Genomic DNA, 72,089 nt, shown 5'->3' on the forward strand with positions numbered 1-72,089 from the left:
AGACCTATTTGGCACAACTCCAAAAGTCATGAAAATTAACAAAGAATTCTATTGGAATATGTAAAAAAATATTGGGCGAAGAAAATCCCAGAGGTGACCTGTCAGGCAGAGGCGGAGCCAGGATTTTTCACAGCCTAGGGCTATAGGTAAGCGGCTAAAAAAGTTAAGACTAGTATACCACATATATCAATGCATGGTAGAGATACACTACATGTTCACATTTCGTAGGACATATGAACTCCATTATTAAAACAAGAGAAATTTCATAGAAATATGTAAATAGTTTAACAAAGTGCATTGCTGCACAAGCTGGTACTAAATTAATGAAGGCTTGATTAAGTTGATCCCATTGTTTCTTCATCAAAACTAGAAGGACCTGGAGCTGTCAAGGTAAAATTCAGTTACACAAGACAGTGGACATAGGCTAAGTCAATTGTTCATAACTTTTGAAAATAATAACATAATATACCATTATCTCGAAGTGTGTAGTAACACGGGATGTAATTGACCAAGTCTGCTTCATTTTGTACTTCTAATTTCCTGTTGACAACGAAAGAAAATTGACTGAAGTTGTACTGTTTAACAAAATTAAGTTGACTTAACTTGTACAATTTAACAATACCAAGTAATTGACTTCGTCCATGATACAGAAGAACCAGTGAAAGTAAGTTAGATGGCACTCCCTCGGTTCTTTTAACTAAAACCACAACAAAACTTATGAAACTGAGGGAGCGTTTTTTGGATGATATATACTAGGAACAGATTTACTAAAAAATACATATACTAGAATAGATAAATTGTTGGATGATTACCTGGGTTTGGTAGTGGGCAGCTGAGAATTACAGAACATGAGGTAGCCAATCAGATTGTTAGGGCTCAGGCGCGCAGCAGGAGCTGCTCTGCGATGAGCGCCGAGCCGCCTTGACGAGGGGATGCGACACATCTGTGATTCAGTATTCGTTTCCAATCAGATGAGATTTTCGTCGATTAGGCGAGCTGGACGTATCGTTGGGCTATTCTATTTCGTTTAACAATTGGTAGTCCATGCGCTTTTGCTTGGGTTTGGATTAGCAGGCCTGGGGATGGGCCTCTATAACACCAAATTTTGAAAAAAAATACAAACATATGCATGTGTACTAGCTGGGCCATGCCTGGGGCTATAGCCCCAGTTGCCCCAGGCCTGATTTCGCCCCTGCTGCCAGGTGGCCACAAGCCTGGGGGGAGCCCTAACCCCTGGGCGCGCTCCCAGGGCTTGTGGCCCCCCTGGCAAGTCTCCGGTGCCCATCTTTTGCTATATGGAGGGTTTTGACCTGGAAAAAAATCATAAGGAAGCTTTCGGGATGAAGCACTGCCGTCTCGAGGCGGAACCTGGGAAAAAGAAATCTAGGGCTCCGGCGAAGCTATTCTGTCGGGAAAACTTCCCTCCCGGAAGGGGAAATCGAAGCCATCGTCATCACTAACGATCGTCTTCATCAAGAGGGGGTCAATATCAATCAACATCTTCACCAGCACCATCTCCTCTCAAACCCTAGTTCATCTCTTGTATCCGATCTTTGTCTCAAAACCTTAGATTGGTACTTGTGGGTTGCTAGTAGTGTTGATTACTCCTTGTAGTCGATGCTAGTTGGTTTATTCAGTGGAAGATGATATGTTCAGATCCTTAATGATATTCAATACCCCTCTGATTATGAACATGAATATCCTTTGTGAGTAGTTACATTTGTTCCTGAGGACATGGGAGAAGTCTTGTTATAAGTAATCATGTGAATTTGGTATTCGTTCGATATTTTGATGAGATGTATGTTGTCTCTCCTCTAGTGGTGTTATGTGAGCGTAGACTACATGACAGTTCACCATGATTTGGGCCTAGGGCAAGGCATTGGGAAGTAATAAGTAGATGATGGGTTGTTAGAGTGACAGAAGCTTAAACCCTAGTTTATGTGTTGCTTCATAAGGGGCTGATTTGGATCCACGTGTTTCATGCTATGGTTAGATTTATCTTAATTCTTCTTTCATAGTTGCGGATAATGGCGAGAGGGGTTAATCATAAGTGGGAGGCTTGTCCAAGTAAGGGCAGCACCCAAGCACCGGTCCACCCACATATGAAATTATCGAAGTAACGCACACGAATCATATGAGAATGATGAAAACTAACTTGACAGTAATTCCCATGTGTCCTCGATTGTGCTTTGCTTTATATAAGAGTTTGTCCAGGCTTATCCTTTGCTACAAAAAGGATTGGGCCACCTTGCTGCACCTTTTTACACTTGTTACTTGTTACCCTTTTCGAATTGTCTTATCACAAAACTATCTGTTACCGATAATTTCAGTGCTTGCACAAAATACCTTGTTGAAAACCGCTTGTCATTTCCTTCTACTCCTCGTTGGGTTTGACACTCTTACTTATCGAAAGGACTACGATAGATCCCCTATACTTGTGGGTCATCAATACTCTTTTCTGGCGCCTTTGCCGGGGAGTGAAGCGCCTTTGGTGAGTGTAATTTGGTAAGGAAAATTTTATATTACGTGCTGAAATTTGTTGTCACTTGATACTATGGAGAATCATACTTTGAGGGGCTTGTTCGGGGTATCTTCACCTCGACCGGTAGAGCAAGAAGTTGCTCCACAACCTACTGAACCTACTGAAACTATTTATTATGAAATTCCTTCAGGTATGATAGAGAAACTGCTAGCTAATCCTTATGTAGGTGATGGAACATTACTTCCTGATATGCATCTAATCTATGAAGTTTGTGGATTATTTAAGCTTGCAGGTTTTCCCGAGGATGATGTCAAGAAGAAGGTCTTCCCTTTATCTTTGAAGGGGAATACATTGACATGGTATAGGCTATGTGATGATATTGGAGCTTGGAACTACAACCGATTGAAATTGGAATTTCATCAGAAGTTTTATCCTATGCATCTAGCTAGTTCATCATGATCGGAATTATATATATATATATATATATTACACACACACACACACACACACATAAACACTATTCTGATCACGGGATCAGAATAATATTCTGATCACAACCTGACCTGCCCTGCTAGTAGTACGTTGAACTTCCCTGTGAACTAGGTTGAACTTCCGCCAACATTGCCCAAATGGGGCTTGCGATATACTGTTGGAAAGCTATGGACACCAATATCATGACCCAACTTAAATTTTTGGCAATATATAAGCGGTTTAAGAGCAGTTTTGAAAACCGTTTTTCTTCGTACAAAAAACGTGAATCGTATTTTTGATCGCATTTCTAAACCGTTTATCAGAATGAGGCATATAATATGGCGTTGGAAAGCTGCTGCAAAACCGCTCCTTCCACATGTTGAAAGTTTTCTCTAATTCCTTATGGTTAAAGAGTAATTTGAAAAAACGTAAAATTTCGTAAACCGAACAGCTGAGTTCGTTTTTTTGATGTCATTTCTAAACGGCTAATCCAATGGAGGCATATGATACGGAGTTGGAAAGCTTATGAAAATGCGCTACTTTTTCATCTTGACAGTTTTTTTCTAATTTTGAATGGTTAAGAGTAATTTAGAAAATGGTCCATGTCCTACCGAGTTCGTATTTTTGAGATAATTTTTTAACCGTGCGTCCAAATGCAGCAAATGATATGGCGTTGGAAAGCTTGAATAAATGCGAAACTTTTTGGTATGTATTGTTTCTCCCAATTATTTATGGTTTTAAGTCAGTTTCAAAAATGGCAAAAACGTATTTTCGCCGTAATTTCTACAAACTTTATCGGAATTGGGTAAATAATATACTGTTGAAAAGCTACGGAAAATGCGAAACTTTTTCATGTTGATGGTTTTCTCTGATTCTTAGCCGTTTTCAAGTAATTTCGAAAATGGCGGGATCATGCGTTCTGCCTCTATCGCGAAACAGATTCTTCGAAAATGCACCGCGTGAAGAACCTGAACTTCTCAGCATATCTACCTGAACTTCACTCTGTTTTCGACGTGCTTTTTTTTTGCTCGCAGATCTCCATCCACTACTCGTAGTTCTCCATACACTCCCCGAAATTCAATGAGTGATATACCGATGGAAAGCTGCTTTAAACACGCAACTTTCCCGTGTTGATTATTTTCTCATACTCGCGATGGTTTTAAAAGTTTTTCATCTGAAATTCAATCAGTGTAGTAGTTGAACTTCCTGCTGTTCTCACGTTGAACTTCTATGACGTATTTTCCTTTGTAATTTCCTCATCCATTCGTCAATGTTACACAAATGATATTCTTTTTGTACAAACCTCTCTCACAATAATTTTTTAAATTTTTTTGACCGAGGAGTTGAACTTACACAAATGATATTCCTGCCGTTTTGAAGTAAATTAGAAAATGGCGAGATCATGATTTCTGCCTTCATCGTGAACGGAAACACACTCCATGAAGTAGTTGAACTTCTCAAGCATGTAAGCGGTTTATTCTGGTTAGTTGTGTTCTATATGATGTTAGTGTAATCTAGAAACAATTTTTAGCAACTAAATACTAGTTTTAAATATGAATCTCGCCCGTTGGCGGATTTTGCACTCGGGTCGTGATGAAATTGCGTTTTTTGCAACTTTACCGCGTGAGTGGTTCGACCTGAACTTCCCCCTGTGTTAGGTTGAACTTCCGCCAAAATTGCCCAAATGAGGCTTGCTATATACCGTTGGAAAGCTATGGACACCAGCATCATGACCCAAATTATTTTTTGGCAAAATGTAAGCGGTTTAAGAGCAGTTTTGAAAACCGTTTTTTCTTCATACAAAAAACGTGAATCGTGTTTTTGATCGCATTTCTAGACCGTTTATCGGAATGAGGCAAATAATATGGCGTTGGAAAGCTGCTGCAAAAACGCTCCTTCCACATATAGAAAGTTCTCTAATTCCCTATGGTTAAAGCGTAATTTCGAAAATCATAAAATTTCGCAAACCGAATAGCCGAGTTGGTATTTTCGATGCCATTTCTAAACGGCTAATGCAATTGAGGCAAATGATATGGCGTTGGAAATCTTATGAAAATGCGCTACTTTTTCATGTTTAAAGTTTTTTCTAATTTTGGACGGTTTAAAAGTAATTTAGAAAACGGGCCAAGTTCATCGAACTACTCTTCTATTTTAAATTGAACTTCTTGGGTTTTTTTTTCAATTTGGAAATCTGGGTTCTTCATATACATGGAACTATTCTAGTTATTAAAATTGAACTTCTTGATTTTTTCAATTTGGACTTCTTGGTGTTATTCATTTGTAACGGGGAAAAATCATAGTTTGTAATAAACATCGTACAAATTCTATGTTATTTCGAACTTAACTTCTTGGTTTATTCGTTAGTAACGAGGAAAATCAAAGTTTTTGTAATGAGGAAAATCAAAGTTTTTTATATATATCAGACTTCTCTATTTTTGTAAATTGGACTTCTCGGTTTATTTTTTTAGTAACAGAAATATCCTAGTTTTGTAATAAATATTGGACCGTCCGTTATTTAAATTTGAACACCTAGAGGTTTTTAAATTTTAGAAATGATGAAAGTCCTTTTTTATGATTTTTCAACTTCTCTATTTTAAAATTCGAACTTCTTTTATTTTTTATTTTTAGGAACGGTGAAATATCCACTTCAAAGTGCTCTACTATTTTTGTTTGAACTTCTGATGATCTTCTCGTTAGTAGATTTAGATTTTCCCATTTTTATACATCGAACTATTATGTTATTTTATTCTGAACTTCTTGTTTCCATTCTATAATGATGAGGAAAATTTGAGTTTTCTATAATCATGGAACTACTCCATCTTTGTAATTTGGACTTCTTGGTTTTATCTCTTAGTAAAAGAAAAAAATCCTAGTTTTTTGTAATAAACATCAAAACACTCCTCTATTTTTATTTGAAGCTCTAGGTTTTCTTACAAATTGGAAAAAAATCATTGCAGTCTATGGGAATTGTTTGAACATTTTTGTTTTGTCATTTTCTTCAACCTCTCCATTTTATTAATTTTGAACTTTCAGAGTTGAAGAATTTCTGGATAAGGACCGACTTTCTTCTTCGTTTACTCACATAGTACCGCTCCTTTTTTAAGTTGAACTTCTGGATTTTCCTCAGTGAAATAGCTTCCTTCTTATTTTTGTAAACTCGGGTTTTTCTTTAGTATTTGACTTTTGAACTTCCAAAATTCTTTTTGGTGAATTGATCCTTTTTTCCGATGAATCCCCACATTTTTTCCTTTCTTATATTATACCCCCTCCATCTCAAAATAAGTGACTCAACTTTGTACTAACTTTGCACTAAAGTTAGTACAAAGTTGAGTCACTTATTTTGGGATGGAGTGATACTTTTTTAACTTGAAAACTTTTGAATCACGAATTCAAAAGAAGTCATTTTTAATTTGAATTTCTATAATACATTTCACTTACTAGGTAGTTATAATACATGACCTTTACACTCAGTAATATATGAACTTCTTAGAATATAATTTTCATTGAGCAATTTTAAACATAACACATATATGAAGAAGGTCAAAGATGGGGACGTGGGTGCATCTACAGGTAAGAAAGTTTTGGCAGATCTTTTAACAATGCAAGGTCAAAAGAAGTCTCACGTCCATCAAAATTTCATAACCTGGAGTTCTGTACTTGCAAAAATATTAACTATCAAACATCATCACAACAACCTGAAGAAAAAAAGTTGGTTCTCATTGACATATCAACAAGCATGTACAGAGCACATAATCAGAACTTGTTCTCTACATCAACTTCACACTATGGTGCCCATCAGTAGCTGAGAGAGGTAGGGAGAGGTTCCTGTTGGGGCAGGGCTCATCAAAAGATGACCGATTTTTCTACCCTGGCCTCTTGGAGCACTAGACGAAGGAGAGGCGGGACTGTTGCAAGCTGCTCCTGCTGATGGCTTCGGGGTGGACTATCGCGACGCTCGGTGAGCAGGCGAGCATCCACGCAGTTGGGCAACGCCCCTCAGCTCATTATAGTGAGCAGAAGCAGTTTACTAATAGTAGCAGTAGCAGCTTGTGCTTTGAGAACAAGAAGCCACGAAGTGGAGAGAGGGCTTGAGGCCTGCGACTCCTGCTCCATTTTTCTTTTGCATTTTTTCCTGAAGGATTTCTGAAACTGAAACCAACATATCAAAACCCCAGTTTTTTGCTTGCACTGATACTATTGAACTTCAGAAAAATAGAATAGAACTAGAACTAGACAACACAATTTTAAACTGAATAATGAGGATAGATAATATTGTGAAGGACGTATGCGCCGAACTATTGTTTACATGGCTGGTGAACCTTGGTCAAAGCTAAAGTGGAATTGGCAGAACATACAAACATACATACACACATATATGGAGGGAGAAATTATATGTGCACACACTTAGTAATACACGAACCTTCTGGGTTAGTAATACATGAACTTCTTTATATAGACTTTTTTCTCACGTTCACATGCACATTTGTTTTTCAAAACAAAAGATCGGTATACAATTTGGCAAAAATGGAAACATGCACGCATATATAAGTGGTTGGGCAAAACAACAAACTGCGTGTATATGGCCATGGAAAGCCGCAGCTAACTCTCAAGAAGCAGAGAGGTGCCTGAGGAGGTGGACGGTGACTAGCACCCGAGTCTTTTTGTGTGCTCTGTTTTTTGTGGTGATAACAGGAAGAGAAGGTGTCGCGGCTGGGGATGGAAACTAGTAGAAATGACCCAGAAAACTATTCCATGGAGACAGTGCAGCCATTAGCCTACTGACCAACTACTTTTAATATACAGATTCACAAACATTCTACCTGCTATAATTTTTTAGTGCACATAATTGGTTAATGAACACATTGGCCCGCCGAATAATCAAACATTCGACTGAAGTATATTGCACTTACAGTGATACATAACCAGTTCAAGTTGTTGAGGTATAGAAAAACTTTAGGTTCTTTTACCTACACAATAACAGACACCTTTGAGAGCAGAATTTTACAATGGCAGGGTGGCCTCGATGCAGATGGACGATGGCGACCTCGATGAAAAAAGATGGATGCCCTATCACAAGGCCCTACAAAATATACATAGTTATAGTCCACTTCATGATCTTCAAAAAATCAACACACTGAACTTCTGGAGGACCAGATGCTGACCTTTTTTTGTTCGCAGTGCTGGTGCTGACCTGTAATTGAAGAGAGACCAGATGCATCCAGGGGAGAAAGAACGGTATGGGCATGGTAGGGAGCAGGACATTCGCCATGTGGGGGAGAAGGGAGGTCGGAGGCAGAGCGGGAGTGGCCATTGTACTATTTGGAGAAGGAATTCGTCGGCGATTGGGCAGGTCAGCGATAGAAGCCCAGGCAGATGTGGATCAGGGTCGAGGAAGACGGCCACCACCGTGATGGGCTGTAGCGGCCGGTGGAGGCCATCTATGGAGGAGGTGCGGGCTGCAGCGGGGAGGGACCGCGCCGGTCGCAAAGGAGAATTGACAGGCGCGCGCCGGCCGCGGGGAGGGAGCGCGCCATCCGGGGAGGGAGCTCGCCGACCGCAGGGAGGGAGCGCATGGGCTGGGGAGGGAGCGTATCGACCACGGGGAGGGAGCGCACCGGCCGGGGAGTGAGCGTGCCAGCCGCAGGGAGGGAGCGCGCCGGCCGTAGGGAGGGAGCGCGCCGGTAGGGGAGGGAGCGCACATGCCATGGGGAGGGAGTGCATCGACGGCGAAGGAGGAGTGGCGACGGCAACACAGGTCGTGGGGGCGGCGGTGAGATCTGGTGTTCGGCGCAGGGAATCGAGGGAGGAGGTGGGGATCGGGGCAGTGGGTCGGGTGTGTTGCGTTTTTTTATTATGCCCGGTGGGTTTCTCGGGATCTCAGGAGGATCTCATCGGGCCCTTATAGGGCTGGCTGTGATCCAAATAACTATTCTAATCCCGGGATTAGAATAGTGCTACTATATATATATGTGCAATTTTTTGCCTCTTAAGGGGAAAGTATCACTCAAGCTTGGCGGAGGCTTGAATCAATGTTATATTCATGCCCCAATCATGAGCTCTCTAGAGAAATTATTATTCAGAATTTTTATGCTTGGCTTTCTCATAATGATCAATCCATGCTCGATACTTCCTGCACTAGTTCTTTTATAAAGAAGACTATTGAATTCAAATGGGATTTATTGGAAAGAATTAAATGCAACTCTGAAGATTGGGAGCTCGACAAAGGTAAGGAGTCAGGTATAAACCTTAAGTTCGACCGTGTTAAATCTTTTATGGATACCGATGCTTTTCATGAATTTAGCAGTAAATATGGACTTGACTCTGAAATAGTAGCTTCTTTCTGTGAATCTTTTGCTAATCTTGTTGATCTCCCTAAGGAGAAGTGGTTTAAATATCATCCTCTCATTGAAGTGATAGTAGAACCTATTAAAGCTGAAGAAGAAACTATTACTTATAATGTTGATCCAGTTGTTCCTACTGCTTATTTTGAGAAACCACCTTTTCTTGTTAGGATAAAAGAACATGCTAAAGCTTCAGCTGTGGTTCGTAAGAGTTATACTAGAACACCTACACCCCGTGAGCAAATTAAAGTTGAACCTACTATTGCTATGGTTAAAGATCTCTTGGTCGATAATATTGATGGGCATGTTATTTATTTCTGTGATGAAGCTGCTAGAATTGCTAGACCCGGTGATAAAGATAAACATAGAACTATTGTTGGCATGCCTGTTGTTTCTGTTAAAATAGGAGATCATTGTTATCATGGCTTATGTGATTTGGGTGCTAGTGTGAGTGCTATTCCCTTTACTATATATCAAGAAATTATGAATGATATTGCAGCTGCTGAGATAGAAGATATTGATGTTACTATTAAGCTTGCCAATAGAGATACTATCTCACCAATTAGGATTGTTAGAGATGTTGAAGTCTTGTGTGGGAAAATAGAATACCCTATTGATTTTCTTGTTCTTGGTTCCCCACAAGATGATTTTTGTCCCATTATATTTGGTAGACCTTTCTTGAACACTGTCAATGCTAAAATAGATTGTGAGAAAGAAACTGTAAGTGTAAGATTTGGGGATGTGTCTCATGAGCTTAATTTCTCCAAATTTCGTAGACGACTCCATGATAGAGAATTGCCTAGTAAATATGAAATTATTGGTCTTGATTCTATTCTTGTGCCTCCTACTGATCCTTTAGAACAATATTTGCTAGACCATGGAAACGATATGTTCATGAATGAAAGAAAGGAATTAGATGAGATTCTCTTTAAATAGATGCATGTTTTGAAACACAATTTGCCTATTGAAACTGTTGGAGATCCTCTACCACCCAAGAGTGATCCCGTGTTTGATATTAAACAATTACCAGATACGCTGAAATATGCTTATCTTGATGAAAAGAACATATATCATGTTATTATTAGTGCTAACCTTTTAGAGCATGACGAAAAGAAATTACTGAAAACTCTAAAGAAGCACCGTGCCGCTACTGGATATACTCTTGATGATCTTAAGGGCATTAATACCACTCTATGTTAGCATAAAATTAATATGGAGCCTGATGCTAAACCAGTTGTCGATCACTAACGACGGTTAAATCCTAAGATGAAAGAAGTGGTAAGAAATGAAATATTAAAGCTTCTGGAAGCAGGTATAATTTATCCTATTGCTGATAGTAGATGGGTAAGTACTGTTCATTGTGTCCCTAAGAAGGGAGGTACCACTATTGTCCCCAATGATAATAATGAATTGATCCCACAAGGAATTGTTATAGGTTATAGAATGGTAATTGATTTTAGATAATTAAACAAAGCTACTAGGAAAGATCATTACCCTCTACCTTTTATTGATCAAATGCTAGAAAGACTATCCAAACATACACACTTTTGCTTTCTAGATGGTTATTCTGGTTTTTCGCAAATACCCGTGTCACAAGAGGATCAATAAAGACTACTTTTACCTGCCCTTTCGGTACCTTTGCTTTTAGACGTATGCCTTTTGGTTTATGCAATGCACCTGCTACCTTTCAAAGATGTATGACTGCTATATTCTCTGACTTTTGTGAAAATATTATTGAGCTTTTCAAGGATGATTTCTCTGTTTACGGAACTTCTTTTGATGATTGCTTAAGCAACCTTGATCGAGTTTTACAGAGATGCGAAGAAACTAATCTTGTCTTGAATTGGGAGAAGTGCCACTTTTTGGTTAATGAAGGTATTGTCTTGGGACATAAAATCTCCCAAAGAGGTATTGAAGTTGATAGAGCTAAAGTTGATGCCATTGAGAAAATGTTGTGTCCTAAAGATATCAAAGGTATAAGAAGTTTCCTTGGTCATGTCGGTTTCCATAGGAGATTTATTAAAGACTTCTCTTAAATTTCTAGGCCTCTCACTAATCTCTTGCAAAAAGATGTTCCATTTGTTTTTAATGATGATTGTGTAGAAGCATTTGAAATACTTAAGAAAGCCTTAATTTCTGCACGTATTGTTCAACCACCTGATTGGAACCTACCCTTTGAAATTATATGTGATGCTAGTGATTGCTGTCGGTGCTGTTCTAGGACAAAGAGTTGATAAGAAATTAAATGTTTTTCATTACGCTAGTAAAACCCTAGACAATGCTCAAAGAAATTATGCTACTGCTGAAAGGGAATTTCTAGCGGTTGTATTTGCTTGTGATAAGTATATCTTATATTGTTGATTCTAAAGTAACTGTTCACGCTGATCATGTTGCTATTAAATACCTTATGGAAAAGAAAGATGCTAAACCTAGACTTATAAGATGGGTTCTCTTGCTACAAGAATTTGATTTGCATATTATTGACAGAAAGGGAGTTGAGAACCCCATAACAGATAACTTGTCTAGGTTAGAAAATGTTCTTGATGACCCACTACCTATTGATGATAGTTTTCTGGGTGAACAACTAGCTATCATAAATGCTTCTCATAGTGCTCCATTGTATGCTGATTATGCTAATTACATTGTTGCTAAATTTATACTACCTAGTTTCACGTACCAGCAAAGGAAAAAGTTTTTCTATGATTTAAGACATTGCTTTTGGGATGACCCACACCTTTATAAAGAAGGAGTAGATGGTGTTATTAGACATTGTGTACCCGAGCATGAATAGGAACAGATCCTACGCAAGTGTCACTCCGAGACCTACGGAGGACATCATGCTGGAGATAGAACTGCACACAAGGTATTACAATCTGGTATTTATTGACCCACTCTCTTCAAGGATGCTCATAAGTATGTTTTGTCTTGTGATGAATGTCAAAGAATTGGTAATATCAGTAGACGTCAGGAAATGCCTATGAATTATTCACTTGTTATTGAACCATTTGATGTTTGTGGTTTTGATTATATGGGACCTTTTCCTTCCTCTAATGGGTATACACATATTTTAGTTGCTGTTGATTACGTTACTAAGTGGGAGAAGCTATTCCAACTAGTAGTGCTGATCATAACACTTCTATTAAAATGCTTAAAGAAGTTATTTTCCCGAGGTTTGGAGTCCCTATATATTTAATGACTGATTGTAGTTCACACTTTATTAATGGTGCTTTCCGTAATTTTCTTGATAAACATGATGTTAACAATAGAATTGCATCTCCTTATCACCCTCAGTCTAGTGGTCAAGTGGAATTGAGTAACCGAGAAATAAAGTTGATTTTGCAAAAGACTATCAATAGATCTAGAAAGAATTAGTCTAAGAAACTTGATGATGCATTACGGGCTTATAGAATTGCTTATATGGTATGTTTTCGTAAAAAATGGTTTATGGAAAAGCATGTCACTTACTGAGGGGTCCTGGATTAGGGGGTCCTCGGGTGCCCGGTCTATTCGATATGGGCCGGACTGATGGGCCGTGAAGATAAAGCAAAAGATTATCCCCCGTGTCCGGGTAGGACTCCTACATGCGTGTACGGTAAGTTTGGTGTCCAGATGTACTGTTTCTTTCCTCTGCAAGCCGACTCTATACAACCCTAGGCCCCTCCAGTGTGTATATAAACCAGGGGGTTTAGTCCGTAGAGGCCAAGAGAATAATCATGACCTAGACATCTAGGGTTTAGCATACGGTCTCGAGGTAGATCAACTCTTGTAACCCTTATACACATCGAATATAATCAAGCAGGACGTAGGGTTTTACCTCCCTTAAGAGGGCCCGAACCTGGGTAAACATCATGTCCCTATTGTCCCTTGTTACCATAGATCCTCAGGCGCACAACTTGGGACCCCCTACCCGAGATCTGTCGCTTTTGACACCGACATTGGTGGTTTCATTGAGAGTTTCATTGTGTTGTCAGTAGAAGAATCGATGGCTCACCTCTTCATTGACAATGGCGCTGTCTCTAGGAGACTTTCCTCCCTGGTCAGCTTTTCATGTTTGGCGGCTTCGCGCTACATGCCAACTCGACCGGTCACCTTGAGCAGGTCGACAACTACGCCCCTGGTCACCAGATCATGTTTGAAAGGCTGACCTACATCGCTAATATCTAAGGACACCTGATCTTTGAGGGGTTCACGGCTTCGGCCGCCGATCCCCACCCGCACGAAGGATGCCCATCGGATCTACTATTAGATCCCGTCCAAGGGTGGACGCTTGTGTCTGCCTCGGCCTTAGATCCGAGCCGGACTACTTTGTCCGAAGACGGGAGTGTGAACCCCGCCGGACTCTTTCCCATCACGGAGCTTCTAGCCGGAGACTCAGATGTGACCACGCCATCGGCGGACCCAGAATCAGACGGGACTCTCCCCGTCATCGGGAAGCCGGACTCGCCTCTGGGCACCAACTCTAGACTCTCGAGGTCTGCGTCCTTCGGGCTTGGTCTAGCGGTTACCGCCAAACCTAGTTCTGTAGATCCTCAGACACCTGTCAACTCTCGCTCTTAAACGAGGTGCTGGACTTAATGCAATCTCTCACCACCACGGAGGTGTCACCTCCTAACTATGCCCAGTTCGAATTGGGGGCTGAGACTAGGGAATTTTACGTCCCACCCACCACCCACTTAATAGCCACTGTCGAGGATTTAACTAACATTCTAGAGTACGCTTCTGAAGACATCAATGGCATGGACGACGATGTCGAAGCTGAACCAGGTCAAAACCCGCCCATCACTGGGCGCTGGATGACCACTTCTACTTACGATGTATACGTGTACGTGGTGGACACCCTGAAGAAGTAGGACAACGATGGCACTTAGGAACCAGATGAGGATAAGCTCATCGATGAACCTCAAAAAACGCCGACGTCAGCGGTGCCACTCACGATCGTGTCGAGAAAGGGAAAGCAACACCGGCACCAGAGACAATGACACTCCGGATAATGCCGAAGACCCGAACACCCCGTGGAGCCTGCGTTCGAGCAGGATGAAATGGAAGAGGGTCAATTCAGCCCCGAAGAACTTGCCGATCATGAAGATTCAGAAGATAGTAACTACTTACTTGTCTCCGAAGAGGATGTCAGCCTCGGCGACGAAGATTTCATCGTCCCAGAGGAACCCCTCGAACAAGAACGCTTCAAGCGATAGCTCGTCACCACCGCGCGAAGCCTGAAAAAGAAACAACAACAGATAAAGCCGAATAGGATACGCTCAATGACAGATGGACTAAGGTCCTAGCTGCCGAAGAAGGATATGGCTTTGAGCGCCCAACAAAGAGTTACCCAAAATGCAGGCTACTGCCACAATTTGACGACAAGGCCCTTACGCAAATACCATGAAAATACAACCAGGCTGATCTACCGGACCGACCACCATGTGGACGGGACAAAATGTCTATTCATGCCGAACACCAGCCCACGCCCCCTCGCCATAGAGGCAGGGAGACCGCGGCTCCGGGCTACACGTGCGACCTACGTCATGACCTTGCCAATAGAGCTAGATAGACTAGGGCAATCTATGGATCAAGAGGACGTGCCCGCACATGAGATGACGACCATCAAGCCTGACACGATAGACATAATAAACTTCGGGGTCAGCACCGAACACAGATGTCGTCCGAACTCCGTCTTGATGTCGCCCGATACAGAGGCGCCGCACATCCCATGTGCTTTACCGATGAGGTAATGCAGCACCAATTCCTGGAAGGGTTCAAACCTGTGAACATCGAGCAATGCAATGGCACGACGGATCCCGCCGTATGGATTGAAGATTTTCTTCTCCACATTCACATGGCTCGCGGAGATGATCTCCATGTCATTAAATACCTCCCTCTAAAACTGAAAGAATCAGCACGACACTGGTTGAACAGCCTCCCAGAGAACTCGATTGGAAGCTAGGAAGACCTAGAGGATGCTTTTCGGGCCAACTTCCAGGGCACCTATGTCCGGCGGCCAGATGCTCATGACCTGAGACACATAATCCAGCAACCCGGAGAGTCAGCTCGCAAACTTTGGAATCAATTCTTAATTAAAAAGAACCAAATCATGGACAGTCTGGACGCCGAAGCCTTAGCGGCATTTAAGCATAGTGTCTATGATGAATGGCTCTCCCGACACCTCAGTCAGGAAAATCCAAAGACTATGGCGGCTCTTACCACACTTATGACCCGCTTCTGTGCGGGCGAAGATAGCTGGTTGGCTTGTAGAAGCAACAGTACTAGCGACCCCGGCACTTCTTAGGCCAGGGATGGCAATGGTAGGCCACGACGCAACAAAAACAAGCGTCGGAACAATAATGAAGAAACAGAGGACACAACAGTAAATGCCGGATTCAGTGGCTCCAAACCCGGTTAGCGGAAGAAGCCATTCAAAGGCAATAGGGACAGTCCATCCAACTTGGACAAAATACTAGAGAGACCTTGCCAGATTCATGGCACCCCTGACAAGCCTGCCAACCACACCTACAGAAATTGTTGGGTTTTCAAGCAGGCCGGTAAGTTAAATGACGAGCATAAGGGGAAAGGACCTCAAAGCAAGGACGATGATGAACCTCGCCCAACGAACACCGAGGGACAGAAAGAATTTCCCCAGGAAGTGAAAATGGTGAACATGATCTATGTCACCCACATCCCCAAGAGGGAGCACAAACGTGCATTAAGGGACGCCTACGCCATAGAGCATGTCGCCCCAATATTTAACCCATGGTCAGCTTGTCCGATCATCTTTGATCACAGGGACCACCCAACTAGTATCCGTCATGGAGGTTCGGAGGCCCTGTGATACGTCTCCAACGTATCTATAATTTTTGATTGTTCCATGCTATTATACTATCCATCTAGGATGTTTTATATCCATTTATATGCTATTTTATATGATTTTTGGGACTAGCCTATTAACCTAGAGCCCAGTGCCAGTTTTTGTTTTTTCCTTTTTTTTTGAGTTTTACAGAAAAGGAAAACCAAACGGAGTCCAATTGACCTGAAATTTCACGGAGATTATTTTTGGACCAGAAGAAGCCCACAGAGTATCGGAGATGGGCCAGAAGAGCCTCGAGGCACCCATGAGGGTGGGGGCGCGCCCTACCCCCTGGGCGCACCCCCTACCTCAGGGCCACCTCAGAGATCCCCCTTACTTGTTCCCGACGCCAACACCTCTTATATATACCCAAACTTCCAGAACATAACCTAGATCAGGAGTTCCGCCACCGCAAGCCTCTGTAGCCACCAAAAACCATTCTAGACCCGTTCCGGCACCCTGGCAGAGGGGGGGATCTCTCTCCGGTGGCCATCTTCATCATCCCGGCGCTCTCCATGAAAAGTAGGGAGTAGTTCACCCTCGGGGCTGAGGGTATGTACCAGTAGCTATGTGTTTGATCTCTCTCTCTCTCTCCCTCCCTCCCTCTCTCTCTCTCTCGTGTTCTTGATTCGGCATGATCTTGATGTATCGCGAGCTTTGCTATTATAGTTGGATCTTTTGATGTTTCTCCCCCTCTACTCTCTTGTAATGGATTGAGTTTTCCCTTTGAAGTTATCTTATCGGATTGAGTCTTTAAGGATTTGAGAACACTTGATGTATGTCTTGCATGTGCTTATCTGTGGTGACAATGGGATATTCAGGTGATCCACTTGATGTATGTTTTGGTGATCAACTTGCGAGTTCTGTGACCTCGTGAAATTATGCATAGGGGTTGGCACACGTTTTCGTCTTGTCTCTCTAGTAGGAACTTTGGGGCACTCTTTGAAGTTCTTTGTGTTGGTTGAATAGATGAATCTGAGATTGTGTGATGCATATCGTATAATCATACCCACGGATACTTGAGGTGACATTGGAGTATCTAGGTGACATTAGGGTTTTGGTCGATTTGTATCTTAGGTGTTATTCTAGTACGAACTCTAGGATAGATTGAACGGAAAGAATAGCTTTGTGTTATTTTACTATGGACTCTTGAATAGATCGATCAGAAAGGATAACTTTGAGGTGTCGTACCCTACAATAATCTCTTCGTTTGTTCTCCGCTATTAGTGACTTTGGAGTGACTCTTTGTTGCATGTTGAGGGATAGTTATATGATACAATTATGTTATTATTGTTGAGAGAACTTGCACTAGTGAAAGTATGAACCCTAGGCCTTGTTTCCTAGCATTGCAATACCGTTTGTGCACACTTTTATCATTAGTTACCTTGCTGTTTTTATATTTTCAGATTACAAAAACCTTTATCTACCATCCATATTGCACCTGTATCACCATCTCTTCGCCGAACTAGTGCACCTATACAATTTACTATTGTATTGGGTGTGTTGGGGACACAAGAGACTCTTTGCTATTTGGTTGCAGGGTTGTTCGAGAGAGACCATCTTCATCCTACGCCTCCCATAGATTGATAAACCTTAGGTCATCCACTTGAGGGAAATTTGCTACAGTCCTACAAACCTCTGCACTTGGAGGCCCAACAACGTCTACAAGAATAATGTTGTGTAGTAGACATCAAGCTCTTTTCTGGCGCCGTTGCCGGGGAGGTTAGCGCTTGAAGGTATATCTTTAGATCTTGCAATCGAATATTTTAGTTTCTTGTTTTATCACTATTTAGTCTATGAAAGAAAACTACAAAAAACGGAATTAAGGTTGCCTCATATGCTTCATCTTTTTAATATCTTTCGTGAAAATAAGGATTCCGATAATTGTGCCAAAGTGTTAGAAGAAGAATGTATTAAAATGTTTGGCACTAAATCCTTGGATGATGAGCATGATTGAAATGTTGTTAGTATGAGTTCTTTAAATATCCATGATGCTAATGATATGCAAAGCCACAAGCTTGGGGATGCTATGCTTGATGAAGATGATATTTTTTGTCCCCCAAGTTTTGATGAGCAAATTTATTTTGATGATATCATGCCTCCTATTTATGATGATTATATTGATGAAAGTGGGTTTGGAAGAGTGTCAACTTTAGGAAGAAATGATCCCACTATTTTGGAGGGTGTTGAATCTTATTGTGATAATTATGAAAGTGGGTTTGGAGAGGTCAGGACTTTTATTTAATCCCACTATTTTGGAAGAGTGTCAACTTTGCATACATGTGGATCATGTTAAGAACATGTTTTGTGATTGCTATATTGTTGAATTTCTTATGATCCTACATGTAATTATTATGAGAGAGGAACATATGCTTGTAGGAATTGCAATAATATCAAGTTTCCTCTCTATGTGTTGAAAATCTTGAAGATTTGCTTGTTTTACCTTCCTATGCAAGTTGATTCTTGTTCCCACAAGTTGTTTGATCACAAAATCCCTATGCATACGAAGTGGGTTAGACTTAAATGTGCTAGTTATATTCTTCATGATTCTCTCTTTTTGTTTCAATTCTTATCTTTTATGTGAGCATCATTGAAATCATCATGCCTAGCTAGGGGCGTTAAACGATAGTGCTTGTTGGGAGGCAACCCAATTTTATTTTTGTTCCTTGCTTTTTGTTCTTGTTTAGTAATAAATAAATCATCTATCCTATGTTTTGATTGTTTTTTTATGTTTTAATTACTGTTTGTTCCAAGTAAAGCCTTTAGGATCTTCTTGGGTGATTGTTATTTGATCTTGCTGTAAAAAACAGGAAGTATGCCCTCACGAGAATAATTTTCATTTTTTACCAGAGAGTGAGAAAATACCAATTGCAGTAGATTAATAAACAAATTGCCTAGGACTTCCTAATTTCTCAGGATTTGTGGAGTTACAGAAGTATTCGAAACCTACAGATTACTACAGACTATTTTGTTTTTGATAGATTCTATTTTCTATGTGTTGTTTGCTTATTTTGATGAATCTATGAGTAGTATCGGAGGGTATGGACCATAGAGAAGTTGTAATACAGTAGATATTACACCAATATGAATTTAGAATGAGTTCACAATAGTACCAAAAGTGGTGATTTATTTTCTTATTCTAACGGAGCTTACAAGTTTTCTGTTGAGTTTTGTGTTGTGAAGTTTTCAAGTTTTGGGTAAAGATTCGATGGACTACGGAATAAGGAGTGGAAAGAGCCTAAGCTTGGGGATGCCCAAGGCACCCCAAGGTCATATTCAAGGACAACCAAGAGCCTAAGCTTGGGGATGCCGGGCATCCCCAAGGTCATATTCAAGGACAACCAAGAGCCTAAGCTTGGGGATGCCCCGGATGGCATCCCCTCTTTCGTCTTCATTCATCGGTAACTTTACTTGGAGCTATATTTTTATTCACCACATGATATGTGTTTTGCTTGGAGCGTCATTTTATTTTCTTTTGTTTTGCTTTTTGTTTGAATAAAATACCAAGATCTGAAATTCTTAAATGTTAGAGAGTCTTCACATAGTTACATAATTATTTGACTACTCGTTGATCTTCACTTATATCTTTTGGAGTAGTTTGTCGTTTGCTCTAGTACTTCACTTATATCTTTTTAGAGCATGACAGTAGTTTTATTTTATAGAAATTATTGATCTCTCATGCTTCACTTATATTATTTTGAGAGTCTTAAACAGCATGGTAATTTTCTTAGGTTATGAATCTAGTCCTAATATGATAGGCATCCAAGAGGGATATAATAAAAACTTCCACATAGAGTGCATTGAATACTATGAGAAGTTTGATACTTGATTATTGTTTTGAGATATGAAGATGGTAATATTAGAGTCGTTCTAGTTGAGTACTTGTGGAATTGAGAAATACTTGTGTTGAGGTTTGCAAGTCCCGTAGCATGCACGTATGGTAAATGTTGTGTGACAAATTTGAAGCATGAGGTGTTCTTTGATTGTCTTCCTTATGAGTGGCGGTCGGGGATGAGCGATGGTCTTTTCCTACCAATCTATCCCCCAAGGAGCATGCATGTAGTGCTTGTTTTTGCTGACTTGTAGATTTTTGCAATAAGTATGTGAGTTCTTTATGACTAATGTCGAGTCCATGGATTATACGCACTCTCACCCTTCCTTCATTGCTAGCCTCTTCGGTACCGTGCATTGCCCCTTCTCACCTTGAGTGTCGTTGCAAACTTCGCTGGTGCATCCAAACCCCGTGATATGATACACTCTATCACACATAAGCCTCCTTATATCTTCCTCAAAACTGCCACCATACCTACCTATTATGGCATTTCCATAGCCATTCCGAGATATATTGCCATGCAACTTTCCACCCATTACGTTTATTATGACATGCTTCATCATTTTCATATTGCCTTGCATGATCATGTAGTTGACATAGTATTTGTGGCAAATCCACCATGCATAGTTTCATACATGTTACTCTTGATTCATTGCCCATCCCGGTACACCGCCGGCGGCATTCATATAGAGTCATACTTTGTTCTAGTATTGAGTTGTAATCTTTGGGTTGTAAATAAATAGAAGTGTCATGATCATCATTGATAGAGCATTGTCCCAAAAAATGAAAAAAAGGGGAAGGCCAAATGAAAAAAAAGAGAAAAAAAGAAAATAAAAGGGACAATGCTACTATCCTTTTCCACACTTGTGCTTCAAAGTAGCACCATGGTCTTCATGATAGAGAGTCTCTTGTTTTGTCACTTTCTTATACTAGTGGGAATTCTCATTATAGAACTTGTCTTGTATATTCCAACAATGGGCTTCCTCAAATGCCCTAGGTCTTCGTGAGCAAGCAAGTTGGATGCACACCCACTTAGTTTCTTTTGTTGAGCTTTCATACATTTATAGCTCTAGTGCATCCGTTGCATGGCAATCCCTACTCCTCGCATTGACATCAATTGATGGGCATCCCCATAGCCCGTTGATTAGCCACATCAATGTGAGACTTTCACCTTTTTTGTCTTCTCCACACAACCTCCATCATCATATTCTATTCCACCCATAGTGCTATGTCCATGGCTCGCGCTCATTTATTGCGTGAAAGTTGAAGAAGTTTGAGAATACTAAAGTATGAAACAATTGCTTGGCTTGTCATCGGGGTTGTGCATGATGGGAGCATTTTGTGTGACGAAAATGAAGCATGGCCAAACTATATGATTTTGTAGGCATGAGATTTCTTTGGCTATGTTATTTTGAGAAGACATAATTGCTTGGTTAGTATGCTTGAAGTATTATTATTTTTATGTCAATATTAAACTTTTGTCTTGAATCTTTCAGATCTGAATATTCTTGCCACAATAAAGAAGATTACATTGATGAATATGTTAGGTAGCATTCCACATCAAAAATTCTGTTTTTATCATTTACCTACTCGAGGACGAGCATTAATTAAGCTTGGGATGCTTGATACGTCTCCAACGTATCTATAATTTTTTATTGTTCCATGCTATTATATTATCCATCTAGGGTGTTTTATATGCATTTATATGCTATTTTATATGATTTTTGGGACTAACCTATTAACCTAGAGCCCAGTGCCAGTTTCTGTTTTTTCCTTGTTTTTGAGTTTTACAGAAAAGGAAAACCAAACGGAGTCCAATTGACCTGAAATTTCGTGGAGATTATTTTTGGACCAGAAGAAGCCCACGGAGTATAGGAGATAGGCCAGAAGAGTCCCGAGGCACCCACGAGGGTGGGGGACGCGCTCTACCCCTGGTCGCGCCCCCTACCTCGTGGTCGCCTCGGAGACCCCCTGACTTGTTCCCGACACCAACATCTCTTATATATACCCAAACTTCCAGAACATAACCTAGATCGGGAGTTCCGCCGCCGCAAGCCTCTATAGCCACCAAAAACCATTCTAGACCCGTTCCAGCACCCTGCCGGAGGGGGAATCCCTCTCCGATGGCCATCTTCATCATCCCGGCGCTCTCCATGACGAGGAGGGAGTAGTTCACCCTCGGGGCTGAGGGTATGTACAAGTAGCTATGTGTTTGATCTCTCCCTCTCTCTCATCTTGATTTGGCACGATCTTGATGTATCGTGAGCTTTTCTATTATAGTTGGATCTTATGATGTTTCTCCCCCTCTACTCTCTTGTAATGGATTGAGTTTTCCCTTTGAAGTTATCTTATCAGATTGAGTCTTTAAGGATTTGAGAACACTTGATGTATGTCTTGCATGTGCTTATCTGTGGTGACAATGGGATATTCACGTGATCCACTTGGTGTATTTTTTGGTGATCAACTTGCGAGTTCCGTGACCTCGTGAACTTATGCATAGGGGTTGTCACACATTTTTGTATGGACTCTCCAGTAGGAACTTTGGGGCACTCTTTGAAGTTCTTTGTGTTGGTTGAATAGATGAATCTGAGATTGTGTGATGCATATCATATAATCATACCCACAAATACTTTATGTGACATTGGAGTATCTAGGTGACATTAGGGTTTTGGTTGATTTGTTTCTTAAGGTGTTATTCTAGTACGAACTCTAGGATAGATTGAACAGAAATAATAGCTTTGTGTTATTTTACTATGGACTCTTGAATAGATCGATCAGAAAGGATAACTTTGAGGTGGTTTCGTACCCTACAATAATCTCTTCGTTTGTTCTCTGTTATTAGTGACTTTGGAGTGACTCTTTGTTGCATGTTGAGGGATAGTTATATGATCCAATTATGTTATTATTGTTGAGCGAACTTGCACTAGTGAAAGTATGAACCCTAGGCCTTGTTTCCTAGCATTGCAATACCGTTTGTGCTCCCTTTTATCATTAGTTACCTTGCGGTTTTTATATTTTCATATTACAAAAACCTTTATCTACCATCCATATTGCACTTGTATCACCATCTCTTTGCCGAACTAGTGCACCTATACAATTTACCATTCTATTGGGTGTGTTGGGGACACAAGAGACTCTTTGCTATTTGGTTGCAGGGTTGTTCGAGAGAGACCATCTTCATCCTATGCCTCCCACGGATTGATAAACCTTATGTCATCCACTTGAGGGAAATTTGCTACTGTCCTACAAACCTCTGCACTTGGAGGCCCAACAACGTCTACAAGAAGAAGGTTGTGTAGTAGACATCACCCTGGTACTCGATCCTATCATCGACGGGTACCATCTTACTAGAGTCCTTATGGACGGCGGCAATAGCCTCAACTTGATCTACCAGGATACTATCCGTAAGATGGGCATCGACCCGTCAAGAATCAAGCCTAGCAACACTACCTTTAAAGGAGTGATACCCAGCGTGGAGGCCCGCTGCACGGGCTCCTTAACATTGGAAGTCGTATGTGGCTCTGCAGACAACTCCCGAAGCGAAGAATTGATCTTCGACATCATCCCTTTTCGAAGCGGTTATCATGCATTGCTCGGACAAACTGCTTTCGCCCGCTTTAATGCAATCCCGCACTATGCTTATCTAAAGCTCAAAATGCCCGGACCTCGTGGCGTCATCACAGTAAATGGGAATATGGAGCACTCCCTCCGTACTGAGGAGCACACGGCGACTCCAGCAGCCGAAGTATAGAGTGGCCTCATCAAGCCGAACAACTCATCGGTCATCAAGACCCACGACACTGCTAAACGTGTCTGAGTCGTGTTACAATGCGGTAGCTCGGTGGAACCTGAGCTCGAATAGCAGTTTAGCCTCTGACGATTACCCCATAAGGCTGCGGTGTATGTACCTCACGTACACAATTACGCCCTTAAAATACCTTGGGCAGCGTCGGAGGCACACTACGGAACAGGCCCATAGTACGGTTTGACCCTGTTTGGACCTCAAATATTCTTCCACTATAGGTTCGGGTCAAGATCCTACCTGATCTATAGTCGTGTATGGACCTTTTTCTAGGTTCCTCTTTTTAGCAGACGACCATCGGACTCCTCCCCTTCATGGATATCTCACCAAGGAGAAATGGCGCAGACGTGTAGCAGGGCATCATTGCGATTCTTAAACCATTTTGTTTAGGCTCTGTGTAAACCTTTCCCTTGTACAAACTTTTGGCATGTAAAATGGCCTCGATGTTTTTGGCACTGTCTGCAACAACACGGCTCGACATATTAATCAGGGTATAAAGGAAACAGTTGATCACCACTCTGTTTGGAAATCATTTTATCTTATATTATCATCTGTGTTCCCTCCCTACCACAGACTGTCACACGTTCCTTAGTCCGGCCTTAACATCGAGGGCTATATTCAGCCATGCACATTTCAAGTCCGAACACCTATAGGGAACTCTTCGGCATTCCGAATATTGCATTATATGCATCGGCTCCAAATCGTGTCTTTGGTCTATAGTTGGGTTTCCGGGCTCCTGTGCTTACCACCTTACGTTCCGCTCATTCGGCTAAGGTAGTAAAGGGAGAACTACTACGATTGTATTTCTGGTACATCCGGTCAAGTATCTCAGTAGAGAAAGCCGAAAATTGACTATCATGATATGCGAGAGCTGGTCGGCGATTCGGTGACTTAGTACTATACTAAAAATCGTTAGCGATTCACCCCATTTTATATGAGGGGCTGCTCTTCGTCTAGCCGCGTGGAAACGGCACCATAGTCCGGATAGCCACACACGCACAAGGGGCTAGTACTTAGCTCCACAGTCAAACTCCTATGGCTAAGTGAAAGTAATAAAGCCTCATAGTCCGATTGCCTGGTTCACCTCGTGGACACCTCCTTTACAGACCCAGACGTTGCATAAAGTGTGGTCACATGTTACGTCGAACACCCCTGTAGCATCTACATGGGGGCTGAAGCCGATGATTGGCAACTTTCATAAATAGAACAATAAACGGTCGCACAGGAGGAAACATCGCTTGAAACAAAAAGTGCAAACATAGATATATAAATAGAATGTGTTCATGACATAGTTTGTACAACCCGAACACACTCAATCAAATATTACGTCCTTAGAACATTGACCCTCTATCATTCGGTCTCCTTCTAGGACGTCATCGAAGTTCCTCTACGGCTTTCGATAATCTTTGCCTTTGGGCGGGCCTGCGGTTGCCACTTCGGTGGCCTTCATCTTTGCCCATTGCATCTTGATGCAGGCGAATGCCATCTAGGCACCCTCTATGCAGGCCGAGCACTTCACAGCATCAATCCGAGGCCGCGCGTCGACAAGCCGCTTCACCAAACCGAAGTAGCTGCTAGGAATCGGCTCGACCGGCCAGAGTTGGACTATTAGATCCTTCATGGCCAAGCCGGTTACCGTATGCAGCTGCGTTAGCTGCTTCAGCTGGTCGTTCAGAGGCGTTGGGTGTTCCGACGCGAGAAATTGTGACCAGAATAGCTTCTCGATTGAGTTCCCCTCCTGGGCTCAGAAGAACTATGCGGCATCGGCGGCACTCTTCGAAAGATCCGCAAACGCGCCTAGAGAACGCCACACGCGTCTGAGCAAAGCATACCTCTGACCTCCAAAGATACTCTACAAAAGAAAGGCCTTACCAGCCGCTATCTGCCTTGCCTGATGGATCTCTTCGCGAGCACTCCGGGACTCGATCCGCGCCTCTTTGGCATCATGAGGAGCCTTGGCAAGCTCGGACGACTGGGCCGAAGTCTTCTCCTCCAAGGTTTCGCATTTGTAGATGGCATCCTTCAGCTCCTGCTCGACTTTGGGTTAACCTCTTAATATACATATCACGTCTGATATACAACTAAGTTTTTAACATTGTAAGCATACCTTGCGTCTCATCGAACCGCTTATTAATGCGGTCGAGTTCCTCATCTACCACATGAAGCTTCCGATTAAGTTTGGAAACCTTTGTGGCTTGGGCGGTTGCCGCCTACATAGAGGCCTGTTACAATATCAACATATTTTGTTACTCTCCCAGATACTATGTGGATCCTCTGTCCGGTTTCTTCTATACCGGACAGGGTCTTAGGGGCTACTATCTGTATACAGGATTACTCTTCTATCTAAAAGGTTTTTAGAACATTACGTCGCATACCTTAAAGCCTGTCAGTAGGCTGCAAAAGGCTTCATTCAGTCTGTTTTTAGTGGACTGAACCTTGGGTGCGGTGCTCCTCCACCATGGAAGCACTTTGCAGTGCTTCCTCCAGAGTGTTGGGCACCTCCGGATTAGTAGAGGATGCCGATTGAGGTGATGTTCCTCCCCCTCTCTCGAGGGGGGCTGCTTATCCGATCCCGGAGCCATGTTGGTCTCTGGAATGGTGTTCGGCTGGGGCCCAGATTGTTGCGGGTCCCAACCGTCGGTTGTCATAGCGATCGCCTCCCCTAGGTCTTCGGCGACCGGGGTATTAACCTCGGGCGCTCTCTCGACGGCCTCGTTCACCCCCTCTCGGCAAGGAGGGGCTCGAGGCGGCATGTCACTCTCAGCCATCTCGGGCGGTAGAGAATTCCCCTCCGATAATGGAGTTTGCAGGAGCTCGCGGGGAGGGCTGAAAGGCAAATAACAAAGTAACTTATATAATGGAAGAGGAAAGACCGAAGATAAATAGTAAGTTTCTGAATATTTACGATTCGGCCTGAGGCTTCACCCTGGGAGGTCTCTTGGGGACTAGTTCGGACTCTGAGTCCGAACTGTCCGGGAGGGTCATCTTCCCTCTCTTGGGCGCCTCCTCCTCCGGGTCTTCGGAGGCCACCCTCTTCTTCTTCCTCCCCTTATGGGGGGAGTTGCTTTCCACCACCACCTCCTCCTCTTCTTCCTCTTCTCCCTCGCGGGCAGAGAGGGCTTCGATCTCTCCGAACACTACGTCCGAAGGACCTTTGTAGTGGGGGCCGCCCTTGTCCTACTTGCCCTTCTTCTTCTTGGTCTTCTTCTCTGGCGCCTGATAGGGCGCCGGGACCAGCATCTCTATTGGCCGGGGTGCCACCGGGTTCTCGGGCAGTGGTGCCGGACAGTTGATCTGCTCCGCCTTTGCCGTTCAGCCCTGTACGGAAGACATGCAATATATTATATCTGAAGTATTGACCGAATAGGTCTTCGGAAAACTTATCTTACCGCCGAGGCCAGGTTCTCGATGTCGATTCCGATGTCCTCGGTCTTCTTCGGCCAATTTTTCTGGGCCTTGAAGAGCTGCTTCCGTATATCTTCGTGTGTGGTGCCAAAGAAGCGCTTCAAGGTCCGTGGCTCCTCCGGATTAAACTCCCACACGTGGAGGCCCAGAGCTGGCAGGGAAGAATGCGGCGGAAGAGCATCACTTGAATCACATTTGTGAGACTGGTGTTTGTGCCTAGCCTATTGGACATGCGTTTTTGTAGCATCTTCACCTCTGGTTGGGACCCCCAATCAAGGCCCTTGGAGGTCCATGAGGTGAGTCTCATGGGGGGTCCGGATCTGAAGTCAGGTGTGGCCGTCTAGTTGGCATCACGGGGTTCGGTGATGTCGAACCACTCCTGCTACCACACCTTGACTGTCTCTACGAATGCCCCTTTGGGCCAGACGGCGTTGGGGAGCTTGCTTACCATAGCCCCGCCGCAGTCTGCATGCTGTCCGTCGACCACCTTTGGCTTCAGATTGAAGACCTTGAACCATAGGCCGAAGTGTGGGGGTGCGGAGAAGCGCCTCACACACGACGATAAACGTCGATATGTGGAGGAAGGAATTAGGGGCTAGATCATGGAAATCTAACCCGTAGTAGAAAATAAGTCCCCGGATGAAGGGGTGGAGGGGAAACCCTAGCCCCTGGAGGAAATGGGGGATGAACACTATCCTCTCATCAGGCTCTGGAGTAGGAATAACCTGATCTTTGTCTAGGATCCTATGCGCAATATCCGCGAATAGATAGCGCGCGCTCCGGAGATCCTTCACGTCCTTTTCGGTGATGGAGGGGGCTTCCCACTTGCCCTTGGAGCCGGACCCGACCATTGCTGGGGAGGGTGGCAGCGGTGGGAAAGATTGGAGTTGTGGGCGCTAGAGCTTGGAGGTTGGAAGACAAGATGGAGGAAGGCGTGGGGAAAAAGGAGGGATCTTTATCCTCTTATAGGTGGTGAAAATACCAAACGTCCCGCTCTCAAGCCATAAACCTCGCCTGTTCCCAATGAGATCATGTGTAAAGTGCGGTTGGGTTACCCAAACCATATTGATGAGAATCCCGTAATGGGCAGGCATGATCTCTGTTTTGACAAGACATGCCAATGGAGGCTAGACCTCGAAACGCGAAACGGGAGGCGTGAAAACGGTTCAAAATGTTAAAGAGTCAAGTGTGATGCTTCACCGAAAAATTTGTCAGTAAAACACACTGTTCCCATTTTGACGTATTCCATTCATGGCTAAGGGTTGTATTGATTACGCAGAGCCAGACAGAATTCCTTTATGAAAGAAGCTAACTTAAAATATTCAGGAGAAGGAACCCGCCTTGCAATGCTGAAGATAATATGTGTACTGAACACATCTTCATCAAAGACTGGTTCAGGGGCTACTGAGGGAGTCCTGGATTAGGGGGTCCTCGGGTGTCCGGTCTATTCGATATGGGCTAGACTGATGGGCCATGAAGATAAAGCAGGAGACTATCCCCTGTGTTCGGGTAGGACTTCGATATGCGTGGACGGCAAGTTTGGTGTCCGGATGTACTGTTTCCTTCCTCTGCAAGCGGACTCTGTACAACCCTAGGCCCCTCTGGTGCGTATATAAACCGGGGGGTTTAGTCAGTAGAGGCTAAGAGAATAATCATAGTCTAGACAGCTAGGCTTTAGCCATTACGGTCTCGAGATAGATCAACTCTTGTAACCCTTATACACACAAAATATAATCAAAGCAGGACGTAGGGTTTTACCTCCCTTAAGAGGGCCTGAACCTGGGTAAACATCGTGTCCCTATTGTCCCTTGTTACCATGGATCCTCAGGCACACAACTTGGGACCCCCTACCCAAGATCTGCCGGTTTTGACACCGACACTTACCACTAGAACTAGAACATAAAGCTTATTGGGAAATTAAAGAGCTCAACTATGATTACAAACTTGCCGGTGAAAAGAGGCTATTTAACATTAGCTCACTTGATGAATGGAGAACTCAAGCCTATGAAAATGCCAAGTTTTTTAAAGAAAAAGTTAAAAGATGGCACGACAAAATGATACAAAGGCATGAATTCAATGTAGGTGACCATGTCTTGCTATACAATTCTCGTTTAAGATTTTTTGCAGGAAAACTTCTCTCTAAATGGGAAGGTCCTTATATTATCAAGAAGATTTATCGTTCCGGTGCCATCAAGATCAACAACGCCGAAGGCACCAACCCAAAGGTGGTAAACGGGCAAAGAATCAAACATTATATCTCAGGTACTCCCATAAATGTTGAAACCAATATTATTAATACCATAACTCCGGAGGAGTACATAAGGGAGACCTACCAGAATGCTCCAAACCCCCGAAAAGGAATAGGTATGTGATACAGTAAGTAAACCGACTCCAAAACTTTTCCAATGGCAATTTTACTCCATTTTGGAATATTAAAAACAATAGCAAAATAAAAAGTAGTCGAAAAAGTGCACGAGGAGGCAACAAGCCTTGGGGGAGCGCCTCCGAGCTTGTGGCCACCTCGTCTGCCCCCCCGGACTCTATTTTCTTGTATTACACTCATTTTGGTCAGTAAAAATTCATTATATAATCTCCCGATGGTCTTGACCACCGTACCACAGCAAAATCCTTTGTTCTTGTTTCGAGCTGCTTTTCTGACAGATCTAGATCGCTATGGCGTCCCCAAGCGCACCGAAGGACAAGTTCTTCCAGAAGGTCATCAACCCCTACCTTGCGGAGGTGCTGCAACACCCTCAAACCATTGAGATGCATGAGGGGGTGCTGCACATCCGTGATGTTCAAGGGCCAAAGAGGACTGGAAGCGTGGAGACAAGGCTCGAAGCAATGGAGCAACAAGTCTTCAAGTGCCATGGGATGGTGGAATGGGGACTCAACACCAATCACTCCATGATCACAGAATTTACCCGTGACCACAAGCTTGAGCCAAGAACATTGGTGAGGCCATCTTGAAGCTTCATGAGAAAATCGAGCATCTCCAAGCCCAGATATATGACCTGCAAAACCAAAACTGTGAGTATGAATACATATTTAAGAGGATGAGTTTGGCTGCAGATTTGAGGAACCCAGAGACTCGTTCATCTTTTTACGATGGTGAACCTATGCCTTGGAAGACAGAGGACAAGGCCACAACATCATTAACCTCATCACCACCTCCAAAGAAGGAAAATTGAGTACATCGGTATGGGCACTCCCCTTGGCTTGTGCCAAGCTTGGGGAGGTGTCCCGGTATTGTATCACCATCACATCTTTACCTTTATCAATTTTCTTTGTTCAATCCTTTTGGTTACATCTTGATCTAGTAGAATAAAAGTTTTTAGTATGATTTAGTCATTGAGTTTTGCTTTGTGATCTATCTATGTAATCGAGTCCGTGAGTTATATAATATAGAGTAGTTTTGAGTTGAGGGCTTTGCTTTCTTGCTATGATCTTGAGAAAAAGAAAAAAGGAATAAAAGAAGTAAAAAAGAGTATATAATGATCTCATGAAGAGTGATGACTTCACAAATAAGAAGTATGATGAATAAAATTTGTTGAGAGTTGACAAACATAGTTTTGGTCATTGTTGGAATTAATAGGAAGTAATAAAGAAAGAGAGGTTTCACATATAAATATACCATCTTGGACATCTTTTGTTATTGTGAGCACTCATTAAAAATATTACATGATAAAAGTCGATGCTGGACAAGGAATACAACATAATGGGTTATGTTTTCTTATATCCGAATAGATGTTATATTGTCATGGATCCTCGAACATGTTGAGCTTGCTTTCCCTCTTATGCTAGTCAAATCTCTTGCACCAAGTAGAGATACTACTTGTGCATCCAAATATCCCTTAAACCAGTTTTGTCATGAGAGTCCACCATACCTACCTATGGATTGAATAAGATCCTTCAAGTAAGTTGTAATCGGTGCAAGCAATAAAAATTGCTCTCCAAATATGTATGATCTTTTACTGTGAAGAAAATAAACTTTATACGAACTTGTGATATGGAAGAAATAAAAGCGATGGACTACATAATAAATTTCTTTATCACAAGCGGTAATATAAAGTGACATTCTTTTGCATTATTATTTTGTGCATGCAACCATAAAAGCGCATGACAACCTCCGCTTCCCTCTGCAAAGGGCCTATCTTTTGCTTTTACTTTCTACCCTTATACAAGAGTCATGGTGAACTTCACCTTTCCTTTTTATACTTTTTATTTTTGGCAAGCACTATATGTTGGCGAAAGATCCATATATATCCACTCGGATGTAGGTTATCATAAAGTATTATTGTTGACATTACCCTTGAGGCAAAAGGTTGGGAGGTGAAACTATAAGCCCCTATCTTTCTCTGTGTCCAATTGGGGCTTTGAACTCATAAGTACCGCGTGAGTTTTAGCAATTATAAACGACTAAAAGATGGTTGAGTATGTGGACTTGCTATACAAAAGCTTTTACATTGACTCTTTCCGATATTATGATAAATTGCAATTGCTTCAATGATCGAGATCATAGTTTGTTAGTTTTCGATGAAGTTTCTGATTCATACTTTACCTTGTGAACGAATTGTCACTTTAGCATAAAAAATTATATGTCATTATATGTTGTTGTTCTAAAGATGATCATGATGCCCTCATGTCCGTATTTTATTTTATCGACACCTCCATCTCTAAACGTGTGGACATATTTTTCAATTTCGGCTTCCTCTTGAGGAAAAGCAAGGTCTAAGCTTGGGGGAGTTGATAAGTCCTTTTCTCTCTTATTTTACAAGATTTACATGAAGAGGGAGAATGCCGGCAGCTGGAATTATGGACCGAAAAGGAGCAAATCTGAGAGACCTATTCTGCACAACTCCAAAAGTCCTGAAAATTTATGGAGAATTATTTTGGAATATATAAAAAATATTGGGCGAAGAAAATACCAGAGGGAACCCACCAGGTGGCCACAAGCCTGGGGGGCCTACCCCCTGGGCGCGCCCCCAGGGCTTGTGGCCCCCCTGGAAGGTCTCCGGTGCCCATCTTCTTCTATATGGAGGGTTTTGACCTAGAAAAAATCATAAGGAAGCTTTTGGCACGAAGCGCCGCCCTCTCGAGGTGAACCTGGGCAGAAGCAATCTAGGGCTCCGACGGAGTTGTTCTGCCGGGGAAACTTCCCTCCAGGAGGGGAAAATCGAAGCCATCGTAATCACCAATGATCCTCTCATCGAGATGGGGTCAATCTACATCAACATCTAGACTAGCACCATCTGCTCTCAAAGCCTAGTTCATCTCTTGTATCCAATCCTTGTCTCAAAACCTCAGATTGGTACATGTGGGTTGCTAGTAGTGTTGATTACTCCTTGTAGTTGATGCTAGTTGGTTTATTTGGTGGAAGATCACATGTTCAGATCCTTAATGATATTAAATACCCCTCTGATTATGAACATGAATATGCTTTGTGAGTAGTTATGTTCATTCCTAAGGACAAGGGAGAAGTCTTGTTATAAGTAATCATGTGAATTTGGTATTCGTTCGATATTTTGATGAGATGTATGTTGTCTCTCCTCTAGTGGTGTTATGTGAACATCCACTACATGACACTTCACCATGATTTGGGCCTAGGGGAAGGCATTGGGAAGTAATAAGTAGATGATGGGTTGCTAGAGTGATAGAAGCTTAAACCCTAGTTTATGTGTTGCTTCGTAAGGGGCTGATTTGGATCCACATGTTTCATGCTATGGTTAGATTTATCTTAATTCTTGTTTCGTAGTTGTGGATGCTTGCGAGAGGGGTTGATCATAAGTGGGAGGATTTTCCAAGTAAGGGAAGAACCCAAGCACCGGTCCACCCACATATCAAATTATCAAAGTAACGAACGTGAATCATATGATCATGATGAAAACTAACTTGACAGTAATTCCCATGTGTCCTCGGGAGCACTTTGCTTTATATAAAAGTTTGTCTAGGCTTATCCTTTGCTACAAAAAGGATTGGGCCACCTTGATGCACCTTTGTTACACTTGTTATTTGTTACCCATTATGAATTATCTTATCACAAAACTATCTGTTACCAATAATTTCAGTGCTTGCAGAGAATACCTTGCTGAAAACCGCTTGTCATTTCCTTCTCCTCCTTGTTAGGTTCGACACTCTTACTTATATAAAGGACTATGGTAGATCCCTATACTTGTGGGTTATTAGAGTGGCAACGGCGAGGCACAGGGCGACGTGGTCGAAGTGGTTCTGGTATGGCTCACGTTGGCCGTCGGCGTCGCGGAGGCAGCTCTGCTCGGTTTCAGCTGCTAAGTCCTTGAGGGCGTTGTGAAAGTGCAACTATCCCTGGGTGGTTTCGGTAATTCCTAACAACATATAACTCATTGAGCTAATGCTACTTAAAGATAAACATTTCAGGAAAGCTCAATGATTGACATGGCATGGATGAGAAAAGCGGATCCCTCAAAATTCTAAGGACAAAGAATTGGCTCAAGCTCAAAGCTCAGGACTCTACATATTTTTCATTTTAAGTGATCCAAGATCACATTGAGTCCATAGGAAAAGCCAATACTATTAAGAGGGGATGAGGTGTTGCCTAATGGCTTGCTTCCTCAAAGTGCATAGTGATACGCTCCAAAGTCCTCAACTACTTTCTCACATCCACATATGTCCCAAACCAAAAGTAAAACTCAGCCCCACCGAAACTTTCCATCCGGCGCCACCGAGTTCAGTTGACATAGCCACTGCCAGAAACCCTAGTCTTTTCGGTCTCGCCGATAGGGATCCCGGTCTCACCGAGATGGGATTGTAATCTCTCTGTTTCCCTTTGTAACGTTTCGGTCAAACCGAGATGAGCGATCGGTCCCACCGAGATTGCAATGCAAACTCTCCGTTTCCCTTTTGTAATGTTTCGGTCCAACTAAGATGAGCGAATCGGTCCCACCGAGTTTGCCTGACCAACTATCTGTTAGTCCATTACTGAAGTCGGTCTCACTGAGTTTGTGTAATCGGTCTCACCGAGATTGCGTTATGCCCTAACCCTAACAAAATCGGTCCCACCGAGTTGACATGTCGGTCCCACCGAAAATCCTAACGTTCATATTTTGAACTAAATCGGTCTGACCGAGTTTCATGATTCAGTCCCACCGAGTTTGGTGATTTGTGTGTAACGTTACATTTTGTGTGGAGGCTATTTATACCCCTCCACCCACTCTTCATTCATGGAGAGAGCCATCAGAACATGCCTACACTTCCAACATACATTTTTTGAGAGAGAACCACCTACACTTGTGTTGATGTCAAGATATTCCACTCCAACCACATAAATCTTGATCTCTAGCCTTCCCCAAGTTGCTTTCCACTCAAATCATCTTTCCACCAAATCCAAATCCTGTGAGAGAGAGAGAGTTGAGTGTTGGGGAGACTATCATTTGAAGCACAAGAGCAAGGAGTTCATCATAAACACACCATTTGTTACCTCTTGGAGAGTGGTGTCTCCTAGATTGGCTAGGTGTCACTTGGGAGCCTCAGTCAAGATTGTGGAGTTGAACCAAGGAGTTTGTAAGGGCAAGGAGATCGCCTACATCATGAAGATCTACCCGAGTGAGTCAAGTCCTTCGTGGGCGACGACCATGGTGGCATAGACAAGGTTGCTTCTTCGTGGACCCTTTGTGGGTGGAGCCCTCCATGGACTCACGCAACCGTTACCCTTTGTGGGTTGAAGTCTCCATCAACATGGATGTACGATAGCACCACCTATCGAAACCATGCCAAAAATCTCTGTGTCTCCAATTTCGTTTGCACACTCCAAACTCCTCCCTTTACCTTCATATGCAATTGTTTTACTTTCCGCTGCTATACTCTTAGAATTGCATGTGTAGGTTGATTGCTTGACTTGTGCTAAGTTGCCAAAATCTTCCTAGAACTAAAATTCGGAAAATGCTAGATTTTTATTTGGTCAAGTAGTCTAATCACCCCCCTCCAGACATACTTTCGATCCTACAAGTGGTATCAGAGCTTTGGTCTCCATTTGCTTTGATTTCCATAGCTTTTGGTGGTCATAGCCTTGGTTTCACAACCTAGGAGAGTATGGCCTCTAGCAAGGGAAATTACCACCGTAGAGGTCCTTACTTTGATGGTACAAATTTTGCTAGTTGGAAGCATAAGATGAAAATGCATATTCTTGGACATAACCCCGCCGTTTGGGCTATTGTGTGTATTGGCTTGCAAGGTGAATTCTTCGATGGGAGAGAACCAAACCGTGAAGCTACCATGGAAGAGTTGAAGATGCTACAATACAATGGTCAAGCTTGTGATATTCTCTTCAACGGATTATGCCCCGAAGAATTCAACAAAATCGGCCGTCTTGAGAATGCAAAGGAAATTTGGGATACTTTGATTGATATGCACGAAGGTACCGAATCTATCAAGGAATCCAAATTGGATGTGCTCCAAAGTCAGCTTGACAAGTTCAAAATGAAGGATGGTGAAGGCGTCGCTGAAATGTACTCTAGGCTTGCTCTCATCACAAATGAGATTGCCGGCTTAGGAAGTGAAGAGATGACCGATAGATTCATCATCAAGAAGATCCTAAGAGCCTTGGATGGAAAATATGATACCGTGTGCACATTGATCCAAATGATGCCCAATTACAAAGATCTCAAGCCAACGGAAGTTATTGGAAGAATTGTTGCTCATGAGATGTCACTCAAGGATAAGGAAGAGCTTCACAACAAGTCAAGTGGTGCTTACAAAGCCTCGTGTGATGCTCCCACATCATCAAGTGAGAAGCAAACCTTCAATGAATAATTGAGTCTAATGGTGAAGAACTTCAACAAGTTCTACAAGAGTAGAAGCAAGGAAAGAAGTTCCAAGTCAAGGTCCTACAATGACAAAAGATCTTCTAGTCGTGAGCGTAATTGCTACAATTGTGGAAGACCCGGACACTACTCCAATGAATGTACGCCCCCCTACAAAAGAAGAGAAGATTCTCCCAAAAGAAGGAGTAGAAGAGAAGAATCACCATCAAGAGAGAGAAGGAGTAGAGATGATCGTTATGAACGAAGACCCTCTCGGAGAAGCAAGGACTCGGAAAGGAAGGACAAGTCATCAAGGAGCTACACAAAAAGAAGACATCAAGCTCATGTTGGTGAATGGGTATCCGGTTCCGACTCCGACAATCACTCCGAAAGAAGTTATCACTCCGACTCCGAATATACTCAAGATGAAGGTGTTGCCGGACTAGCACTTGTGACAACCAACTCCTACGACATATTTGACTCACCAAATGAAGGAATTGGGAGATGCTTCATGGCTAAAGGTCCAAAGGTAACACACCCCGAGTATGTTGATTTCAATAGTGATGAAGATGATTTGCTAGGAGATGATGATTTACTTGTTGACAACTCTAGTTATGAAAACTATGATGAGCTTGCTATTAATCATGATAATCAAGATAAAACGAATGACGATGATAAGAAGGAGATTGAGCGTCTAACTAAAGAACTAAACACTCTTAAGTTAGCTCATGAAACTACCTTGGAAGATCATCGAGAACTTTTAAAGACTCATGATAAGCTACGCTTTGAAAAGCTCAACCTTGAGCAAGAACATGAGTTTTTAAAGGCAATCAATGATGATCTTCGCAAGAAAAGTTCTTCTTACATTGCCAAGCGTTTACTCTTGTCTACTTACATGCCACAAGTTAAATCTAGTAACAAGAACAAGAAAGATTCTTCATCTAGTAGTAACAACAATCATGCTAAATCCAATGTTGTTGCTTCTAGTAGCTCTCTTGATTCCACTAATGATTCTCTTAGCCAAGTTACACTTGAGCAAGAAAATAGCTTATTGAAGGGAATTATAGAGAAAGGTGTTTACAAGAGCCTTGCCGGAAGTAAGCAATTTGAGGAAATTGTACGCAAGCAAGGAAGACACCGGAAGAATCAAGGTGTTGGTTTTGAACGAAAGTTCAATGCCAATGGAGTTGAGTGGGAAGAAGATCAATACCCCAAGACGAAGTTTGTTCCTCAACAAGAGAAGTATGATCCTACTTCTTTCAAAGGAACACAATCTCAAGATGATCTTCCACCACAAGACCACAAGCAAAAAGGCAAGGACAAGCTTCAAGAGGAGATTGATGCATTCGAGGAAGCACCCAAGGCCTTGGTCAAATGGATTCCCAAGACTACATCAAGTTCTACTTCAAGTACGACTACAACCCCAAGGATTCCCATCAAGATGGTGTGGATCCCGAAGAACAAGAACTAGAGAGTTCTTGAGGGTGACTCCGCCAACCTACTTCACTCTTATCATTTTGGCAAGGACAAGTGCAAACAACTTTCATATCTTGCACTAGTTCAAGGAGTCACAAACCCTCTTGTTGGTAAGACAAGGGACAAGGTAACCTAATGCTTCCATGGACATCATCTTGTGTACACATCACTCTATGTCTATGGATATCCTTGTTTGTTCCTTGTGGGACTAACCCATGTAGGTATTGAAAGTGCAACTCACTCCAAAGGATTGCTCCGAATGATCTACATCAACATTGAGCATCCACATCTTCAACACCTACATGAAGTCATCATCGACAAAACCCAAGGTTAGTTGATCCCTCTTAGGGGGGATATCACATCTAGGGGGAGCTTTACTCTAATCAATTGAGTTAAAGCAACTCTAATGGTGTGAGTACAACAATGCTCTATGTAAAAGTGGTAACCCCACTTGTGCTTAAACGATGAGTATGACCTATGATCAAATGTTCTCATTTGACTCCTAAGTCAATATACTCATATATAGATGACCTAGTCATCGCCAATTGCTTGATAGATGCTAGAGTGTGTGCATGCTTCGTCACATATTTCATTTGCCATTTTAAATTGTGTGAGCATGTTGAATGCAAATTTTTCTCATTCGAGGACATCCATTTGTTGCTTTGATTGTTTTGGTTTTTTCTCTTTTGCCAAATGGATGGACAAGAATGCCTAAGAACTCCCTCTAGCTATCTATGATTTTCTCATCTCAAACTCTATTCATGCTACATCACAAAGTTTGATCAAGTCAGATTCGAACCACTTTGTGTGAGGAGCACTCGGAGTTCCCGATTCGTCATAGACTTAAACTTCCAAAACCTCTTTGTGCATTTTGGTCTGACGGATTCATCCTTTTCGGTCCTACCGAGATCACTTAGTTGATCTAGGTTTTCAATCTCGGTGCAACCGATTAGAACCTTTCGGTCACACCGAGTTGTAGTAACTGCCTGCAGTTTTGCATCTCGGTGCCACCGAGTTGTTCCACTCGGTCACACCGACAGGGTCAGGTTATATATACCGACGGGCCAAATTTTGGAATTTTTTTCGAAACCCTTCGCCCGTGCATAACCTACTCTGCCTCTTCGGGTCTCCAGATCATCTTCTCGCTGCTAGTGACCTCCCGCCAGTGGTCTCCGCCGCTGTCAACGGCAATCTGCTCCGCCGTTGCCGCCGTAGCGAACACTCGCCGCATTAGGGTAAGTGTTCGATCCCTTATGCTGTCTTTTTCACTCCGATTCCTAGCACAAGGACAATGCCATGTTTCTTGCCACGATTGAGATTCATCCATCCAGCTAAAACTTCCTTAGGTCTAGATTGATTCGAAAATTTTAGGGTTAGCTCTGCGCAGAACTCATCTCGGACCGACCGAACTGTAGAAATCGGTCTCACCGATTCGGCCTTGGCCACTGCACATGCGCTCCTCGGTCTGACCAAAATGCGCAAATCGGTGTGACCAAGTTCAAGATTCTGTGAAACCTTAGCAATCTCGGTGCCATCGAACTGCGACTCGGCCCTACCAAGTTCACTAGTTTAGGTTCCAAGTGTTGCTTTGGTATCACCGAGTTTGTCAATTCGGTAGCTCTGAGATCACTTCTGTAGAGAACTAATACTAAACTTTTTGACTCAATTGTTTTGCAAAACTCCTGTACTTTTTGATGCTCATCTTCTCTACCTCATCTATAATCTATTCACAGGGTCTGCTGATAGTTTGCCTGCAAGATGTCTGATCAAAGTGATAGCCAGAACAAATCTGAAGAATAGGTCCAGATGAGTGAGGGCACTAGTCCCTCCAGCTCTTCTGATGATGGAAGCAGGAGCACACCAAGTAACTTGCCAAAGGCATCTACCAGGACAAGGAAGAAGAAAACTTCTGATTCAGAGGTTGAAGATTATCTGGCTATTGAGGATGAGGCCACTTCAAGGAAAAATGTGCCGAAGAAGGAGTATGGCACAACTACTACAACAAAGCCAGGGATGCATAAGAAGGCACCGGCAAAGAGAGTTCCTATGTCTAAGGCCAGAGCATCCACTGCTGAAACCTCCAAGACAACTGAAGAGGCAGTTGGAGAAGGGAAGAACATGAAGGAAAGGGTCAAGAAGACCACTGCCAGAGTGCTTGGCAGATCATCAATAATGAGAGGCTCAGATGAAGAGGAAGAGGATGCTGCACCAGCACCCAAAGCACAAAAGCTCATGGGAGATGCAGTCAGATCAGGGGCTACTCCATCTAAACCCAAAGCTGCTCCCAAGGCTACTGAGCTCAGAAGCCTAAACCCAAGAGAAGCACTAGAAACATTCCTGTTGAGGAGAAAAACAAGGCCCCAGTGCCTGAAGCCACTGAAGAAGAAGAAGATGACTCAGTTGTGTTGAGGAAGATGAAGCCCAGGATCCCTGACCACAATGATACACATCCTGTGGCAGAAAACATGAAAATCAAGAAGGATGCAAGACTGAGGTTATGGAGACAGTCTGATCCATATGCTGTCAGGAGGAGGACTGCTGTGGACTACAGATTTCACACCAAGGAACAACAAGACTTTTATGAGACAATCCTGCTTGACAAGAAGCCCATTGTGTGTGACATGAGATGGGTTGACTGGGAGTACATCAAGGAGAATGAAGATCACTATCCAGGTGTATATGACAGCTTCAAGGCATGTGGAGTTGATACCTTTGTGGCCCAGAAGCTCACCAAGTGGAACGATGAGCTAATCATGCAGTTTTACTCCACTGCCCACTTCTACCCATATGGAAAGATCATTTGGATGTCCGAAGGTACAAGGTACCAATCTTCTATTGATGAATGGGCTAAGCTGATCAATGCCCCTGCAGAGCATGAAGATGACTTGGATGTTTATGCTGAGAAGAAGAAAGACCACAACACAATGGCCAACATATACAGAGAGATCCCAGATGATGCTTTAGAGACTCATAAGTTTGGATCTGTCCACTTCTTGTTGTCTGGTCTGCCTACCATCAATTGGATCCTCAGACACACATTGCTACCCAAGTCAGGTGATCACAAGATGATCAGAGGACATGCCATCAACTTGCTACATTTGTTTGATGTTCCTCAAAAATTCAAAGTCATGAGTCTGATTGTGGAGACAATCAAAAGGACAGCAGCTGATCAAAAGAGGAGTTGTGAGTATGCCCCACAAATTCAGGAGCTCATCAACTCAAAGATGGGCACATGCAAGTATCTTTTGGATAAGGAGCACCTACCCATCTACGCTGAATTTGAAGACAACACTGTTGTCATGGATGAAAATGAACCATCTTCACCTCAAGCACATGAGAAGAGAGAAAAAGCTAGGGCAGAGAAAGCTGCAAAGATGCCAAGTGTTGAGGAGGCATCTCAGGTTTTCTTGAAGACCAAGCAAGATCAGCTTGGATATCTGATCCAATCCACCTTGAGGATTGAGAAGGGCTTGGCCACCCTGACTCAAAACCAGGAGAGCTTGGAGAGGATCATTGAGCAGAAATTCTATGATCTTGATGTCAAAGTAACTGAGATTTAGTCAGCAATTGAGCAATTTCAGGAGGAAGTGGAGGAGAAGAAGGGCAAGTCAACTACAGATGCTTTTGCTAGAGTGCCCCGAAGCCAGAGGTCTGTTGTAGTGCTAGTCATAGATACTAGAGCTACAACATCAGCTCCAGCAGCCATAGCTCCAGTGCCACCTCCAGCAGCCACTCCATCAGCTCCATCTACTTCATCGGAAGCCTTCGTCCTTGGAGTTCTCTCTACACCACCTCCCGAAGATCAAGCCTGAGAGTCATTTAGCACTATGCATTTTTGAACTTTTTGGTAACTTGTTGCCAAAGGGGGAGAAAAATGTATAGATCATAGGCTTCGAGAGAGAGTGTTCTTTTTATCTCTCTTGCTATTTTGGTTGAACTTCTTTATTGAGTGCTTGTGTGAGATACTTTATTATGTCCTTGTGAGATACTTGTTGATCATGTGTTTGATCATATGCTACCCTTAATGCTTGTTGGATGATATCATCTCTTATATCCTTATATGATCATTCACTAGCTTGGTGATGAGTGCATGCTTTCAATTCTATCATTTGGAGTGCTCCACCAAGATGTATGTGACATGGAAGAGTAACCCATGATCCTAATCGATTATGCATTTGCATTCAAAAGCAAATTTTAAATAATGCACAAATTTAGGGGGAGCTCTTGCTTATCACATACTTCTCAAAGAGACGATGTTTTTTTTCAATCTTACTTATCATTTGTCGAAGCTTTGATCTATATGTTGTCATCAATTACCAAAAAGGGGGAGATTGAAAGTGCAACTATCCCTGGGTGGTTTTGGTAATTCCTAACAACATATAACTCATTGAGCTAATGCTACTTAAAGATAAACATTTCAGGAAAGCTCAATGATTGGCATGGCATGGATAAGAAAAGTGGACCCCTCAAAATTCTAAGGACAAAGAATTGGCTCAAGCTCAAAGCTCAGGACTCTACATCTTTTCATTTTAAGTGATCCAAGATCACATTGAGTCCATAGGAAAAGCCAATACTATTAAGAGGGGATGAGGTGTTGCCTAATGGCTTGCTTGCTCAAAGTGCTTAGTGATATGCTCCAAAGTCCTCAACTACTTTCTCACATCCACATATGTCCCAAACCAAAAGTCAAACTCGGCCCCACCGAAACTTTCTATCCGGCACCACCGAGTTCAGTTGACATAGCCACTGCCAGAAACCCTAGTCTTTTCGGTCTCACCGATAGGGATCTCGGTCTCACCGAGATGGGATTGTAATCTCTCTGTTTCCCTTCGTAACGTTTTGGTCAAACCGAGATGAGCGATCGGTCCCACCGAGATTGCAATGCAAACTCTCTGTTTCCCTTTCGTAACATTTCGGTCCAACCGAGATGAGCGAATCGGTCCCCCTGAGTTTGCCTGACCAACTCTCTGTTAGTCCATTACCAAATCGGTCTCACCGAGTTTGTGTAATCGGTCTCACCGAGATTACGTTATGCCCTAACCCTAACAAAATCGGTCCCACCGAGTTGACATGTCGGTCCCACCGAAAATCCTAACGTTCACATTTTGAACTAAATCGGTCTGACCGAGTTTCATGATTCGGTCCCACCGAGTTTGGTGATTTGTGTGTAACGGTTAGATTTTGTGTGGAGGCTATTTATACCCCTCCACCCACTCTTCATTCATGGAGAGAGCCATCAGAACATGCCTACACTTCCAACATACATTTTCTGAGAGAGAACCACCTACACTTGTGTTGAGGTCAAGATATTCCACTCCAACCACACAAATCTTGATCTCTAGCCTTCCCCAAGCTGCTTTCCACTCAAATCATCTTTCCACCAAATCCAAATCCTATGAGAGAGAGTTGAGTGTTGGGGAGACTATCATTTGAAGCACAAGAGCAAGGAGTTCATCATCAACACACCATTTGTTACCTCTTGGAGAGTGGTGTCTCCTAGATTGGCTAGGTGTCACTTGGGAGCCTCCGTCAAGATTGTGGAGTTGAACCAAGGAGTTTGTAAGGGCAAGGAGATCGCCTACTTCGTGAAGATCTACCCGAGTGAGGCAAGTCCTTCATGGGCGGCGGCCATGGTGGGATAGACAAGGTTGCTTCTTCGTGGACCCTTCGTGGGTGGAGCCCTCCATGGACTCGCGCAACCGTTACCCTTCGTGGGTTGAAGTCTCCATCAACGTGGATGTACGATATCACCACCTATCGGAACCACGCCGAAAATCTCCGTGTCTCCAATTGCGTTTGCACACTCCAAACTCCTCCCTTTACCTTCATATGCAATTGTTTTACTTTCCGCTGCTATACTCTGAGAATTGCATGTTTAGGTTGATTGCTTGACTTGTGCTAAGTTGCCAAAATCTGCCTAGAACTAAAATTGGGAAAAGGCTAGATTTTTATTTGGTCAAGTAGTCTAATAACCCCCCTCTAGATATACTTTTGATCCTACACGTTGTGGTAGCGGTTGCGTTGGATGACGATGTTGGGGTACCGGCTCCGGCATGATGGAGGAGGGCGGCGGTGGATTGGGCGCGATGGGGTGGAGTACGGAGGAGGCTGGGATTTCACGGCTGGTGGAGAGGGCGTTTTGGCGCACACAGAGTATGATTGGGGAAACAGGGGGATGGGGAACTAAGGGAGAACAATGTTTCGGTTTTGGACGCGCTTGTTTGAAATTTGGGAAAAGTTACAAACTTTGCCCCCATCTAAAATTTCAGACATATTGCGGGTTGGGGGTAGGACAGTAATCTTAGGTGTCCCAAATAGTGGGCGGGATAGATTTCGGCCGAGCGCATGGGTGTTTAGGCGCCCACGATGTATGAATGCTTCCTGGAGGCGGTTGACTTGCGTCTTGGTGAAGTTACAAACCTGCCCCGGTTTAGACCTTTGCACATCGTTCCTACATGCTACATGGTTCAGAGTCAGGACAGTAATTTCCTACCACCAAACATTTGTCTTGCGCGGTTTTGGGCGACCAGAGGCTTATTTGGCGCTTCGTTCAATACTTGGGAGCAGAAGCATTAACGTTTACAGTTCTCTTGAATTGAACTTTCAGGATTTGTCAAACTTCAAAAATCTTGACTCTTGAAAATCCTAAAACTACGATTATTTTGGAATGGAGGGGGTACATTTGAATATACATTGTACACAAGTATATATTAAAAATATGCATCTTAGCTCAATTCATGCATGATTGGAGATATAATCTCCTTGGTTGCAAAAAATAGTTAGACATGCATGCGTATGAATATATAGCATGTTCAAACGCACAACAAAGATTGATGCCCCCTTTTAGATCTGATTTAAAAATTCCATTATCTTGAATTCAAATAGATGAATGCACTTCTTGTGAATTCGAATATTTGAAACCACCTTTATGTTGAATTGAACATGTATTCTATCATAGCTAGCAATTTGGAATGTATCCACATATGAGATAAATGTATAAAGTGCCTGACACTAACAATACCGAGTGCACTAATTAATGTTTATATATGAATTGCAAAAGCCATGCATTGTTTGGATTTCAAACCACTCTCACTCTATGGATCGATAATATGATATAAACCCATAACATGCTCGAATTCAATAAAGTATGGGTGTCTGATAGACCAATGTTCGTTCATACGCAAATTGCAAAATTCATGATCTTATCCAAAAAATTTAATGCAATTTATATTTTAATTTAATGCATAGAACCGTCTTTTACGCGCAGATGCACTATGTCTCGGCTTGTCCTCACACATGTTCTATATATCTCTCTACCTGACGCATAAATGCACACACTTTATATACATTGGCATTTATCTCTCACACATGCTCAACTCTCCCGGGGTGTCTCACACACACTCTCTATATCTCTCTCTCTCTTACTACTACGTACCACTCCTTTCACTAATCTCAGTTGGAAAACACTATTTCTCTCACATACATATATACACACACGGTCTCTGATAGCCCTCTATATGCACATACATGTGCCTACGTGTCTCCCACATGCACATTATCTTTAGGCCTCTCTCGCACACATTGCCCCCGCCTCTCTCTTACTAGTTGGCACATATGATTTCATCAGATCATTCGATGAGATATCCCTGACTGTTAGGCTGTATGGTAATATGAGGCAAAGTTGTACCCAAGTATGGGCCCTTGCAGTTGAGGAAAAATCCTACTCCTGGTACTGTATATTTGTGATAGGGGTGTGTACAAAGTACACGTGAATACCATGCATTGTGTGTGTATGTATACTATTGACGAACTAGCCTTCGGGCTTATATAACTTACTTGGGGCCTAGGGTTACAAATCATATATAGTCGGCTTATCATCAGTGGGGATAGAGTCCTCCACGACTCTGGTAGCTTCATCTTGTACGTCGAGTCCTCCATGGGCTTCATATAATGCGTCTCGGTCCAACCTATCTGGCGTAGGATGGAAACAACCCATGAGTCCTCAAGTCGACCCACCACAACTAGAAATGATGTGCCCACCACACCCCACACACAATCGGACACTAAGAAAATAGGCATATACTCCCTCCGTTCCTAAATGTAAGTCTTTGTAGATATTCCACTAGATGGACTACATACGGAGCAAAATGAATTAATCCACACTTAAAATGCATCTATATACATCCGTATGTAGTTCATAGTGAAATCTCTACAAAGACTTATATTTAGGAACGGAGGGAGTACAATAGTACAAAGTTATACATGAAAGTTAATTGCATGGTGCATCAAATATATTTGTTCCGCATTGTGAATGTTTATATCTTCTCCTAAAAAATTAGTCACGGGAAAGAGAAACGAACGTCATATCTCTCTTTGTCTCCACCGCACACCCCCTCTCTCTACACCACTTTCACGTACACACACAAACTATCTCTCGGCCCTCTAAAAGTATGCCCCTAACACATTCACGCATGACGGTCCATGTATTTCAAGAGAAAGCACTATAAAATCACTAGACCTCAGAATATGCTCATTACGGTCACCGTATACATTCTTGTGGTGATCATACGGTATCTAGCTCACCATACATCTCTGTATTTTGTTGATGACACTGACGGTCATTGTATTTGATGTGTGCTCTGTATTTTGTTGACGACACTTACGGTCATTGTATTTGAAGCGAAAGCATGATATGGTCACTGGACTTCATAATAAGCTCATTGCGGTCACCATATACATTTTGTGGTGCTAACCAACCCGTTGTTGGATGGTTAGGAGGAAAGTGGTATCTCCATCCCATGAGGGTTAAAGTCCTAGTGCTCACATTTATCCTGGATTAATTTCAGTATTTCTGGCGATGTGTGTTTAGTGGGAGGAGACATTCCCCTCGACTACGAGGCGTCTATGGTGACTTCGTAAAATCTCAAGATGATATGTTGGCTCACTCCCTCAAAGGTGCTCATAGGGGTAGGGTGTGCGTGTGTGCGCTTATAGTGGTGAGTGTTTCACTACTGCAGGATGCTGCTAACGCTACACTACGATCAGAGACCCTTCGACGAAACTATGTGTGATGCCATAATCGCAAACGGTGGTGTAAAAAAACTTCCAAAAAATGTGCAAAACGTTTGCAATGGAGGATGCATCAAACACGGTTCTGATTTTAGTTGTGTGTGCGATGCAGGGCATACGGTTCGGCTCGATTAACTGTTTGCGATGAGGAGGAACAAAAGAAATAGGCAGCCAGATGAAGGTGTGTGCGATATACAGCATACGGTTCACTCGGATGAACTGTTTGTGATTAGGCAACACAAAAGAAACGGTCAGCCAGATCAAAGGTGTGTGCGATATACGGCATGCGGTTCACTCGAATGAACTGTTTGCATTGAGACATGAGAATAGAAACGGTTCAACTTAACAAGATGTGCATGATATGCGGCAAACAGGTCTATAATCGGAAACATGTGTGAAGACAGTTAACAACATAGACGATTACTGCTAACAAGCTGTGTGTGTTGTGAGCAAACGACTGGTGGTATACAATTGTGAGTGATTGATGAAAACATCACCGACGTGTTCCATTGTTTAGTCCGTGTGCGATGTGATTTTCTTTGTCCGCACAACATATATGCTCTGTCTACAGAGCATCAACATATATACTTAAAAAGACAACATTGCATAACCAAATTAAGCATACAATTACACAAGTGACTACACACATAACATTTCCACACACCAAAGTAAGCAATTGCATGCATACTAAAGTAGGAGAAACTAGGATCTAATCATCTACTTATTGTTGCGACGATGCTTGCCATTGCTCTGCTTCCGGCTAGATCCCTGGCCATTTTGGGGAAGGAGGCACTTCCTCATGTCAACGATCCGCCTGTACATGTCGTAGCTCGTGCACGCCTCCTTGGTCGCGTACACGACGTGAGCTTGGTCGAGTTTCTCCATCCAGGCCGAGTGCCAAGCACGCTACTCCTTGTTGCATGAATCCTTCATGTCTCTATAGTAGGGGGCGATGATAGCCTCGGCGAGGTGAACCAGTGAGTCCACATGCTCCTTGCTGCCCTAGATCTTGTATTGGCCCTGTATGTCGACAAGATTCTGGCAGGCTATGCCCGAATTCTCGAGCGCCTTTTCATTGTTGGTGATGTCCACCATAGAGAACATGTAGTGGGGGCTGTTGACAAACCTAGCGAAACGCTCACAAGGCCTTGTGGCCAGGCAGTAGTGGTAGACGAGGACGTGGTGGCGCATGCACATCTGGGCGATGGTGACCTTGGGAGAAGACCCGGCACGAGCGCGGGTGTACTTGAGGTCGAACTCGACCACCTTTTACTTCTCCTCGGCAAGCAACAACTCCATGATCTGGATGGAGTGCTCCACCCAGACCAGGTCATTGGTGTACACCACCGAGAGGTCCATGAACCTTCTAGGGGTGTCCACCACGGCACGCATGGTGAACTACTGCTCATCATCGGCAACCGCTCAGAGCGCCATTGGAGCCGCGCAGGATACCCTCTAAGAATTTCTCATGGTGGGTGTGCTTCTTGCAATGGTGGGGCGCAATCGAAAGCTTGGCCGCTGTAATAAATGGGGGCAGCCGACCTGTAATCGTCATGTCTTGTCACGACGTTCATAGTGGAGGATTCCAGTGCACACTTGACAACACCGCACCGCACGCGTGGGCTCGAACAGGTGCCAAATGTATCGTCGGTGAGCCTGTTCCCGTGCTACCGCGCAGTTCACCCGCAAGGTTCCCGCCCGGCTAGTTTGGCCACGCGTCGGCTTGAAGAGGGACAAATCGTGGGAGTTTATTGGCAAAATGCTTTGTAAAAACGAAGTGTGTGGAATGACTTCGGTCATAAGTTTACCCGTGGGTGATATGGTCAAAGTTACACATAAGGGTGATGATGGACACTCGAGTGCGATAATTAATTATGCGCTCTACAGGGCACGCGCGGGAAGAAACCAACTGTGTGCAATAATGTCGAAGATCATAGTCGAATTAGCTATACAAATCGTGTGCTGTGAGATCGACAAGGTAAACAGATTCGAGAATGGTTAATAAAATCTAATACCATTGCATATTAAGGTCAAAATAGTGCTACCAATATACGAGTCTCATATGATGCCATTTCAACGATTGTACCACAAAAGCTTGAAATATTACAGGGTTCAAATTCCAGAGTTATATGGCTCAAATTCGAAGATTACAAGGTTCAAACTGATATTAGAAATGAAATTCAGCTCATCAGCTACAAAAGCTCGCATTGATCCACTGAACATGGATATCAGAGAGGTTCAAACTAATATTACCACTTCTAAGTCTGGTTTCGAAACCTCACAATTTTTGCAAAGGGGCCAGCCACTGAGAAGTCATGTATGGGGTTGACACGATGACTTCCGATTACTCTGTCATTTGAAGTTCCAAAATAAAATTCAGCATTTTTGGAGCCTATTCCATTCCGCTGTAGGCGCCGGCGCTGATCAACAAACCATTAATTTTTGTGAAATAAATATAGGGAAAACCTCATTTCCTTCAGCACCCTTGCTCTGAGAACAAAGAACATGGCGAATATAGTCTCCGGTAAGGTCCCTCGGTAAGAGTTCAAAGAATTTTTGAGAGATGTAGATCTAGGCATTCGACGTGATTGTTATACTGTATCACATTATCCAATACTGGGCCTAATCTTATCTGCAAAAGAATAAAACGTGTTAGTGCCTACATGCAGTTTTGAACATTACTACAGGCCTATTTGGTTTGCTAGATTTGTAAAATGCACTAACATGCCATCTTCGATCTGACATGATTAACATGGGCATTTGATTACATTCTAGAAAAATGTAGCCTTCTTCACAAGAGGTTGGGGTGGATGAAAACTTCCCTAATAAAACTAGTATAGATGAATCCAAAGGAGAAATGCTTATTGATTGTAACCATACGGGGGGGGGGGTGGAACATGTATGTACTGAAATCCTCCAAAAGAATCCTTCAAAAATTGTAGTACATTGTCATTGTTAACTTGGAAAAAGGTGTCACAAATTGAACTCCCTTATGGTTAACATTTAACAGGAAAGGAACATCACCTTGATATATAGCTTCTCCAGGCACGGAAAGCATATCAGGAAACTAACAACTTGCTCCAGGTTGGGGCCGATAGATTCTAGTGCCAAGACCTTCACTGTTCGCAGTTTTGGGGTCAAGCTTGTCGGAATCATTTTCTGAATGACAGACGAACAAACATCTTCAAAATTAGAAATAATGTTAATTTGTAGAAGGAGAGGTAGAAGGCGGCTGTTGTACCTGAATAGGTGTGGATCCAATAACAAGTTCGGAGTATTTGTCAGACGAGTAGCCCACCACTGTCAATTTCGGCGCAGAAATGACATTGATTCTTGTTGGACCTTCTTGATCAATTACAACTAATCTCTCAAGTGCAGGTGTGTCCTCAATGACCATACCATGGTACACATGTTGTGATGTCTTCCCGCCACACCAGCAACACACATAAATAGTCCGGAGAGTCATGGAGGTGATGTGGAAGGTACTCAACCCATTGATCGCCTGAAGACGAAGGTACTCGAGTGCAGTACAACCACCAAGCAGGTGTTCCATGTCACCGTTCGAGAGGCAGACGACGACGAGCTCGAGGTGCTTCAGTCATGGTAGAATAAGAGCGGGTGCGTCATTAGGGGGGGTGGCAGTTCCTGAACTTGGCGACGCGCATCATGGGCGCGAGGCGGAGTGCAGATGTTGGCAGGGACCGCATATGCCCATGATGAAAAGTGAGCTCCTTGAGCTGATCTAGGGCAGGGGATCGGAACCAGTCGTCAAGCTTGTCTCGGTCCTTGCCATTGGAATGGAACTTGCCCATTCTAAGTCCTCTGGTTGGGCCAAGGTGAGTGCCGAGGATCTTGGAGAACGCATCCAAGCTTTTGTGATAGCCATAGCAGAGCTTGTGGGTATCGATGAGGTCGAGAGGGCTGGACTTCCATAGGGGGCGCCGCCGTCGGGAAAGGACCATTGTCCGCACTGATAACCCACAAGTATAAGGGATCGCAACAGTTTTCGAGGGTAGAGTATTCAACCCAAATTTATTGATTCGACGCAAGGGGAGCCAAAGAATATTCTCAAGTATTAGTAGCTGAGTTGTCAATTCAACCACACCTGGAAACTTAATATCTGCAGCAAAGTGTTTAGTAGCAAAGTAATATGATAGTAATGGTAACGGTGATAAAAGGTAACAGTAGCAAAAGTAATATTTTTGGTGTTTTGTAGTGATGATAACAATAGCAATGGAAAAGTAAATAAGCAAAGAACAATATATGGAAAGCTCGTAGGCAATGGATCGGTGGTGGAGAATTATGCCAGATGCGGTTCATCATGCAACAATCATAACCTAGGGTGACACAGAACTAGCTCCAGTTCATCAATGTAATGTAGGCATGTATTCCGAATATAGTCATACGTGCTTATGGAAAAGAACTTGCATGACATCTTTTGTCCTACCCTCCCGTGGCAGCGGGGTCCTATTGGAAACTAAGGGATATTAAGGCCTCCTTTTAATAGAGTACCGGACCAAAGCATTAACACATAGTGAATACATGAACTCCTCAAACTACGGTCATCACCGGTAAGTATCCCGATTATTGTCACTTCGGGGTTAACGGATCATAACACATAATAGGTGACTATAGACTTGCAAGATAGGATCAAGAACTCTCATATATTGATGAAAACATAATAGGTTCAGATCTGAAATCATGGCACTCGGGCCCTAGTGACAAGCATTAAGCATAGCAAAGTCATAGCAACATCAATCTTAGAACATAGTGGATACTAGGGATCAAACCCTAACAAAACTAACTCGATTACATGATAAATCTCATACAACCCATCACCGTCCAGCAAGCCTACGATGGAATTACTCACACACGGCGGTGAGCATCGTGAAATTGGTGATGGAGGATGGTTGATGATGATGATTACGACGGAATCCCCTCTCCGGCGTAGAGTTTAGGGCTTGGCGGTGGCTCCGTATTGTAAAACGCGATGAATCCTTCTCTCTTGGTTTTTTCTCCCCGAAAGTGAATATATGGATTCCAGGTTGAGGTCGGTGGAGCGTCAGGGGGCCCACGAGGCAGGGGCGCGCCCAGGGGGCAGGCGCGCCCCCACCCTCATGGAGAGGTGGGGCACCCCTGACGTGGATCTTCCTTCCAATATTCATTATATATATTCCAGAATAATGCTCCGTTGATTTTCAGGTCATTCCGGGAACTTTTATTTCTGCACAAAAATAACACCATGGCAATTCTGCTGAAAACAGCGTTAGTCCGGGTTAGCTCCATTCAAATCATGCAAGTTAGAGTCCAAAACAAGGGCAAAAGTGTTTGGAAAAGTAGATATGATGGAGACGTATCACGCGCCCCATATTTGATTGGGAGGAGGGAGATGATGACTGTCAACATATCATCCGGGAGGCTGCTGATGAAGTCTAGGACTGCTGTAGTCGCCTGCGGTTCTAGCTCGCCCGCCTCCGCTTGTTGGCAGCCCCGTTCTTCACCTCCAGAGTCTCCTTGTCAGCGGCGCTTTCTGATTGAAATGGGAGTACAGGGAATATTTAGTTAAAACAAGGCAATAGAAAAGTGTATTGGTAACTAGAAGTTATTAGGTAGGAATATAGTGAGGAAAGGGAATAACAGTTGGTTGCTTAAATACTACACAATTCATTTGACATTGTTGGGTAAGTCAGCATGAAGATAGTTGAAAAGAAAACTTACTTCGAACAAAGTCTGGACGGATGATTTTGTCGGGGAAGTTAGCATATATCTCATGAGCAGGCCCTTTTATGTGCAGTGCAATTTTAGTGCCAGCTTTCAGTACATAAAACTTAGAAATTTCTTTCCAAAAGTCAGTGCCAAAATAGGAGTCACCACATTCATCAAGTCATACAGTAGCAATGATTGTAAATCCATGGTTTGTGTGTAGTATGACATCCGTCCAGTCTTGATCTATGTAAAGGGAAAGATTGTGCACTACATAATCTGTTGCATAGCAAGGGACGCGCTGCAGAAAATGGTAGGATTGTTAAATAAAATATGGTAACATGCAAATATGTGCCCAAATTGAAAGAACTGTACAACAATTGAAATTGAAGGACAAAAATCTATAATTAAAAAGGTAGGGTAGACATGATGTCATGGAAATATGAGAGTAATCGAAAGAACAATACATCATTAATTTGCCTATATATAAACAAGAGGGGGAATCCCCTTTGACGTATATGGTGCATGTGGCACCTTTTATCCAAATGTAGCAATATTTAGAATATGTTCAGGAAAGTAGGCCATGTCAACCGATTTAGGGTGGGATTGAACATACCGCGCGCGCCCTCAAGTTATCTGGTACGGTGAGATGGAATCACTAGCGGAGGTCACAAAGTCCTGATGTGTCGGCGCACTGTACATTCTATGAATGAAAGAAAACCCTCAAAACAGCTCGAATAAAAATGAATTCACGGCGATTTCTGCCGGGTGATTAAAGGAGGCAGATGAACTGGGATAAGAGATGAGATAATATCTCATTAAATTAGTTACCTTGTCGTCGAGAAAGAATCCTCAGTATGACAGATTCCCCAACCGAGCGGAGCTGGGTCGACCGCGAGCAGCGTCGAGAAAGTCGATGGCGATAGGCGGCGGCAAGCCAAAGTGGCAAAATGCGGTGGGCTTTACCGGCAACCTGGGGGCGGTGGCAGGCGTCGAGCTAAGTGTTTACCGCCGCGATAGGCGGTGCCATGGCATAGACGCAGAGGAGCTTGTGCAGGTGTGAATGGGGGCCGGAGGGGGTGGCGGGCGGGGTGAGGATTTTTGTGACGTGGGATGGTGAGGGTTTTCTTTTTTCTTTTTAGAATTGGGTGGTGAGGGTTTTCTGTCCCACAAAGAATTTTGGAGGCGACGGTTTGCTAGAGCGAACCATGTGTGATTGGCACAACAGGCAAAATGAAAGTCATTACACACGGTTCCAATTTTGGGAACCGTGTGTGATTGACGTACTATCTCCATCCTGGTTTATTGGTCCCCCTTTGTAATTTTGACCAAATATGTAACTAAGAAATGTTTATGCATGTCACCAAAAATTATATCATTGAACACTATGCTCAAATACCCATCCAACAATATAATTTTTGCTGACCTGCACTAACATTTTGTTAGTTAAACCTTTCGTCAAATTTTAACACAAATTACAAAGGGGACGAATAAACCACGACGGAGGTACAGTCCATCAACCGAACTGGTTTCATCCATATCCCACGGTTAGACATAAGTAAACATAGATTAAACATACTCAGACATAGATAATAAGCGTACACGCACATAAGCATAGTTCAACCATAAGTACATAGTTCAACCGTCATTAAGCATACATAGTTCGATCAATCCCACACCTCATCTCACATGCCGGCACGATCCTGAAGCTTCTCCAGGTACTCAGGGTACGCGCCGTGTGCCACCCTACGAGAATACTTCCTCTTGAAGGAGACAACGACCCGTCCTCTTGCATGCGCCAGAACACTTAGATACGCGTCATGAAGCTTGTGGTTGCAAAATGGGCATCGATAGCATCGTTCCAGGTCCTAATACGCCTGTTATGCATTCCTGCATAAAGTTCCCTTAGGATTTGCCTCTTGTACCTCCTCTGGACATCTTCATCCCCGCTGTCCACATCGTCAGATAGCACCTATACAAATAGTAAAACAAATTTGGCATCAAATCAATGATTACATGCCGTGAAGTAGGATTAGGAATTTATGGCTACTTGTTTATACATATCCAGAGATTATGGTTCAATTTTTAAGCACAGTCGTCTATGTACAGACCAATCTTGAAGAAAATGATGGCACAAACATATGTAGGTCATTCAAAATCAATTGTCAAGTCCTGGCTAGGAATTATTAGCATGAACACTAACCCTAGTCGGATTACTAGCAGAAATCATTTGCACAGATGAAACCTAATGACTTATCACTAGTTCCATTCAAACAATCAATACACTACACAGATCTAGCGAAACTTACTCGGATTTCATGGATTGGAGAACATAACCATAGGAGTTCTATTCCAAAAAGGGGGAGGCAGGAGTAACCAGAGAAACCCTATGATCTATTTGACACATAAATGGGTATAGATGACTAACTAGCTGTCCGTCGGAGTCGGAGTGGTCGTCGGAGTCGTCGTCAGGGTCGTCACCGGAGTCGGTGTGGAACTCCGCCTTCGGCTGTGGAAGATCAAAGTCGTTGACGATGTCAGGGTGTAGCGATAACTCGCCAGCAGTGACGGCAATCTCTGTCTCCATCTCCACGCCATGCTCCGGTGCTTTAGTAGCCCCAGTGTCGCCATTCCCTCCGATGGGGCGCTTCTGCGGCATCCTCATACACTGACGGCTTTGAGGACTGAGAGCGGCGTTGAGGATGCAAGCGGAGAGAGAGGATTGTGTGTGTGGAGAGGATGGGGGTGCGGCCGCTTGGGCGCACCATTAATATGGAGTAGTGGGAGTTGTGGGAGAGAGGCGGGCGGCGGTTAAACCGATGGCTCGTCTCCCTGGTGAGCCTGCGCACCGGACTGCTGGCATGCCTACCAAAGTTTCACACAGCTACTCGCACGCCTCCCGATGACACTGCGCACCGAGCAGGCCTCCGTCAATTCACACACCTGCATGCACGCCTCCCCGTCTGCCTGCTCGCATGCGTCCCACAACTCACGCCTGCTCGCAGGGCACACGGGTCACGCGGCGACACATATATTGTTTTTCTATTTGGATGATTAATGTTGTAGCTTTATTGCTTAACCGAAGCATGGCACGTATCCGTTTAGGATATTGGTTTCCAATTATTAATAATCTCCTGTTTGTAATTAGATAAAGATTACATCAAAACTGGTCTCAAATTTGACAAAAAAGTACAATGCCACTTTGTATTGGTGTCCATATGACAACACGATAAGTTTCATCAACTTCAAATAAGTTTTGGATGTACTAGAATTTAAAAATCAAGATTCTCAATGTTTGAAATTTATTGCACGGGGAGTAAACATGCACCCAGTGAGACACATGTGTTTTGCAATCCATTTAGGTGCACTGCCATGTGTGCATGTAGCTCAAATTTGATTTTTGCACATTATACCCGTAAAAAATCAATCAATTAACGTACTAAAATGTCTTAATGATCTCTGTGATTTTTTCAAAATTAAGACGTCCCTCCTTTGGTAACATATGTTCACCGCGGGATAATTAATTTAACATGCATCGTAGTTGTAGTGGATTCGTGGCATGTGTGTGTGGGTGTGTGCGTATGGGGGTGGCGGGTGGCTCGTAGTACACTACGAGTTGTGAGCCACCGTGTGGGTTGGCCGTTTTGTTAGGCAGGCTGGTGCCACATCAGAGTCGTGAAATCGTTATTTAAAACATTACACAACCCTTTCATACATACATGTTTTGGCCACATGCAGTCGATGGTTGTCCTACACGACACTCGATACTCGCATGTGATGCTTTCTGTGGGCCCGCGAGGTCATCGCCCATCACTTTGACGAATAGCCGGCACTGAGGTTAATTTGACCAGCAAGGTAGAATCTTTTTTGTTTATGTTATGGTGGTATATAGTACGCGTCGAAGGGGTGGGAGGGGACTAGCATATATCCTATATGTACGCGTCCGTGAACAAGTACACCTCACTCAGTGTCGGGACTTTTTGGTTTCCGAGGCATGTGGCACATCAAAATTGTGAAATTGGCTATTCAAACATCACACAACACCTCTTTGGGCCACATGCACGCACGCAGTGGTTATCCTAGCTAGGACACTGACGTGTGACACTGCCATCTGTGGGCCCACGAGGCCATCGTAGATGCATGCATGCATCACTTTCACCTACATCGGGAGAGGTTACTTAATTTCACCATTGATGAGGATTCTTTTGGGTTGTGCATATTACGGAGGGAGCATATAGTATGCGGTGAAGAAGGGGGAAGGGGACCATCATATGTAGTACGCTTCATGACCCTCACTCTGTGTGGGTGCATGGTCTACAGTTTTTGAGGCATGTGGCACATCAAAGTTGTGCATTTTGGGTATTCAACATATATATGTTTGGCCCACATGCAAAGCGGTGGTGGTTGTCCTCTCGCACCCACTTAAGCGGTTATCAGCGATATCGATGCTTTCCATCTGTGGGCCCGCTTGGTCCATCACTACTTTTTGCCTGACAACAAGTGAGGTTAATTTGACTTAGGAGGGAATTATTATTTTTGCTTGTAATACGGTATATATATAGGTCATGCTCTGGGATGACATGCATGATACAGTTTGAGCACACACACATGCATGTGTACGCATGAATCCCTCCCATCGAGTCGAAGTGGCTAGTACAATGACACGTCATGAACCGATCTCGCTCTGTGTGGGGAGCTAGTGTATGATTTTTGATGCATGCGCCACATCAATGTTGTGAAATGGTATTCAAACACGCATGCACGCATCACCTCCATACATATGCATGTAGTGATTTCCTTCGAACGGTACACTCCCTCGCGTGGTTATCGGCGACAAGCCTATATATTCGTGGGCCCGTGTGGACATCCATGATCACATTGACTAACAACAAGATAGGTTACCATGGCGGATTCTTCATTTGGTTCGTGTTATCGTAGTATAGGTCATGGTGAGATTCAGACCTTAAGTTTGAGCGCATATACTATGCACGCATGCCTACTTGAATCCCCGTCGTTGGCTTGAAGTGTGGTGTAACATACATATGCATCGTCAACCTAACCCTCACTCAGTATGGGGATTTCTAGTTCGAAATCACGGTGCCACATTAAAGTTGTTCCATTGTTACTCAAAAACACACCTCTCGATACATATGTTTGGGCTAGACACATGCAGTGGTTGTCTTCGGGGACTAGCTACTTGCATGATTATTGGCGAGCTAGCCCATCTCCGGGGTCGCATGGACGGCCATCGCCTTGACCAACAACAAGAGAGAGGTTGTACGACCAAGGTGGATTATTCTTGATCTGTTTTATGATCCATCTTGGTGAGATATGCCTCTCTGGCCCACCGACTGAAAGTGTGTGTGTGGGGGGGGGGTTGCTACTTTGCATTTTGTTAGGTGTACCTCGGTTGGGGGGCATGCATTCATAGCTTAGGATTCCCTTCGTGCCAACACGAGGGGGGCTGCTAGCTACTTCACACTTTGTTAGGTGAACCTCGGTTGGGGGGGGGGGGCTTGCATTCCTAGCTTAGGATTCCCTTTGTGCCGACACGAGGGAGGGGGATGCTAGCTACTTCGCACTTTGCTAGGTGAACCTCGGTTGGGGGGGGGCATGCATTCATAGCTTAGGATTCCCTTCGGGTTGACACAAGGGAGGGGGGCATGCTAGCTACTTCGCACTTTGCCAGGGTGAACCTTGGTTGGGGGGCATGCATTCATAGCTTAGGATTCCCTTCGGGCTGACACAAGGGAGGGGGGCATGCTAGCTACTTCGCACTTTGCTAGGGTGAACCTCGGTTGGGGGGGCATGCATAGCTTATGATTCCCTTCGTGCCGACATGGGGGAGGGGGGCTGCTAGCTACCTCACACTTTGCTAGGTGAACCTCGGTTGGGGGAGCATGCATTCATAGCTTAGGATTCCCTTCGTGCTGACACGAGGGAGGGGGGCTGCTAGCTACTTCACACTTTGCTAGGTGAACCTCGGTTGGGGGAGGGGCATGCATTCATAGCTTAGGATTCCCTTCATGCCAACACGAGGGGGTGGAGCAAGCAATACCGTGCGCTTTGCGAGATAGGTGCCACATCGAAGTTCTATTTGGTATTTGAAAATCAAACCACCCTTTTCATACATAAATTTGGTCCACAAGCAAGTGTGTTCGTGTTTTGACCCTCTCCTGCATCATTTTTCGCCAAATTTATGAACATTAGACAAGTCGGATCACGCAATAGACACGGTTCACTCAAACTAACCGTGTGCCACGACGGTGCCCCTGTCACGCACACATCCTCATAGTACATTGGGCTCCACGAGGCTCCCCCTCTCAAAAATATCTGCCCGCCTCGAGGGTTTTTCTATTTCATAACACACGGTTGTTATCTCCGGACTCTGTGTGATGTTTCTTGTTCCCAATCCTGCCTGCATCCCTAGAAAATATCTGTCCGCCATGAGGGTTTTTCTGTTTCATAACACACGGTTGTTATCTCCGGACTGTGTGAGATGTTTCTTGTTCCCAATCCCTCCTGCATCCCTAGAAAATATCTGCATGCCTCGAGGGTTTTTCTATTTCATAACACATGGTTGTTATCTCCGGACCATGTGCGATGCACTATCATTGAAATTTTCAATAGCCCTGGCATTTCACTCCCGCGTTTGACTCCCGCATAGTAAAATTTTCAGTACCCGCGTCATTTCCTCAAACACCCCTCGCCTCCCCCCTCCACACACACACACACACACACCAAAACCTCCTCGGGCGTTCGCACACACACACACCCCCTACCTAGCTCGAAACCCTAGAAAGGTCCCTGCCGCAACCGCCACAAGGCCTCCATTGTCAACATCTGCCGGTTTGCCCGTGCAGCTTACCCACCGATCTCCATACCCAGGCTGCCCTGAGTTTCTTAGATGATGCCTGCCAAATGCCCCCTTTCCCAAAGGTCCCCATCCCCGTCCCCCACTCCAGAGCATCGCAGCCTAAGCCCGGCTACGCTTCCTGTGGAGCTCGAGGAGCGGTTGGCCCAAAAGAGGTGTATCGCGGTCTCTTCGCCCAACGTCGCCGAGGAAGCTGATGACCATTACTGGCGGCAGGCACTCAAGCAGCGGGCTAGAGTATGCAGGCATGTCTCGGCCGCCGGCTACGACATCGAGGTCATCGACAGCGACGGCCTGAGGCGGGCTATGTCACAGGTTAAGTGGCCCACCCCCAACCCCTCGTGTTCAACTGCCATTGATCTCATCCATGGCCCCACCGTTGATCTCCTCAGGCTCGATGTCAACAATTTGCCATCCTACATCACCATCGAGCCCCTTTTGTGATTTCTGAAGGACACGTTCTGTGACACTGACTTGGGATCCACATCTTCCAAGTCAGACCTCATCAAAGGCGACCACGAGGAGGGCACCCTCTCCGGCTCTTCCAAGGGGAAAGAGCCCATCAGCTCTTCCAAGGGGAAAGCGCCTATCTGCGACATCAGGGAGGGACCCTACAACCTTGCTCTTCCAAGGTGAAGGAGCCCATCTGCGACAACATGGAGCGCATCCAGGGTCCGTGCTCTTCCCACGGGAACGAGCCCATCCGTGACAAGTGAGGAAACCCATGGTTTGTTTTGTCGTGCCTCTTCACAAGGGGAAACCCATGATTTGTTTTGTCGAGTCCCTTTTGTAGTGTAGTGAGAATATGTCTAGTTTTAATTGCTATATCTGGTTGTTTGCAGTATGCCTTGTTTATTTCAGTTGTTCACAATGTGATGCTCTGTATGTGCAATTATTTACTGTGCAGTACATTTCATCAATCCAGTTTTAAACATACCGATAGGAATGCATATATTTGCTTGTTGTTAAGCCTGTTATAGCTAGCATATGCCTCTTTTAAAGTTTTTTGATTGTTCGGTTGTTTGTAGTTAGCATATGTCCAGTTTCAAATGCTATCTTTGGTTGTTCGTAGTATGCCTTGTTTATTCCAGTTATTCACAACGTGATGTTCTATATGTGCAAGTATGAACTGTGCAGTTCAATTTCATCAGTACCAGTTTCAACAATACCACTATGAATGACTACATTTGGTTGCTGCATCTTGTAGTTAACATGCCTTTCCATTTTTATTTAACAATAACCAGTGTACTTAGACCGGCACAATACCAATTTGAATGAATATGTTTGCTTGTTGTTAAATGTTAGGCCTATTACAGTTAACACACCTTTCCACTTGTTTTGCTTTACTAGCGTGCTTAAACCTGCACACTGAAGCTATCTTTTGGAGATTATTTTGTCTGCCATGGATAATTTTTGTTGATGTTTAGCCTGTTGTGCTTAACATGCTTCTCGATGTACCTACACAGGACAATTTTGGGAATGACTATTGTTTTCCATCGAGGTTAGTTTCATCCCATGGCTTATATCTGCTCATTGTTCAGGATATCGGTAGCTGGTACCATATAGGCCGGGTGCTGATAAGGGACTAATCGGTGAATCGAACTTTTAACTAAATATATCAGCAACCCGTTTATCGTTAGGTTAACTAGGGCCATATATAATATATCTGAGGCTACATAGAAACATGCATTGTACTTAATATTTAAATATGCAATCCTAGGCTACATAGCAACAAGGAAGAGTGTTACATTAATGTTCTAATGATGTCTAGATATACGTAGAAGAGCAGCAGCAACAACAACAACAACAACAACAACACAGCCCTGTTCGGATACTCAACTTAGCTAGAGATTAGAGTTAGTTTCTAGCTCATAACTAACCCTGAACTAACTCCATCCAAAGAGTTGTTTGGATGGCAGGGTTAGATTGACAATAAATGCACTAGGAGAACTAGCTCCAATTAGCACCTCTTGGGTTGGATAGTTTTTTTGGGTGGGTTATAGATGCAACTAGCTCAAACTAGCCCTCATGTTTAGATATACTTTAGGGCTATTTGAGCCCGAACTAGCTCAAACTAACTTAACCCATGGATACAACAGCAGTTAATCAGCCGATAATTTGTAAGAATGCACTAAACTCCTTCCGGCCCATAATATAAGATGTTAATTCATCTAATATGTGAGTATATTGGATGTTATAAGATACTCCCTCCGTTCCTAAATATTTGTCTTTTTAGAGATTTCAAATGGACTACCACATACGGATGTATATAGACATATTTTAGAGTGTAGATTCACTCATTTTGCTCCGTATGTAGTCACTTGTTGAAATCGCTAGAAAGACAAATATTTAGGAACGGAGGGAGTATTATAAAAGAGTGTTGTACTACATCATTGTGCAATTGCTGTTTAGCTTCTAATATTAACTTGGTGCTTTTAGGTACATATGTCATTGGTAAAGATCCGCGCTTCGACCCTTTCTGCGTATGGGGCAATGAGATATCGATGAACCAGCATCAAGTGAGGAAGCTGATAAAGATTGTTAGTAAAATGGGTCCAAAGATGGCAATTAAACTATTTGTTTACACTTTATCCAAGACAACAGCGAACTGCAGGATGGTAAGTAAGAACTCTGCAGCCTTCTTTTTACTGCCCATAATGAGTTGTGTTAGATGACAATGTCTGAATCTTTTTCCTTTGCAGTGGTTGCCAAAGCAGTTTACTCAAGATTACCTCTCAAACTACATGATTGCTGGGCATGCAAAGGTTAAAGTATTTCTACCAGAACACAATGATTATCTAGATGTTTTCATGAAGATCGTGAAGGATGGGCGGTCGGCCATCACAAGGGGTTGGACTAGAGTCGTGCGTGCCTTCTGCATGGAGGAGGGCACAATATGGGCATTCTGCTTCACCTTATTCAGCAACCAGAATGTATTTCGCCTCTTTCTTTACCGTCTTTAATAGTACAAGTACACAATTGTGGTTCATCATTCTTTATTTGGTTCTTATGTAATTCTTGAACATATGTACCTATGAATTGAATAATGCATTGGTTGTTTGAACCTGATGGATATGAATAAAGTTGTAGCATACATTCAAGTTCAAATCCAAATTTGGACAATTTGAAATAGTAGCAATTAGATTACGGCAAAATTACGCCCTCCAGGTTGTTACGGCACACACGGTTGGTAAAACACAAACGTTTGCGATATACACCATAATCCGAGACGGTTCACAGAGAGGAAACGTGTGCAAGCATGCACACAGTTGCCGTTTGCAAAGCGTGTGCGATGTCAGACAATATCACAAACGGTGCGGCCAAACTAAACATTTGTGTTAGTTGCCTTATTGTACACGATTCGCAACCATGAACTGTTTCTGATGAAGTATGCATCGTAAACGTTGCACCACAGAATAGCGTGTGCGATAGTTGTCGTGTACGACGATGTTACGACGGTCCGACATTTCGTAATCCTGTCCGACACTTGTATGATGATTAGCTAATCGTGAACCATTTGTGATGGGCCGCACATCATACACGTTCTATAATAGTGAACCTTTTGTGATGGGCCGCACATCGTAAACGTAGCACCACAGCATACCGACTGCGACGACAATGCGAGCAGAAACGAGTAGGAGTACTGTAGGGACCCTATCCCCGACGGTTTCTGGGTCGTGTGGGAAGGACCCCCCTATCGCTGTCACTCACTAGGCGAAGGTTCCAAATGCCGTCGCGGAAAGGGGTTAAAAACCGTTTGTACAGCACTGACGCGTACCAGCGTTTGTGCGTATATATGAGTGCTTGCGTGTGTAATGTGTTAAAAAAATACATCTCGTGATTATATGGTCACTGGCTCACCATACAGCTCTGTAATTTGTTGATGACACAATCAATTGACCAGTCAAACGTTCCACATGGCGCAACTAGTGTTGCACCATCAGCGCACGTAACCGTGGGGCCCACCTGTCAGTGTGTATATGAAGGAAAGAAATGGTAGCTTGCGTCTTTACTGTGTTAATAATATACATTTTGTGGTGATCATACGGTCACTAGCTCACCATACAGCTCCGTAATTTGTTGATGACACGATCAATTGACCAGTCAAAGGGTCCACATTCATCAACACACATTACTGTAGGGCCCACCTTTCAGCACATATAGAAAGACAGAAATGGTAATAAATTAGTGGTCGGTGGGGATTCAAAGTCCTGAGACCTCAGGTTGGCAGCCCACACGCCCTAACCATAGCGCACTAGGTCACCTTGTGATGATTTGCTGAGCCGGCCGTTTTAATTGCAAGCACACATGAGCCACTGTGGTGAATACAAACACATCACACATGTGCACAAAGACGCATGTAATGCCCGCATGCATGCATGCAATACTCACATGTACACATGCACGCACGCAACACTCGCACGAACACACGCACGCATGCATGCGTTCAACACTGACACGTACACATGCACACACGAACACACACATGCATGCTTGCAACACTAAAACGTACACATGCACGCACGCAACACTCGCACGCCTTCATGCACAGAACACACGGCGTAGGACACACGCTCAACCTATACGTGCATGTACCCTTTGTTAAGGGCATGAATTGTTACGAGTATTAATCAATCTTATCTGTGATAAGCAGAAGATTGATGTTTGCAGCGGTCTTTATGAATCACAACATATCGGATGGGCTATCAATGTATATATGAAAATTTTAAAATTCTCTTACATTATATAGTAGGCTTATCAACCTACATGAACAATCATCAGTTTATGAAATGCCCGCTTCTCACGGCCCTCGCCTACCAAAAACCCCTCCCCCCTCCCGTGCGTGATTCCCGCCCGACACTAGTTGTCTGCATTCATGCAAAGCCTACTCCTCTGCCTTGCGCTGCCTGCGTTGGGTCACTGATGAACATCGCAGTGTCGTACGTCAGAGTTGAGGGCGCCGCTCGCTGCACGCTCGGCTAAACATGCCTCCTCGCTGCATTCAAACGCCTCCATGAAGCATATACCTCCGGAGCTCTCGGCAGTCCGGTGATCGTGCTGCCGGACATGAGGAACACAAATGGATCCGCAGGCGACCATTTAGGCTAGGTATTATTATACCCGTGCTGTTTAGGAGTAGCACCGCTTAGTTGATTTAAATCCAATGAAATCCGTCATGTTTACATGAAAATCCGGTATTTTATATGAATACTGTCATTGTTTATCTAAAATATCACCGTGTTTGCACGAATTCCGTCCGGTTGGTTGAATTGTTGTCATAATGTGTGTGGCTATGGTTGGATGGCGTAATTTCTGGGTCGCCGGTCGGTCTGCTGCCAGCTCGGAAGGTGAGGTGGGAGAAAAAAAGTACAACTCATGCGAGCTCGTCTCCAACGTGCGTGCTGGAGGATGAGCACCCGACCTCTACCTCGTTCATCGGTGGCAAAGGCATGGGTGGACAATGTTGGGAAACGTAGCATGCAATTTCAAAAAAATTCAACCGATCACGCAAGATCTATCTAGGAGATACATAGTAATGAGAGGGGAGAGTGTATCCACATACCCTCATAGACCGAAAGCGGAAGCGTTAGATTAACGTGGTTGATGTAGTCGTACGTCTTCACGATCCAACCGATCCAAGTACCAAACATACAGCACCTCCGAGTTCAGCACACGTTCAGCTCGATGGCGTCCCTCGAACTCTTGATCCAGTAGAGGGTCGACGGAGAGTCCCGTCAGCACGACGGCATGGTGACGGTGATGGTGATGTGATCAGCGCAGGGCTTCGCGTAAGCACTACGACGCTATGACCGGAGGAGTAAACTGTGGAGGGGGGCACCGCACACGGCTAAGAGAAATATTCGTGTGCTTTAGGGTGCCCCCTTGCCCCCGTATATAAAGGAGGAGGGGAGGAGGCCGGACACAAGGGGCGCGCCAAGGAGAGGCGAGTCCTACTAGGACTCTAGTCCTAGTAGTATTCGGCCCCCCTTTTTTTCCTTCTACCGGAAGGGGGAAAGGGGAAGGAGAGGGAGTAGGAGAAGGAAAGGGGGGTGGCGCCCCCTTCCCTAGTCCAATTCGTCCTCCTCCCTTGTGGGGGGCGCACCAGCCCCTTGTGGGCTGGTTAGCCTCCCTCCTATGGCCCATATGGCCCATATCTTTCCCCTTGGAGTTCCAGTAACCCCTCCGGTACTCCGATATGTACCCGATACACTCCAGAACCCTTCTGGTGTCCGAATACTACCTTCCAATATATCAATATTTACCTCTCGACCATTTAGAGACTCCTCGTCATGTTCATGATCTCATCCGGGACTCCGAACAAAGTTTGGTCACCAAAACACATAACTCATAATACAAATCGTCATAGAACATTAAGCGTGCAGACCCTACGGGCTCGAGAACTATGTAGACATGACCGAGACACATCTCCGGTCAATAACCAACAGCGGAACCTGGATGCCCGTATTGGTTCCTATATATTCTACTAAGATCTTTATCGGTCAAACCGCAATAACAACATACATTATTCCCTTTGTCATCGGTACGTTACTTTCCCGAGATTCGATCATCGGTATCATCATGCCTAGTTCAATCTCATTACCGGCAAGTCTCTTTACTCGTTTCATAATGCATCATCCCACAACTAACTCATTAATCACATTGCTTTCAAGGCTTATAGTGATGTGAATTACCGAGAGGGCCCAGAGATACCTCTCCGATACTCGGAGTGAAAAATCCTAATCTCTATCTATGCCAACCCAACAAACACCTTCGGAGACACCTATAGAGAATCTTTATAATCACACAGTTACGTTGTGATGTTTGATAGCACGCAAGGTGTTCCTCCGGTATTCGGGAGTTGCATAATCAAATAGTCAAAGGAATATGTATAAGTCATGAAGAAAGTAATAGCAATAAAACTTAACGATCATTATGCTAAGCTAACAGATGGGTCTTGTACATCACATCATTCTCTAATGATGTGATCCCGTTCATCAAATGACAGCACATGTCTATGGTTAGCAAACTTAACCATCTTTGATTAATGAGCTAATCAAGTAGAGGCATACTAGGGACACTCTGTTTTGTCCATGTATTCACACATATACTAAGTTTCCGGTTAATACAATTCTAGCATGAATAATAAACATTTATCATGATATAGGGAAATATAAATAACAACTTTATTATTGCCTCTAGGGCATATTTCCTCCAGTCTCCCACTTGCACTAGAGTCAATAATCTAGTGCACATCGTCATGTGATTTAACACCAATAGTTCACATCTTTATGTGATTAGTTCACATTGCCATGTTACTAACACCCAAAGGGTTTACTAGAGTCAATAATCTAGTTCACATTGCTATGTGTTTAACACCCAAAGAGTACTAAGATGTTATCATGTTTTACTTGTGAGAGAAGTTTAGTCAACGGGTCTGTCACATTCAGAGCCGTATGTCTATAATGCTCTGCATGGAGCTACTTTAGCTAATTTCTCCGACTTTCAACATGTATCCAGATTGAGACTCAGAGTCATCCAGATCAGTGTAAAAGCTTGCATCGACGTAACTCTTTATGACGAACTCTTTATTACCTCCATAATCGAGAAATATTTCTTTAGTCCTCTTAGGTAACTAAGAATAACTTTGACCGTTGTCCAGTGATCCACTGATCACTATCGTACCCCTTTGTCAAACTCATGGCAAGGTACACAATAGGTCTGGTATACAGCATAACATACGTTATAGAACCTATGGCTGAGGCATAGGGAATGACTTTCATTCTCTTTCTATTTTCTGCCTTGGTCGGGTTTTGAGTCTTACTCAACTTCATACCTTACAACTTAGGCAAGAACTCCTTCTTTGACCGATCCATTTCGAACTCCTTCAAAATCTTATCAAGGTATGTACTCATCGAAAGTCTTATCAAGCGTTTTGATCTATCTTTATAGATCTTGATGCCCAATATGTAAGTAGCTTCACTGAGGTCTTTCTTTGAAAAATCATTTCAAACACTCTTTTATGCTTTCCAGAAAATTCTATATCATTTGCAATCAACAATATGTCATTCACATCTACTTATCATAAATGTTGTAATGCTCCCACTCACTTTCTTGTAAATACAGGCTTCACCGCAAGTCTGTATAAAACTATATGCTTTGACAAACTCATCAAAGCGTATATTCCAACTCCGAGATGCTTGCACCAGTCCATAGATGGATCGCTAGAGCTTGCACTTTTTAGCACTTTTAGGATTGAGAAAATCTTCTGGTTGCATCATATACAAGTCTTCTTTAATAAATCCATTAAGGAATGTAGTTTTTGACATCCATTTGCCAGATTTCATAAAATGCGGCAATTGCTAACATGATTCGAACAGACTTTAAGCATAGATACGAGTGAGAAACTCTCATCGTAGTCAACACCTTGAACTTGTCGAAAACCTTTTGCGATAATTCGAGCTTTGTAGATAGTAACACTACTATCAGCTTCTGTCTTCCTCTTGAAGATCCATTTATTCTCAATGGCTCGCCGATCATCGGGCAAGTCAATCAAAGTCCATACTTTTTTTTCATACATGGATCCCATATCAGATTTCATGGCCTCAAGCCATTTCACGGAATCTAGGCTCATCATCGCTTCCTGATAGTTCGTAGGTTCGTCATGGTCTAGTAACACGACTTCCAGAATAGAATTACCGTACCTCTCTGGTGCGGACCATACTCTGGTTGACCTACGAGGTTTGGTAGTAACTTGATCTGAAGTTTCATGATCATCATCATTAGCTTCCTCACTAATTGGTGTAGAAATCACTAGAACTGATTTCTATGATGAACTAATTTCCAATTCGGGAGAAGGTACAATTACCTCATCAATTTCTACTTTCCTTCCACTCACTTCTTTCGAGAGAAGCTCTTTCTCTAGAAAGGATCCATTCTTAGCAACGAATATCTTGCCTTTGGATCTGTGATAGAAGGTGAACCCAACAGTTTCCTTTGGGTATCCTATGAAGACACATTTCTCCGATTTGGGTTCAAGCTTATCAGGTTGAAGCTTTTTCACATAAGCATCGCAGCCGCAAACTTTAAGAAACGATGGCTTAGGTTTCTTGCCAAACCATAGTTCATATGGTATCATCTCAACGGATTTAGATGGTGCCCTATTTAACATGATTGTAGTTATCTCTAATGCATAACCCCAAAAACGATAGTGGCAAATCGGTAAGAGACATCATAGATTGCACCATATCCAATAAAGTACGATTACAACGTTCGGACATACCATTACGCTGTGGTGTTCTAGGTGGCGTGAGTTGTGAAACTTATTCCACATTGCTTTAGATGAAGGCCAAATTCGTAACTCAAATATTCGCCTCCGCGATCAGATCGTAGAAACTTTATTTTCTTGTTACGATGATTCTCCACTTCACTCTGAAATTCTTTGAACTTTTCAAATGTTTAAGACTTGTGTTTCATTAAGTAGATATACCCATATCTGCTCAAATCATCTGTGAAGGTTAGAAAATAACGATACCTGCTGTTAGTCTTAGCACTCATTGGACCGCATACATCGGTATGTATTATTTCCAATAAGTCATTGGCTCGCTCCATTGTTCCGGAGAACAGAGTTTTAGTCATCTTGCCCATGAGGCATGGTTCGCAACTATCAAATGATTCATAATCAAGTGATTCCAAAAATCCTTCTATAGGGAGTTTCTTCATGCGCTTTACACCAATATGACCTAAACGATAGTGCCACAAATATGTTGCACTATCATTATCAACTTTGCATCTTTTGGCATCAATATTATGTGTATCACTGCGATCGAAATTCAGTAAACCATTTACATTGGATGTAAGACCATAGAAGGTTTTATTCATGTAAACAGAACAACAATTATTTTTCTGACTTAAATGAATAACCATATCACAATAAACATGATCCAATCATATTTATGATCAACGCAAACACCAAATAATATTTATTTAGCTCCAATACTAATCCCGAAGGTAGAGGGAGTATGCGATGGTGATCTTATCAACCTTGGAATCATTTCCAACACACATCGTCACCTCGCCCTCAACCAGTCTCTGTTCATTTTGTAACTCCTGTTTCGAGTAACTAATCATAGCAACTGAACCATACCCAGGGGCTACTATGAACACTAGTAAAGTACACATCAATAACATGTATATCATATAAACTGTTGCTCACTTTGCCATCCTTCTTATACGCCAAGTATTTGGGGCAGTTCCGCTTCCAGTGACCATTTCCTTTGCAGTAAAAGCACTCAGTTTCAGGCTTGGGTCTAGCTTTGGGCTTCTTCATGGGAGTGGCAACTTGCTTGCCATTCTTCTTGAAGTTCCCTTTCTTTTCCTTGCCCTTTTACTTGAAACTAGTGGTCTTGTCAAGCATCAACACTTGATGCTTTTCTTGATTTCTACCTTCGCCGATTTCAGCATCGCGAGGAGCTCAGGAATTGTTTTCATCATCCCTTGCATATTATAGTTCATCACAAAGTTCCAGTAACTTGGTGATAGTGACTAGAGAACTCTGTCAATCACTATCTTATCTGGAAGATTAACTTCCACTTCATTCAAGTGATTGTAGTACTCAGACATTCTGAGCACATGCTCACTGATTGAGCTATTCTCCTTCATCTTGTAGGCATAATACTTGTTATAGGTCTCATACCTCTCGACTCGGGCATGAGTCTAAAATACCAATTTCAGCTCTTGGAATATCTTATATGTTCCATGGCGTTCAAAACATTTTTGAAGTCCAGGTTCTAAGCCATAAAGCATGGTGCACTAAACTATCAAGTAGTCGTCATACCGAGCTTGCCAAACATTCATAACGTCTGCATCGGCTCCTGCAATAGGTCCGTCACCTAGAGGTGCATCAAGGACATAATTCTTTCGTGCAACAATGAGGATACTCCTCAGATCATGGACCTAGTCCGCATCATTGCTACTATCATCTTTCAACTTATTTTTCTCTAGGAACATATCATAAATAAGCAGGGAGCTACATCGCAAGCTATTGGTCTATAACATATACATGCAAATACTATCAGGACTAAGTTCATGATAAATTAAAGTTCAATTAATCATATTACTTAAGAACTTCCACTTAGATAGACATCCCTCTAGTCATCTAAATGATCACGTGATCCATATCAACTAAACCATGTCCGGTCATCACGTGAGATGGAGCAGTTTTCAATGGTGAACATCTCTATGTTGATCATATCTACTATATGATTCACATTTGACCTTTCGGTCTCAGTGTTCTGAGGCCATATCTGCATATGCTAGGCTCGTCAAGTTTAAGCCGAGTATTCCGCATGCAAAACTGGCTTGCACCCATTGTATGTGAACGTAGAGCTTATCACACCTGATCATCACGTGGTGTCTCGGCACGACGAACTGTAGCAATGGTGCATACTCAGGGAGAACACTTATCTCTACTGTTAAAGAAGGATCGAACGTCGTGATGGTTCGACCTCCCCACACCACGTACGATCTGTCCCCCACCCCCGCTTCTCCCATCCCTGCTCGAAAAAAGCAAAAAAAAGAGACCCACTACCCACGAACCACGAACGCACGTCCCACACCCACCCGCCCTCCTCATCTCCCGCACCCTTCGCTCCCGATCCCATCTCCCTCCTCATCTCCCGCACCCCACCCCGTCGCTCCAGATGCCGCATCTCTCTCTGATCTAGAGAAAAACCTTCTTCGGCTCCCCCCTCCTCGTCCGCCCCGCGGCCGCGGCCCTTGCCGTCGGCGGTAGGAGCCAGTCCCATCGATAAACTTTCCACTCCTCCCTCTTATCTCCACCACTCTAGATCATGTTCGTCCATTGGCGAGATTGGCGGCGGCGCAGAAGGAGAGCTCCTATGCACCACCGGTTCTTTACAGCCTATGTGAACTGCAGCAGCACCAGATCGATGCTGTCGTTGGTGTACGGCGCCTTTGTCTGCGTCGCCGGGGGTGGTCGTACTACAGCTGTCCAATGGTACGTCAGTGCTGGAGGACGTACTGGGCCTGGGAGTGGTGTGCAGGTGCTGCTCGATTTTGGTTGTTCCATATGCTGGCCGCCGGGAACGGCGCCGTTGGGGACGCCGTCAGGGCGGGGTTCTAGGTGCGATGGAAGGCCGACGCCAGGTGGTGCGGCGAGTGCTAGGCCTCCGGAGGGTGCTGCGGGTATGACACGGCGGCGTCGGATGATCACACATGCTTCTGTTTCGGAGGTCTGGCTAGCGGGTCGTGTTCTACTTCTTCATCAAGTTCAGTTACCCAATAGTTGATCTGAGAGGTAATTGGTTGGTTAGTGATGTTTGATTGATCTAAGCAACCTTGAGATGGGCGATGGGCGAACGTGAGCGGCGGCCAACGACAGACATGGACTCAAGCCAACAGAGGTACACGGCGGAGCAACTCACCTGCTCGTCTCCACTTCGCAGGCGGCAAGCAGGCAACAGCTGCCACCAAGGTGTGTGCTCTCTTTTTTCCTTTTCAAATCCATTTTGTTCACATGGGTCTCAAAAAAATTGGGGATCAACAAATTGATTGCTCGGAGTAACGAGCATACATATTCTTTCTTATGCATCAAGGCAGGAAACATTGTTTTATTGTCAGCACATGGAATTTTTGGTGGTCAACCCATCAGCCAATGCCCTCATGATCTGCGCTTGGTGTACTTACACTTTTTTTGGACTAAGGTAGTAGTGCAACTTTAATGAGAAGATTTACAAAATCTGGTGGTGCTTACATTTTGATCTATGCATCTTTTCCCAGAATTGAATAACTGTGAGTTTGTGACCATCGCCCTTGGCATCTTTTATGATGTATTTTGTGTGTGTTAGGTCAAGCAGTTCCTGTGAAATGACTTTGGGAATGGAGTGGTTCACTGGGGTAATTAGCGGTACCACCACATGCTGACATGGAGTGTACGAGGTATGTATTTTCAGCTTGTTAATTAGGATGAAGTGGAATACATCATAAATATTCTTTGC

General features: G+C 43.5%; 1 long non-coding RNA gene across 1 annotated transcript; it reads right to left on the reverse strand.

The window, feature by feature from the left end:
- Window positions 1–6,607: 6,607 nt before the first annotated feature.
- On the reverse strand, window positions 6,608–7,977 carry LOC123106797 (uncharacterized). Its single transcript, XR_006451506.1, has 2 exons — window positions 7,921–7,977; window positions 6,608–7,102 (listed from the first exon to the last, which is right to left on the reverse strand). It is a non-coding gene; the product is annotated as an uncharacterized lncRNA (long non-coding RNA).
- Window positions 7,978–72,089: the final 64,112 nt, after the last annotated feature.

Source organism: Triticum aestivum, chromosome 5A (genome assembly GCF_018294505.1).
Source record: "Triticum aestivum cultivar Chinese Spring chromosome 5A, IWGSC CS RefSeq v2.1, whole genome shotgun sequence".
In the NCBI taxonomy this organism is placed as follows: domain Eukaryota; kingdom Viridiplantae; phylum Streptophyta; class Magnoliopsida; order Poales; family Poaceae; genus Triticum; species Triticum aestivum.